The sequence below is a fragment of the Cotesia glomerata genome, linkage group LG1 (genome assembly GCF_020080835.1).
Source record: "Cotesia glomerata isolate CgM1 linkage group LG1, MPM_Cglom_v2.3, whole genome shotgun sequence".
Lineage (NCBI taxonomy): Eukaryota > Metazoa > Arthropoda > Insecta > Hymenoptera > Braconidae > Cotesia > Cotesia glomerata.
The window spans coordinates 12,391,046-12,451,993 of NC_058158.1; the positions used below are offsets into that span (position 1 = coordinate 12,391,046).

General features: G+C 31.0%; 4 protein-coding genes and 1 long non-coding RNA gene across 8 annotated transcripts; 2 read left to right on the forward strand and 3 right to left on the reverse strand.

Moving 5' to 3' along the window:
- Window positions 1-30,046: 30,046 nt before the first annotated feature.
- Window positions 30,047-31,804, reverse strand: LOC123263312 (CCAAT/enhancer-binding protein). Its single transcript, XM_044725955.1, has one exon. The coding sequence runs from the start codon at window positions 31,369-31,371 to the stop codon at window positions 30,316-30,318; it is 1,056 nt and encodes a 351-aa protein (XP_044581890.1). The 5' UTR covers window positions 31,372-31,804; the 3' UTR covers window positions 30,047-30,315.
- A 2,626-nt stretch (window positions 31,805-34,430) lies between these two features.
- LOC123268148 lies at window positions 34,431-39,562 on the reverse strand. Of its 4 annotated transcripts, none has more exons than XM_044733043.1 (7): window positions 39,397-39,562; window positions 36,307-36,420; window positions 36,072-36,244; window positions 35,808-35,849; window positions 35,550-35,688; window positions 34,892-35,072; window positions 34,431-34,803 (listed from the first exon to the last, which is right to left on the reverse strand). In XM_044733043.1, the coding sequence occupies exons 2-7, from the start codon at window positions 36,364-36,366 to the stop codon at window positions 34,511-34,513; spliced, it is 888 nt and encodes a 295-aa protein (XP_044588978.1). In that variant the 5' UTR covers window positions 36,367-36,420; window positions 39,397-39,562; the 3' UTR covers window positions 34,431-34,510. The 4 variants fall into 4 exon arrangements, with proteins under 4 accessions (XP_044588978.1, XP_044588986.1, XP_044588969.1 ...); XM_044733051.1 differs by lacking the exon at window positions 39,397-39,562 and adding an exon at window positions 37,016-37,200 and having other exon boundaries at window positions 35,640-35,688; XM_044733034.1 differs by lacking the exon at window positions 39,397-39,562 and adding an exon at window positions 37,016-37,200.
- Window positions 37,324-38,478, forward strand: LOC123268169. Its single transcript, XR_006510186.1, has 3 exons — window positions 37,324-37,438; window positions 37,500-37,513; window positions 37,986-38,478. It is a non-coding gene; the product is annotated as an uncharacterized LOC123268169 (long non-coding RNA).
- Window positions 39,563-48,355: 8,793 nt separating the features above from the next.
- On the forward strand, window positions 48,356-52,475 carry LOC123264749 (longitudinals lacking protein-like). Its single transcript, XM_044728196.1, has 4 exons — window positions 48,356-48,502; window positions 48,963-49,200; window positions 49,594-49,811; window positions 50,358-52,475. Exons 2-3 carry the CDS (start codon window positions 49,012-49,014, stop codon window positions 49,786-49,788), a joined length of 384 nt encoding a protein of 127 aa, XP_044584131.1. The 5' UTR covers window positions 48,356-48,502; window positions 48,963-49,011; the 3' UTR covers window positions 49,789-49,811; window positions 50,358-52,475.
- A 2,673-nt stretch (window positions 52,476-55,148) lies between these two features.
- On the reverse strand, window positions 55,149-59,961 carry LOC123263458 (arrestin domain-containing protein 2-like). Its single transcript, XM_044726242.1, has 8 exons — window positions 59,740-59,961; window positions 59,540-59,701; window positions 58,486-58,623; window positions 58,193-58,407; window positions 57,923-58,114; window positions 57,647-57,855; window positions 55,571-56,082; window positions 55,149-55,497 (listed from the first exon to the last, which is right to left on the reverse strand). The coding sequence occupies exons 2-8, from the start codon at window positions 59,658-59,660 to the stop codon at window positions 55,451-55,453; spliced, it is 1,434 nt and encodes a 477-aa protein (XP_044582177.1). The 5' UTR covers window positions 59,661-59,701; window positions 59,740-59,961; the 3' UTR covers window positions 55,149-55,450.
- Between the last annotated feature and the right edge of the window lie 987 nt (window positions 59,962-60,948).

Sequence of the window (60,948 nt, forward strand, 5' to 3'; positions counted from 1 at the left end):
TTAAACTTTTACATTTTAATTAAAGAAATAAATGTGAAGTATCTGTCTTTCATATCAACGTAGATAATATAAAAACTAGGAGTTGGTGAGATAATTAAAAGTTTAAAGGTCATACATAGTTAATAATTCAGTAATGGTGGGTTAGCTATAGAAAACTGCGATAATTAATGTAATTTTAAAATGAGTCAGGAATAATCATTTTATAAATCTAGTTACTAGATATTAATGACAAAATAAAAGTATCTATAAATTGCATTCGTGTTTACCGCTCACAAACTTACTACCAAGAGATGTCTGTACTCCTAAATTATTCTTAACTTACAGTGAACTATACTTATTTTAATATTTAAAAAATTGTTAAGCCGCTAAATATTCATTACGAAATTATTTTATCAACTAAAAATTCCGCTACTTAAATTTAAAAATGATAAAAAATTTACCTTCGTACGATAATTTTCTCGAAAAAATGATAATTTTGCGATTCAAAGCACATAAGGGTATTTTTTAAATTTCTCATATAAAATTTGGAATCAAATGAAATGAAATTTGTGAATGAGAACATACGATTAACTATTACAGAAGCTTTATAGTAATTCATTTGATAATTTTTCAAGAAAGTAATCAGAAAAAAAAATTTCAAAAAATACATTTACTACGGCCTATCCTTAATGCCATCATTTTAAAATCCCAATATTTATCTAGTATCAATATTTAAATAAAATATAAAATGTACGATTAAGAAAATTACGTAGTCTACAGACAAAAATTTATCCATTTTTTTCAACATGTGAGAATCAAAATAATAAGCATAATATTTTTGAACTTTCTAAATTTCAGAAAAGGGTGAAGTTCTAGCGCTAAGTCCTCTGTATAATCGATTTTTTTTAATTTTCTGCACTTTTATAAAATACTTTTAACTTTACTTGTATATTTTCTTCAACAGCACAAAGTTATTTTTTATACACTTTTAATAATAATAATAATTAACACGGAGAGAAATCATAACAATTACATGGCGGAATGAAGTTAAAAGCAGTCTCTGATATCTTATTTCACTGAGTCATTTTGACCAAGATTTGGTTAGATGGGAATGTCCTAAATACTTGTGTTAAGATGTTTCAGTATACCGAGACGTATGAAAGCAGTAGAACGAGTAGAAGATCGTTATTATTAAAAAAATTAAGATATTATGTATAGAGAATGAGAACGTGAACAGTGAAAACGAGTGTCAACGATTATCTTAACTATTATCGAGAGGAAAAGTAACGATTGATTTTATCAAGCTCGATTGAAATGTTAATAAGTTTCTACTCAATTAAATTCAATATAATAACTTATTAAAATTATTCGAGAAATCAAATTTGAATGAAATAATTTCCGATACTTTTATCTTCACCCTCAAACTATTAATACATAAAATAGTTTACTGTCTTAAGTATATATTTGTTTTGTTACCTTAAGGCTCAATATTTGAATAGTTATTTATATTTAACTTCAAACAAAAAATCACAGAGCTCATCAAGTAGGATAAAGAAAAGATTCCAACTAAGAGGATTTTGATGTGTCATACTGGTAATAGAAGGTCAATTGTCTTTTCCTTCACATTCTCTGTACTACTCTCAAGCATGTCTGATTACTTAGCAATATATCTTTCGTTTTTTAAACTGTTACTATATATTACGACGAGCTCCGGTTACCAGCATAATATACAAGCACGACAACAGAGAAGATATCTGTACAAGATGATTGCAAACTATTCGAAGCAGAACAATAAAATGTTCACAACAGAATGTATATTATGCTCGTGATTGGTTTCTTCGGCATTAAAATAGGATAAATCTCAGTCTAATATAACTATAACAGAATGAGTCCTTGTATATATTATATTACGGAAGAGTCAGTCTAAGGTTGAAGTTATTTTATTTAATTTGTAGCTAAATACTGCATGTTGTTTTATCTTCTTTCTATCTTGAAAATATTTGTATCAAATTATAATTTTAGAGAGCTTTAAAAAATAAAAAAAAATTTTTTTTGTGTATACAATTGCCTACAGTAATAGAAAAAAACTTGATTCAAGAAGATTGCTTCGAAGAAAACTAGTTTTCTTGCTTAGAAAATCTCTTGTCTTGAATCTTGTCATCTTGGCTTAAAAAACCAATATCTTCAATCGATAACTATTGTGTCTTGATTTAAGAGTATATTATCTTTGACCGGTACAATCAAATTCTTCATCCAAGAACAATTCTTGAAAATTAAGGTAGTTTCTCTGTGGTATAGTGTGGTCAGAGAACATTTACAATTGTCGGAAGATTGACATAAAGTGCTACTTTTTTTTTTTTATTAATTAATCAAAAAAATATTCTTTTGTATTCTGCTAGTTTTTTTTTTTCAATTCTATAGAGGAATTTTTTTAATGTATCTGAGAATTTTCGGGTAGTTGGAGAGTTTTACATGCTTTAAATGTAAAGTAAAGTTGAAAATCGCGAATTTTGTTATTAAATATCTTGCATTATGAACGGTCAAATATTGTGAAACTTCGAGATTTTTTTAGTATACGTTATTTTTAAACCATGAAAAAAAATTAGCGAAATCTGTCGAAAAGTGGTTTCAAAGAAAAACTACCTTAACAATAATTTCGTATTCTTCTAAGAACTTTATGCATTTGGTTCAGAAACCAGTCTCTACATTAATAACAGCAAATCTTTTTTTAAAAAAGAAATTTTTACATAAATTTCTCATGAAAAATATTCAAGACTTTCTTTTTTACATAGTAAGTAGCAATTTTTAGTTCTAACGGTATTCTTGAAATATATCGGTAATATTAATATCTAGTCCCTATGTTAAAACACTGAAAAAAAAAAATTAACTTGATTTGAGAAAAAAATTCCTGATCCAAAAGAATTATTTTGAAGAATTTAATCGTCTCGATGTAAGTAGAAAAATTCTTGAACTGAGAAATTTTTCCTAGTTCAAATTAATTTTACATGATTAAAAAATTTTTCTTGATTCAAGACGATCAAATTCTTCGAGATGATTTTCTTGGATCAATAATTTTTTTTTTAAGTCAAATTAACTATTTTTTTTTTTTTTTCAATGAAGATATCTTGATTCAAGAAGTAGAAATTCTTGAACAAAATGTTTCCGTATCTTGTTTGAAAACTCTGAAGTGTTTCGTAAAAGTAAATTTCTTCTCAAAATCTTCTTAAAAAGATTTCTTCAATAAAAAAAAATGAACATTCTAAATAAATTTTTCTTGAATCAAGTAGTTTTCTCCAATGCATCAATATCAAATTATAATTCCAGAGATTTATTGTTACGTCAAAAATTTTTTTCTGAGTAAGCAATCACCAATTACTTTCAAGTTATTAAGTCTCGATCTTAAATTAACATGTTTCGAGTGTTTAAACAGTCATTGCTACTTATAATTTAAATATATGCAAAATATAACAGTTTTACGGATTCATTTAGACAATTTAAATATCTTTTTCAGGAGTTACCCGGCCAAAAAAAACATCGCTCCCGTAATAATATCATGTTTTGTGCAAAATATTGAATTAAATGAACTGGCTCGATCAGTCTAAGGTAAACTTTCAGATTGATGTAGAAAAAAGTTTTTTGACACGATATGATTTATTACTTTGCACACATTTGCATACATATATATTGATCGAAAATATAAAAAAGAAATAAGGTATGTTTACACAAAATTCATTGTTAATTAACTTTAATGAGCTTCATATATTTTACTTAATACATTTATATTTAAATTCTAAAACCAGCAGCTTAAAACTGTAAATTTACACTAACAATCAAATGATTAAAATAAAATAACATGATTATGTTAAATATATGTTTACCATCTGTGATAAAAATTATTTTATATACAATATATACATGTATTACACTTGTGTAAATACACATATCAGAAGATATTGTATGTGGTTGCAGAAAACATTTTCGCGACAATAGCAATGAACTGTCGTCAGTATGTCAAAGTAAAATATTAGATAAGAACTTAAATTTGGAAAGGAATACATAAATAAGAATGATAATAAGAATAAGAATGAGAATATGAACATGAATAACGAAATTAATGAAACACTCGGTAAATTCATATATAATATAGATATCAATTGATTCTTTATATTGTAACATAATATAATATAATAGTAATACTGTTGTACTTAAACAATATGTTGGATGTAACATCATGTATGTAGTAATCTCAGCATGCATATCAGTTGTATCACAGTAAATTACGCATTCACACAATGCGTATAATTGAACGGCATTGAACTGTAACCCGCATCCATGGTATATACTCGCTGGTGAGTATAGAAACCCTACTTTTACCATTTCTGCTTCGCCCTCTCGACACATTTTCAATTAATCTTTACAGTCTCTTATGTTTAATGTGTTTGCGTGATCTCTTGGTCATCTACTTGAGCTAAATTCAATAATTTACACTTAAAAAATTTCAAGATTTAGTTTTTGTGTCATAAATTAGTAAATTGATAGAAAACTAAATTGACTAAAGAAAGATTGTCTCAACCCAATCAAGTCTTATTTAAAAAATGTATCCCTTTTCTTGGCTTCGAGATTCTTGGGTTAAGGTATTTATATATTCAGTTTATAAATATTATCTCTTGATTCAAAAGTATACTTTCTTCAATCGATGCAATAAAATTCTTCAGTCGAAAACATTTCTTTCATTTTAAAATAATTTTGATTTTTGTCATTAACTTAAAATTTTTTTTTTTTTAAGAACTGAAGTATCTTCATTTAAAATGTTATTTCTGAAGAAGAATTTGCGACAATAATTGTACAGGAAAAAAGCATGTGAATTAAAATAATGTTTAAAGTTAAAATATTTTTTCAAATCATGATTCATAATTCAAATGATAATTCAATTATTATTCTATAAAGATTTCAGTTGCTGTTTCTGGAGTTATTTTTTAGAAATATCGGTTTATATTGTCCATTTAATCCCAACAAAAATTTAACAAAAATCATTAAAAAACAGTTTAGTTTTTTTTGCTACTTTTAAAACTATTCAAAATTGTTTAAGCTTTAATATTTTTATGATTTTTTGAACTGTTGCATTGATAAACACTTCACTAAAATCTTTTTAAACCATAAAAATTAAAAAATCCCTCAAACAGAATGAAATTTTGCTCTCATAAATTCCGAAAAGTATAAAACTTTTCTACGTTGATAATATTTTTAACTAATTTTACCACCTATCTCAATTCAAGAGGACGAAATATGTATGTATCTTCTTCAAAAACAATAACGTGCTTCGCTGGAGGATATAATTTTTGAATAGAAAATATTATCTATAGAAAAGTAAAATTCTTGTTAATAGACTTTAAAATTTTTATCAAGAGTAAATAATTTTCTATGACGAAATAATTTTTACAATACACTCAAAGTTCTTAAACTCACTTTTCATTGCAGTTAACAAACACTCAAGATTACCGAGTACAAATTTAAGTATTCATCACATTATTAATCATCGTTATCAAACTAAAACGTATCACTTATTAATTGAAAGTTGTACTTTGGACCAATCCGGTTTTTTCCAAACTTATGAGAGAATTAAAAAAAAACGTGGATGGTTATAACCCCACCGACCTTCTGAAGATCCAGATGAGGTCATCTTAACATTATTATCGTTTTGTTTCTTTTTCGCTCCCTTTATCCTTATATTCAATATAAGTGATAACCAACTGACAACTGATACATATTTACACGTAATACACAAATCAATAAATAATGGCGTAGTTGTTATTAATAATCATTAAGTAGAATTAAATAGTATCTGTACTTAATAATCTCGTTGTAACGATTCGTTCTCTGACGTTATTGATCACATTAAAAGTATTGACTATTTATTTATAATTCTTTCCAGATGATAATTGTATGTAAATAATAACAATAATATTATTATTACCATTTTCATTATTAGTTTTATTGTTATTGTCATCTAATATTATTAACATGACGAAATATATTTATGGCTATTCATTATGACTATTATTATTATTATTTTTTATAAGCAAAATCATAAAATAATGTAGACTAATAACATAAATAACGAAAAAAACGAAGTAATAATATTAATAAGTATTAATGTAAAATGTTTTACAGTTAGTTGTAGTTTGCAACGATAATTCTAATCCAGAGTTAAAATAGCGTGTGGCTTTCTTGGAGCGCAGTGACCTGATTTCTTGAGCGCAAGAGTAAGAGTATTTTCCGAGTAAGTGAAAGAGAAAGAGAGATCGAGTTTTTAAGAGAGAGAAAGGAAGAGAAGACTAGAGACTGTAGTTTAGCCACGTAATACCCGTCACGGTAATAGTGCCTTCGATATTATAGCGTTGCTAATGTCATTCATTTATGATATAATGGAAAAGAAGGCTCGACTATAGTCTAATGCTCACTATAGGGATAATAAGACTCGTCACTCAGTGACGAAAGTCCAATTTCGCCTTCTACCATCTGCGGGAAACCACATCCGGAGCACTCGTTCTAAATATCTATCTTCGTTATTAATGTCTCACGATTGATCTCCCGTCTCTTAAATTGCATTTTTAATGAATATTTACTTAATTTAAATATTGTCTTCACAAGCACTTTTTCGTAAGCTATTACTTGCACTTTTCTATTGTAAGGATTATTTATAGATGCAAAGTTCATTTACGTAGATGAAAAAACTGCGACGACACGTTATGATTAATGTAGTTCTTTTGCTTACTCAGTTATTAGCTTTTTTATTTTATATAGCACTGTTGTGGTCGAGACAATAAAATGATTTTGACGTTTAAATTTATTGAAAATTTTACAAAATTATAATTTTTAATTCTTTTCTTGAGCTAACAGGAAAATTTGTCTTGAATAAAGAAAATTAAGTCTTTTAATAAAAATTTTTATCATAATGGAAATAAATTTTCTTATGTCAAGAAAATTTATTTCTCCTGTCTAATTACTTTGTAATTTTCGTTCGATTTAAGAATTTTTTTCAGCCTAAGAAACCAAATTTTATTTAAAAATCTTTCAGTGATTATTGGATGGCTCAATCTGAAAATGCAACATGGATGTAAACACTTAAGTGTGATGATAAAATAATATTTACTAATGATTTTTGTTGACATGAACAAAAATTCAGTGACTGGCACACTTTCCACGGATTAATTTTTAAGATGAGAGCACATAAGCACCCACTCAATCCTTGCAATGTTATCTTTTATTTTTTAACCATCCAGTTATTAAAACAGTTTACAAATTAAAAGGTCCCAAGTCTTTCAGATTTCGATTTTCTTTTCTTACCAACAACCAAAATTTTTAACTAAAGCTTGAATTTTATATAATACACCCGGAAAAAATTCGGGAAACGTTTGACCCTGAAGGCCATCCCTGCAACTTCCCGCCAATTCTATACCTAAACGCTTGAAATTGCACTTATGACATTTTGAGCTCTTCGAGCTCATAAATACAATTTGGGTGTTGTTTTGAGCTCTCCAAGCTCAAAAAAATAGCTTTTGTATGCTTTTGAGCTCGAAGAGCTCAAAAGTTTGGTAGAAGTTTGATAAAACACTATTTTTTGAATTTTCAAATCGCAATAACTTTTGAATGAATAAACCGATTTTAACGCAGTTGGTGGCATTCGACGCAGTTTTTTAAGTTTCATGAAGAATTTTCAAGTTTAGATTGATAGAACGAAAAATTTCGGAGTAATTCGAAAAAAACACTTTTTTTCGATTCCTTTCGTCAAAATTTCTCAAAAATCGATTTCTCAAAATCTTTCGGTCCAAATTGTTCCAAAGTTTATTCAAAATCTAAGTTCAGTCAAGCTCTTTCGAATGGCACCAACCGCGATCAAATCGGTCAAGCCGTTCAAAAGTTATGAGAGGTTTACATACATCCACACACACACACACACACACACACACACACACACATCATCGCGGGAATAGTCAGGGAAGCTTCCTAGGACCTCAAAACGTCGAGATTCGATGAAAACTTGATTTTCATAAAACGGGGTGAAAACAATAACTTCCCGATTTTTGAAAATCTTCGATTTTCTTAGCGGGAAGTTAAAAAATTATAAGACTTTAAAATAAGCCTTTTTTATTCAAATAAATTCTTGAGAAGACAACAATGATCTGGAAAAGAAAACAGATGTAGATAGACAACTTGCGAATGTGCATCAAAAATTGTTTTTTCTCGAATCCATAAAACTTTTTTTCAACAAGAAAGTTACTGAGATAAAAATTTTGATTTCTTCAACTAAAAAATGAAATTGTATAAAACTTTCAACAAATTGATTTCTTGTCCCATCAATGCCCATTTTTTTCAAAAGAAATTTTGTTTCTGCGCTAAATAAAGTTGCAACATTCCGACTACGTCGAGCAGAAAAATAGTTTACACACCTTGGCCAGTAAAAAGTAAAGCCTCAGACCACATGTTTGACAACCTCGGCTTCGCCTCAGCCAATAATTACATGTGATCTGAAACTTTTCTTATTTTACTGGCCTAGAGGTATGTAATAAACTATTTCTTGCTCCTCCCGCCGGAAGTACGGCCTTTCTGGCCGTATTTAACGCGAAAAAAAATGACTTTTTATAGGCTGCTCGAATTGCAGCGCACTCTGCCGGGCTACGTGATTTTCGGGCCGGTAGTACAGCAATCTCTATACACTATAGTACAGCACTAGTACTAGTATAGCAGTATTCAGTGTCGTGCCGGGGTTTGTGTACAAAAACACAACCTCAATATATAATTATTCTCATAATAAATAATATAACAGCATAACAATAAATAAAATATCTCATAAAATGTAATAAGATATATAAAATATATACTCCAAGAATTTGTATCTAAAATTTAACTTGAATAAAAGAAAGTAATTACAGCAAAAATGAATGACTCTTTGTCAGAAAGTTCTACCGACGAGGAAGAAATGTTTAAATTATTTGACAAAGAACCAAAAAAAAACATCTATAGTGAAACATTACCAAAAAAAATTGGCTGATCGGTACCTTTTGAATTACAATGCCTATAAAAACTAGAAAGAAAAAAATAAAAATTGCCTCTCGGCATCAGAAGAGAACAACTTAATTGTTTATTTTGAAGGCTTAAAAAAAAGTTGAGTCCATTAACTATATGGAGTGCGTGGAGTATGCTTAAAATTATATTAAGTTCAAATGATGACATTCAGATAGACAATTTCTTAAAATTAAAAAACATTATTAAAACAAATGCCAAAGGACATAAGCCTAAGAAATCTTTTATTTTAACATGGGAATAAGTTTACTGATTATCACAATACCTAGGTATACTGATTATCAGTATACCAATATAACAGACTATTAAATGTTTATAACCTCACTTTACTGACACAAAAATCAATTGACTTATAAAACTAACAAAACAAATAAAAATTAAAATTAAAAGTGTAATAATAAATTTTTTTCAAACTAACAATGAATATTTGTTGAATTCTATTTTTACCAGTGCATAAATCAAATGAACTGACCGACAGTGTTAAAACGTCGATGGCAGTGACAAATCATATATTATAGTATTACTGCGCAGAGTATAGGTCTTGACCTGATTTATATTTTGATAATCACAATACCTGGTATTTTGATTATCAAAATACCTGAAATCCTGATTATCAAAATACTTTTTTCTCAGTGTACCAACCCTAAAAAAAAAATCAATGAGATTGAAACAGAAATTAATAATTTAAATTGGTTAAACTTTGATGACGACTTCATTGTTAATAACGTTGAACCGATTTCAAGTCAGTAAAACAATAATACTCACCTATTTACCAAAATACGTTTATATCCCACCTCTAATTCATATTGTCTTTTTCGGCTGAAGCCGTTATAAACAGTAGTTTCACTACAGCAAGTAAAAAACCAATTCCTGTACCAATTAAGACTAAAAAAAAAAACTAGAAATCAACAATGATAAAACACCATTCATGGCCAAATCAGGGGTAAAATTAACTTTTCTAACTCAAACACATGTTCAGCCTTCACCAGCTAAGAAAAAATAGCATATTACACACCTAGGGAAGTAAAGTAAGAAATGTCTCAGATCACATATAGTTGTTGGCCGAGGCGAAGCCGAGGTCAACAAACATGTGATCTGAGGCTTTCTTATTTACTTCCCGTGGAGTGTACACTATTTTTTTGATCGACGAAGGCAGAAAGGGGCAACTTCGTTTAGCGCAGCGGGCCGAAAGTTGACGCTTTCTGCCCGTCGAGCAAAAAAAGAATATTGACTGTTTAAATACTCCAAACCCTAACAAACTACACTTAGCATCAAAAAAACAAGATTTAACGTTCGATAATTGTACTTTAAATAATTGCGTTTTGAATGTCACCGAATGTAATTATGATAAGGAAAATATTTCGTAAAGTGAGACGAGAATAATCTCAATGTGAAACTATTAACTAATTAAAATCTATGATTACATTATTTAATTATTTATATAATTTAAAGATTATGTTATTGACAAAGATTAATTATAATATTATTAATATAGAATTTGTAATATTATGCCAAAGTTACTGACAACTTATGTTATGAGTATTATAAATACAATAATAAAGTTTTATTTGAACTGTAAATTTTAACAATTTTTTATTTCCAATTATATTACCGTCCTTTGTTGGTACAATTTTCATTAGTTTTTGATGCGCGCCCCGACCAGCAAAATCTTGGCTTTGCCTCGGTTTTGCAAAATACGCACGTACTGCATTGTAATTAATAACTATAACCTAGTTTTTATAATAAAATTGAGACAAATGATCAAATGATAACATTAATACTTTTTTTCATGTGTTAATTTTATTGTTAAACGTAATTTCGGCGGAGGATCAAAAAAAATAGTATAAGACCCACGGCCAAAAAGTGGGATGCCCTGACGTATGTGATATGATGGCCGAAGCGAAGCCTAGAGACGTAATATACTAATTTCTGCTCAGCGTAGATTAATTTTAACTTAATTGAGATAGTAACTAATATTTTATATTTTAGAAAATCTGAACATGAGTGCTAAAAGAGTAAGCCCTTTAATTAGAATGATAATCACAATCACCAATCAAAGAATGTATGTTTACACATATATAAAACAACTTTTGAAGATAATTAACTAACGTTGTAAATAAATACTGAAATTATATGTTGTAAAGTACACCATTCAATAAAATTATTTTAATCCAAAAATTAAAGCTCAATTTATATTAACAGATCTTACCTCAAAAAGTAAATGTGTGCTACATAAGTTACCGTTGTATTTTCAAATTTATCAAACAAAAATTCTAGACCGGATCTCACTGGCTATACCATCGTTTTTTGTTAAATAAATAACAACTCACATAGTACAGCAGGTGAAATAGTAGGATGTTCTTTTGAGTTTTCCACTCGTCTCTAATAAATAAATCTTTACCATGCCTACTTATACACATTTATAAGGCCGTAAACTAACATAATGAAGGAAGTAACACGTAAAGAAAAGAGATAAATGTCTGTTAAACAGCGCACGCGCTCTTACATCAAAATATATTACGCATCGTCGGCTTAATTTGAGGAAAACATTGTACTACTATGTTACGACTGCTGTGAATTAGTTGCATTTAAGTTTAGCACAAACCTTCAGAAGTGTAGGAACAATTAATTTATAATTATGCTTTTATTCGAAGAAAAGAAACTATTATTTTTGTTGTCTTATAAGTAAAAGGTAAAAAAAATTACAATGAATCAAAGTGGTTGAAAAATTCAAAGAATTTAAAAATAAACCACTCATATTGAATGTGATTACTGATTAAACTGGAATAAATAAGGCTTTAATAAAAAAAACATTTATTCTTACATTACAGTAGAGAATAAATCGGTCTCATTTGAATTCTCGCGGTTATTATGCGTATAACTCGAATGCGACTAGACCGGCATGACAATAGACGATGTAACAACCGGGGGTCGAATTCTTTTTAACTACAATACTGTTTGCGACGCGTTACAGGAAAGTGAAACTCTCGGAAACTAGGTCACACCCACACCAGAAACGCCGTACTTCAACCTGAAAGTTTAAATGTAACTCACTGATTTTAGGCACTTTACTCTTGTACTATACGTAGACATAAATTACTAATGTAAAGCAGTGTGTTTTTTTCTCAATAAATTGTTAAATATTCTAAAAGTGATTTTTTTTAGTCTAGATTTTTATAAAAGATCTATAATAAAATACTTGAAATAAAAATATGCTCAAAAGAAATTAACACATTTTTTCGTTGTCTAAATTTGACTTTTAGGCACTTCTTACAAAAAAAATTGAGGTTGAGAAGGGATAATCTGTGGTTGTACATTCTCTTACTTACATTTCTTGAGTTTCGTGAACCGCCAGACGAAATTAGAGAGGTTTCTTTTCTTTTAAAATAACTTTAAAAAATTCTATAAAAAAACAGTTTTCATTAAACTTTTCAATTTAGGAGGATTAAAATTTTTTTTATTAATCACAAATTTTTTTTTGTAAAGCTAATTTTTTATTTATTAACTTTGTAAACAAATAAAAAACTAAGTTGATTAACATTTTAAGGAATGTAAGAAGAAAAACTTCAATAACATATAATTTAATTATTTTAAAAAACGTATTGAATAAATTAATTGAGAGTATATATGGGTGATTCTCTGTAAGGACGTCTTAAATCTGTACAAAATTGTCCGACCAAATTATTTTTGATTTTATTAGAAAAAAAATTAACAAGGGCTACAAAACTATCAGCTTAATTATAATAAATAAACAGCCGAATTAATTTTTGTTTTTTCGATATTTGTGTATCTTTTTCCATGTAACATGACAGGGAACTGACTGCCAGGGGACTGATTTTTTTTATCAAATTGAGAAAAATCAAGAAAACTATTTCAATGCATTCAACTTTTTAAGTTCTCAATGAATGTTTACATTAATTAGAATAATATTAAGACTTATGGATCCAATTTTATAAATAAATTATAAACAAAAATAGCTGCCAGGGGACTGAGTTTTGAAGTGGCCCAGACACATATTTCCAGAAAAAACGGTGCTTTGACACTAAATAAAATGGCGATAAAGTGCTAACAGCCCTATGGTTATTAACTTATGGCTAGTTAGATCCTTATAAACCTTACGAAAGGTAAAATAACACGCTAGATTGTTTTTTTTTTGGCTTTGTACTTCTGGCAGGGGACTGATCTTAAAATGCCTGGAACAAACTTTGGCTTAATGAATTTAATGAAACAAATTAACTTTCGGTACTTTTTATTGAAGAAGATTGTTGGTTAACTAATTAAGTTTATAAACATTATGGATCAAATTATATATTATTGACGAATAACTTAAAATTTAATGTTAAACCCGGGTAAAAAAGATTATATATAATTATACATAATTTATATATGAAAAATGGCCCTATATAATTATATATAATTATATAGAATTGGATATAATTATATAGAATTATATGTAATTATTTCTATAAAAATTAAAAAAAATTCGGGCTGCGCGGGGATCGAACCGGGAACCTGACGCTTTAAAGATTGACGCACTACTTTTTTTTTTTTTTAAAGAAGTTTTATTTGCTTTGAAAAATTACATTTTTGTTACATTAATTGGCTGCAAATATAAACTTAAAAAATAGCCACAGATAATTTCTGTTTTTTTTTTTGTTTATAAAAACAAAAAGAAAAACTTGATTTTAACAATAAGTCTCCTCGATTGGAGCAGCTGATGTTAACAATTATTATTGGATATTTATGTATGTTTATTTTAGAATCTTAGAACTAGTTTACTTAGTTATGATAACGATCTAATTTTAATTGCTAAATATGCAACATCAACAGTTGTGGAAAAATATTTCTTTTTTAAAACCACTTGTTTCTAATTTAATAAGTCTTGAAACTAACTTAAAACTAGGAGATATGTACATTATTTACAAGAGAAAATTAATATTATCACGATTTTTTTTGTAACCGTCTTCTCAATTCTTTGCGATGTCTGGACTCTTCGGTTAACCACCAATACTTCTCATCCAGTCGATGATCATCAAGATGGTCTCTTGCAGGGAGAGATTTGGAGTAAGTAAAGTCAAACCAGTTGGTTTTAGCTTCCTCAGGAGTGAGGGTTATTCTTTTGTTGGCTTTATGACGCCTCCAATGGTAGATAATTGGTACATTATCTTCATCTTAAATAAGTCCTTTATGATCGAGTGGCAATTTTTTCAAGATTTTGGTTAGTTGTTCTGTATTGGTAAAAGATTGATCTGTAATATTTTCGTTGGAAGGGTTAAGTGCACTGTTATTGCTGTCAAAGATTGTGTAGGTGGTACCATCAGCATGCTTATCTGCAAGAAGCTTTTTCATATTCTCGGCTTTGATATCAACCAAGTCTCTGAGTCTAGTATTGTTATTTAGATACCGTGGAGCGTTGATTGTTTGATAGAACTCACCGATGATATTGAGCTTATCTACTGGGTCACTGATTAGATATTCATCATTGATCTGTGCAGATTTGGTTGTGTCTATGGCTCCGTTTTGGACTGCCGGGTCTGTTGTTTTTATACGTTGATTTTCTATTGCTATTAATTTTTTATTTCTCAGGAGTCTATTTATTTTTGGGAAGAACGCTGTTGGATCTTTGTAGTTTATTTGTTTCAATTGACCTTTCCAATAGTCAGCTACGGATTTGTTGAATTCTTTTCTCAGGTCTGACTTGATGAGATTAATTGTTGTCTTGAGGCGTACGATGTGGTCCTGTTTATTGTTGTTTGGTGAGTTTTGGGCTGTATGCAGTAAGTTTATGGCTTTGCTCTTATTTTTTTGTAGGGTTTTAATTCTACTGTTCAGGTATTTGAGTATTCCATTATTTTTTTTCAAGATCGGAGCTGAATCGTTTATTGCTGATACGAGAGTTGATGTTAAGACGGTGATGTTACTATCAATCTCAGGTATTGATAGATTTCGATCTGCTGGAATGTCTTGGGTGTAGTTGGTGTTGGCTATTTTCTCGAACTTCTTCCATTTAATCGCTCGAATGTTACGGCGTGGCTTTGGGATGTGGTCTTGTTGCGTATGGCTTGGTAGGACTATTGTAAAGAGCAAGGCTCTATGGTCACTGTCATAGTCTGCTGTGTTAATTTTTCCATTAGATGTGAGGTTGGTGATTATCAGATCCGTGATACAGACATCTAGAAAGGTCTTAGCTGGAGCGAACGAAGCTTCTTCCGCAGAGTAGATTTTAGCGCGGTATTTCGCCAGGGTGTCTTTTTCCCAGTTACGTAGGAATTTCCCTCTCTGATTATCATTTAAATCACCCTATTCTATTCTGCGGGCGTTTAGGTCGCCAGCTAGGATGAATGAGTTATTCGGGTTGTTTAGATCAAGGCGTTATAGTAGGTCGTTAAGCTCGTGGATAAAAATTCTTTTATTTGAGTTGGTTGCATAGCAGCTGATGATGAAAATTTTTTTAATTGGTGAAGCTTCTGTTAGTAGTTGTACTATAGTAAATTTCAGTACATTCTTATTAGAACTTGGGTATCTGATGATTCTGTGGCTAATATTATTTTTAACCATTATCGCTGTTCCACCACCTTGTTTGGAGTTGGGGCGATCAGTCCGAATTATGCTGTATGTATTTGATAAGAGGTAACCCTAGTAGAAATGAAATCAAGTTTTTAGCCAGTAACTGGCCAGTTTTACTAGACTTAAACCAGTAACTGGCCAGTGTAATATCCAGTTTCTGTCTAGTAACTGGCCAGTTTTACTAGAGATCTAACAAAACATTATGGCGGCTTTAGTGAAACTGTCAGTTTCGAATTCTGAGGTTATTAGGCGTTATTAAAATTGTCAAATAAATTCAAAATAATGTTTAATAAACGATATGATATAAAAAAGTTTCATTTATGTGTACATTATAAAATAGATAACATCATTAGTCTGATAGACTAATAATAAATCTAACAATAGAATAAGAAAATAATTATTTTGAATTGGAGATTTGTTTTTAATGCCCACAGTCGCAATTTATATATTGTGTCATTTTTTTTCACTGTATCCATTTTGAAATATATACTGGAAATTATTTACACGTTAATAAACACTAATTTTGATTGATTTATACTGTTTTTTAATAATAATAATTACAATAATGATGCGTACAGGTTAACAAAAAAAATAAACAAACATACACACACTAGTAAAGATACACTGTCGGTGTAACTAATGTTTATGACTTAGTTGTAGGTGGCGCGATTTCAAGTTTTTACTCGATATCACTGGCCAGTTACAGGTTTATATCCAGTGAAAACTCGATTATTTCTACTAGGGAATGCTTGCTAGTCAATTTTGTTTCGGATCATAAGATAATGTTTGGCTTATATTCTTCGACTCTGGAGTGTAGTTCGAATCTTCTGACGTTGTGTTGTAGTGAGTTAGTATTTATGGCCATGATTTTGATCGCCGTTGATTGACCAATAGGTCTACTGGTTTCTGGATATTGGTAGTCATTATTTGGCTTAATATTCATGTTGGAGATTAAGGAAGCCAAATATGAAATCAATTTTTCTGGTGTTACTTGAATTGAATGGTTGATGGTGACACTCATTTCTCTAACAACCTTCGTTAGGGAGCAAATTTCATTTTTAATTTGCGTTAACCAGTCTGGCTGGGCGTTTCCTCCTATGGGCGGAGGAGTTTGCCAAGAAGATGGTTGTGATCTTTGCATAATTCCATTAGCTTGACTCCTGGAAGGTAGAGGAGGGAATGCATCTTTTTGCTGGGCTGCAGTATTTGGGAATTGTCTAGGTGGGAAGTAATTGCCGGTTACTTGGTCAATCTTCTTAGCAAGCGATTTATTTCTGCTTTGGAGTTCAGCTTTTTTACTAAGGTGTGCAAATTTGATATATTTGCATCCGGCATAATTTGCTGGATGACCAGACTTACCACAATTTGCACATTTAAAATTTTCTCTTGATGTCGCTGTGTTGAGTGGACATTCGCCTGGTTCGTGTGTTTCCCCACATTTAACACACCTAAAGAGCATCTCGCAGTTAGCTGCCGTATGTCCAATTCTCTGGCATCTTTTACATTGGAGAAGCTTGTTTCTCCGCAGTCGTTCCCATCTTGTCTTCATGTGTAATACATTTTTAATTTTGAAGAGTTCCTTCAAGCTGCTCCTCTGAGTAATTTGCACTATTAAATGTCTTCTTTCCTGGTTATCATGTACGAATTTAAGCTCGGTGACTTTTTTAATTTCAACTGAGGGAATATTTCTACTAAGTAAGTCTTCTAGTGCTTGCTCTGTAGTATATTCCTCACTTACACCTTTTAAGAGTATGGATTTTAGCTTTTCACCTTTTGGAGTGAATGAATAAAATTGTATCTGGTTGCTTTTCAGCGCCAACTTGACTTTATCATAATCAATTTGTTTCATAACCTGGATGGAGTGTAGTCCCTTATAAATGGAGACTGAGAAGGAGTCTTGAGGTAGTCCTGCATTTTTTAAGGTTTTGATTGAATCGCTTACCTTCTCTCCAGTTACAAAGATTGGAGATGGTCTAAAAGTTTTCAAATTTTCAGGATCAATTGTTTGCGAAGAAGTTCCTGCTTGTTGAAATTCCTGTGTATTTTGTTGACTATGTGTATGTGTCATAGTTTCAACTTGGTCTGACTCCATGATGTTGTTGTTGTTATTTGGAGTAGCAGTTTCGATGTTGTTAAGATGTTCAAACTGGTTGGAGGTGTTAAGTGGCGTCTCTGGTGTGTTTTTGATTGATTTACCTTTGGTAGTTTTACGTGGTTGTATAAAACCTTCTTTGTCGACATTGGGCAATGAGTTTCGATGTGAATTTGTCAGTGCAGGTCTAATATTTGTATTATTATTTTTTTTTGCTGTGTCTTGTTCTTTTTCCCATTTTTTAAGAGCAAGGTCTAGAGTAAGCGAATTCTTTTTTAAGTAATTCGTTGTCATTCGCAGGCTTTTTTTGTCGTAAGTTGTCGGAGGCTCAGCTGTTGCTTTTCGTTTTAGGTTGTGGTTGGCCGCCATCTTTGCAGATGAGACAGCTTTCCACAAAAGCAGACAGTCGGCTTTATTTTACCGAGATTTTTAGCGTTGTTTTTGTACACTTACAACAAACTAACACTTGCAACTTTTTATTTGTAAATTAACAATCAGTATTAACTCTCACAGTGAATTTTATATTGCATTGAGCACTATAAAAAAATTATATCAACATGCTACAGGCAAGTACGCGATGCGCATCCAACGGCAGACATGTTGAGACTAGACTGACGCACTACCTATTTACCTACGAGATTTACTTGTAGAGCAGGGTTTGAAATAACTACAAGTAATGCAAATCGTATACATAATCAATTTTTATAAGTTAACTTAATTAATACAATCTCTATTATTTCATCCACAAAAAATACTATAGATTAATAGATTATTAATCATTGAAGTAGCAGACTCTGAGATAAAAAAAATTATATACAATTATATATGATTCATATATAATTATATATGATTTCCGTATAGTTGCAATGATAGAAAGATTTGTTTATATTTAATGAGCTTTATTAACTGTTAATAAGTGATTTTTTAACATCATGGGATTTAATTAACATTTATCACCAGTTAATAAATTATTTATTAAATACGATTTATTAAATGTTAATAAATATTTGTTAACAGTTAACAAATATTTATTTAAAATTAAAAGCAAAAATAGCAATTTTCTCTTGACATTTTTTATAACTCGATAGCTGGAATACATGATAATAATTCAAATCACTAAATAAATTAACGTTTTTAATATTTAAAAATATAAAAGATAATTATGGAGTGTGATAGAATTCGGTATACTACAATGAACGTTATTATAATATAATATAATTAATGCAAATAGTTTATAAAGATGATTTTTGTTTATAAGCAATCTTCATGTCATATGACATTGAAAGTGAAACAAATTCACTCAACAAAATATTTATTAACTATTAATAAATACTTATTAACTATTAATAAATGTACTTTCCTCCCAAATAATAATTTATGGAATGTTAAAAAATATTTATTAAAATTTAATAAATTAAATAATTGTCTTCAAACACATGAAATTTTTAATAGTTAATAAATCCTTTCATCAGTTTACATATCATTATATATAATTTTATATAATCATATATAATTTCATATAATTGTATATAATAATGTTTGTAACTTTTGTACAATTCTATAGAATTATATAAAATTATATATAATTATATCTAATTATATATTATTATATATAATCATATATTATTATATATAATCATATATAATTATATGCAATTATATATAATTATATGTAATCATATATAATTATATGCAATTATATATCATTATATATAATTACATATAATTATATGTAAGTAATATATGATTATATATAAGTAATATATAATAAAATATAAGTATATATAATTATATATAAAAATTTTTACCCGGGAAGTTTTAATTTTGGAACTGGGACAGCCCAGGGGACTGACATTTCGGTGGTTTACGAATTTATGGCAAAAAAACCAAAATTTATTCCATTTTAGTTTTCAATGCTCCAAATAGAAATGTTTTTTTACTTTCGTAATAAATTTTTTTTAGTAACAAAATAACAATTTTTCTAATAAAAAAATGTCTGGGACAGCAAAAAACATCCTTAAAGAGAATCACCCATATTTATTTTTTTTTTCGCAAAAAATGCGTTATATTGTACAAAACACTCAATAAAATCGGATGAAACATAATATATAATAAAAAGAGCAAAATAAATTGTATCTATTAATGTACATAAGAAGGTGTTTTGTACCTTGAATCTGCATGCATGCTTACCTCTTATCAAACTTATTTTCTTACATAACGTAGTATATTTTAAATAATTTAGATGAATTTATGGAATATAAAACGTATTTATTCTTCTCAGTTAATTGCAGTAAAAGTTTTAACCTGTAAAATAACAGCATATTACATGTAATATTGTAGAATTAACAAAATGATTTGAATGTAATTATAAAAATTAAAGTAAAAGTCTTAAAATATAATATGTGATTGGTAAAGGTCATCAATTCAATGACTGGGTGATTTATTCTGAGATGTAGATTATGCGTGTTGTGTATAACGCATAACACTTAATTTAAATAGTAATTCACGACGTAATTTCGATCAAGTTGATCGTAAGTTCGCGAGAATGATTGGAAGGATATTACATATTGTCATATGGACATAGTGATCATACTTTAAGTGATTTATTAATGAATGGATAAACTTTTAGTAGTAATAAATTATTTTATAAACGATTTATTATTATCATTATTATTTATTTTTATTTGCATTATATTTTAGACATTTTACTATTGTACTAAATAGTAAAATGCACATAACCTGTGGTGTGGGCCTGATAAGTTAAGTAGTTAGGTGTCATTGAGGCCAGTATGTAACAAATTACGCAAATAAACTCGCACGTTCCAAATACGATTAGTACAATGATTATATTTTCTCATGTACATATTGTTAAAATCATTTACACTAATTATTAAACCTAAATTCGACAATTGTATTATAATTTTATTTATTCTATAATTAACGAGTAAAAATCGCTTTTTACTACTTTACTGATAAAGAATAGTTCGATTTCGAAAAAAGTGAAATTTTTTTACAAATTTTTATTATTTTTTGTCCTCTATTTGTACGAAAAAATATCTTTTTATAAAATCGTCTATTCACATTTTTTCGTGATAATTATAAATAGATCAATAATTACTATTGCTATCGCGTTAAGTGTTTTTTATTTATTTTTTTTTTTTTTTCTTTAATCAAACATAATTCATTGAGCTGTCGATTCTTTTAAAGTTATCTTTGTACTGCAAAAAATAAAAATATTCTACTTCAAAATAATTTGTACTATATTTTTAACTTCCCGCTAAGAAAATCGAAGATTTTCAAAAATCGGGAAGTTATTGTTTTCACCCCGTTTTACGAAAATCGAGTTTTCATCGAATCTCGACGTTTTGAGGTCCTAGGAAGCTTCCCTGACTATTCCCGCGATGGTGTCTGTATGTGTGTGTGTGTGTGTGTGTGTGTGTGTGTGTGTGTTTTGTTTTAAGGGGGGGGGGAATCCTTTTTACGCATTCTAGGCATAGTTGTTTGGCCTGGATATGTGGCGACTCGACGCAGTGTCATACTAAAACTCGACGCTAGCGCCCCTACCCACTAAACCCTAAACCCTAAACCCCTTTTCCTCTTTCCCCTTATCCCTTATGGAAACCGCCGTTAGGCATTACTTCGTGAGGGGAGGATCTAGCTACTGCTCTTTCTTCTGGTAGCTAAGGTGTTATTTTACCTTTCTTCTAGTTGTTGTCATTTGCTCTTCTTCTTTCGATGGAACGCAAGTCTATGAGGACTTCTGTTGCAAATGTGCTGATGGCGTTCCAGGAGGCTCTTGATAACAACATTGCTTCTACTATTGTCTCTGGTTGGATTTTCTTCTTTAGGATCATCTCCAGCTCATCTCGCTGTGGGTAAAATCGTGGGCACTCAAAGAAAACGTGCTCCGCGTCTTCATTGATTCCTGGGCAGGACGGGCACTCCGGTGAATCATCATGCTTGAAGCGGTGAAGATACGTCCGAAAACATCCATGGCTTGACAACAACTGCGTCAGATAGTAATTGACCTCGCCATGACTTTGGTTCAGCCAAACGTCGATCTTCGGTATGAGACGGTGTGTCCATCTCCCTGTTGTTGCGGCGTCTCACTGCGATTGTCATCGTGCGATGCTGTTCTGCCGTTCTTTAGCTCTGAGTTCCTCGACACTCAGTTTGGTTGTCCTCTTTTGTTGGTAAAGGTTCCGTCTTTCCTCAGCTAGGACTCTGAGCGGCAAAGTTCCGGAAATGACACACTGCTTCCTCTGATATTGTTCGAAAGGCGCTGGCTACTCTTAGCGCGCTCAGTCGGTAAACTGGACATGCTTTCCTCCATGATTCTTGGATCTCAAGTGCGTCGGCCCAAATGGATATACCATATGTGAGGACCGATGTAACTACTGATGATAGCAATGACCTCCTTGTCTGCTTCGGGCCACCGATGTTGGGCATCAATCGTACTAGGTTAGCTACTACTGCTGATGCTTTGGCGGTCACGTGTTCAACTTGTTGTTTGAAGTTAAGTCGGGCATCGAGCATCACTCCCAGATAACGAATGAATGGTTGGGATGTGATTTCTTGGTCTCCGACGGTTAGATTGATCGTTTCCACCGCTTTTCTGCTAGTGATAAGTACAGCCTCGGTCTTCTGTTTAGCCAGTTGTAGATTTACTGTGTCCATCCATTGGTTAATTCGCTCAAAGGTGATAGCGAACATATGTTTTATCTCATCAAAATGCTTGGCGACGATTACTACGGCTACGTCGTCCGCGTACGCTACCAGTTTGACATTTCTTGGTAGTTTCAGTCTCAGCAATCCGTTGTACATGACATTCCAGAGAAGTGGACCGAGAACAGAACCCTGCGGTACACCTCCAGTAACATCATACTCCTTTGGACCATTCTTTGTGTCATATCTCAGGACTCTATCTGTGAAGTAGCTAGCGACTATCCTTCGTAGGTATCCTGGTACGTTCATCTCTGGAAGGGCTTGCATGATGCAATCCCAGTTGGCGGAGTTGAAGGCATTTTTTATGTCTAAAGTTGCCACCAGGCAATATTTCTTCGTTCCCCCCTTCCATCTGGTACCGGCGATTGCGTCTTTGGCTATACCGACAACCAGGTTGATCGCGTCCAGGGTTGATCGTCCTTTCCGAAATCCGTACTGATTGTCTGCCAAAAGTGGATCGACAACTGCTTCTATCCTTTGGTGGATTATACGTTCTAGTATCTTACCGGCTGTATCCAGCATGCAGAGTGGACGATAAGATGACGGTTCTTCCGGTGGCTTTTTCCCTTTAGGAAGTAGTACCAGCCGTTGTTGTTTCCACTTCCGAGGAAAAATCCCTTCCTTCAAGCATATGTTGTAGACGTCGAGGAATAACGCTGGCGCTGCTTTAATAGATGTTTTCAAGGCAATATTAGGGATTCCGTCCAATCCCGGTGCTTTATTATTCCCGACGCGGTTACAAGCTTCCAACAAGTCTTTGTCCACCTCTTTGATTAGCTCTTTCCAGCAGTTCTTCTTGCTATCCTTGATGGCTTTGTTTAAATGTCGACGAGCTTTCTTGTATTCTGCGACTAGTTCCGCTGAGTCAGGCCGCCGATAACCACGCTGAGATATTCTACTTTTCTTGAGACACTCTTTCCGTAGGAAGCTGATGTGTTCGTTCCACCAGTGCACCGAAGATCTTTGGTTCATGCCCCGTTTACGGGGCATGCAGGTGTCGCAAGTCTGGGTCACTCTCTTCATCAAGTCCTTGGTCATTTCTTCTGTAGATCCAGTAGTAAGCGGTTCACTATTTAGGGCAGCTGCTAGAGCACCTGGGTCAAAGGATTTCACCTTCCACTCAACGATGTTGTTTCTTAGCCGGTCTCCATCACCTTCCAGTCGTAGTTTCCTCTGATGAGGCTGCTGCTGACAAAAGTAAGATCCATAATAGAACTTGCGTCTCCTTTAGTGTACGTCGGCGCATCGCCGCTGTTTAACAATACTACATCTAACGTAGAAAAAGCTTCCAGTAGTTCTTTACCTCGAGCGTTGGTGTGTTTGCTGCCCCATTCCACTGCCCAGGCGTTGAAGTCTCCAGCTATTGCCACTGGGTAGTACTGCTTCGCGTCCTCCGTCAGTCGATCCAGAAAGTCCATGAATTCAACAATAGTGAGGCTAGGTGGTGCGTAGCTGCTGTAAAAGCGAATGCCATCTACCGATGCTGCTACAAAGCCGGCGCTGCCATTGTTAACGACACTCTGAAAAGGGAGCTTGCGACAGGACCATATGAAAGCTTTTGTGGTGCAGTCAGTTTCCCATGGTTGGCCGCCGGGGTGTTTATACGGTTCCGATATAAGCACAAGATCAAGCTTCTGTTCACGTACTGTCTGCATGAGCAAATCATGTGCCGCCTCACAGTGGTTGATGTTTAGCTGCAGTATTCTCATTTTCGTTTATCAGTTATCTTCTTGAGTGCCTCTTGGTATACTGGGCATCTGCTTGTGCCGGCATGATGGGCGTTATTCTCTGTACCGGGTTGATCCGCACACAGTGCGCATTTAGCAGGCTTATTACATTCGGCGATTTTGTGTCCCTCTTCTCCACATTTAATGCAAAGTTTGGAGCGGTCGACTTCACTTGTGCACTGAACCGCACGGTGTCCAAAATACCAGCATTTATAACATCGGACTGGTCTTAGTACTGTTCTAATACGACAATTGGTCCAGCCGATCCTAATCTTGCCGTGTTCTCCTACCACTTTCTGCGCTACCGTTGCTGCCAGAGTCACCGACGCAATTTGTGTTCTGCTACGTAAGACCTTACGAATTTTAATGGCCTCTAGTGTTATACCACAATCGTTTCCAGCTGCCTTTTGTAAAGCTGTTAGAATGTCATCTTTAGTTGTAGTATCGTCAATATCGCGAATTTCCAGGTCTTCTTCAGGTCCTGTACTAATGACATTTGCGTCCTCTTTAAGTATTCCCGCGATAGTGTGTGTGTGTGTGTGTGTGTTTGTGTGGATGTGAATGTATGTATGTAAACCTCTCATAACTTTTGAACGACTTGACCGATTTGTTCGCGGTTGGTGCCATTCGAAAGGGATTGACTGAACTTAGATTTTGTATATACTTTGGAACGATTCGGACCGGTAGATTTTGATAAATCGAAAAAAAAGTACAAAAAAAATTTTTCCAATGGGGTTTTTTTGGAATAACTTTTAAAAGGCTTTACCGATCAATTCTAAAAACTAATCAGCTCTTAACATAAAAAAAAACCACGTTGATCGCCGCCAGTCCGGTCAAAATCGGTTGATTCGTTCGTGAGTTATCGTTGATGAAAGAAAACCGAAAAAAGTGTTTTTTCGGAATTTCTCCGAAATTTTTCATTCTATCAATTTAAACTTGAAGATTCTTCATGAAACTTAAAAAACTGCGTCAAATGCCATCAACCGCGTGAAAATCAGTTCATTCATTCAAAAGTTATTGCGATTTGAAAATTCAAAAAATAGTGTTTTATCAAACTTCTATCAAACTTTTGAGCTCGAAGAGCTCAAAAGCATACAAAAGCTATTTTTTTGAGTTCGGAGAGCTCAAAATAACACACAAATTATATTTATGAGCTCGAAGAGCTCAAAAACATCATAAGTGCAATTTCAAGCGTTTAGGTATAGGATTAGAGGGAAGTTGCAGGGATGGCCTTCAGAGTCATCAACCGTTTTCCTAATTTTTTTTCTTGTTAACATATTTTTTTCAGGCGCGATGTATTTGGACTAAAAATGTAAGGATATATAAAAATTTTATATCTCTATATAACTATGTATAAAACTCTATTAAATATTATACTTGAATGAATTAACTATGAATATAGAAAAAATATATCCACTTCGATCTAATCAGATATCGTAACAGTGAACTCATTTATTTATTCACCAGAAACATTACAAACTTATGAATAAACTAATTTACGAATTAACGATGGCTATGAATAATCCGTTGAGTAACTTTCTTATTTATTAAAGATTTCTTAGTTAAACATTCAAATATCGATAGCCATGGCTAACAGCATGTATGGTCATATATGATCATATATAATATAATTATTTTATTCCGGAAAGAAACAACGAAATCCATGCATTCATTAAAAAGATATTGTAAAAAAATAATTGAAAAAAAAAAGTTTTCCAACTAACATAAAAATGTATAAATATAATAATTGTAATTAATTTCTATTTTATTGTAAACTTTGTTTTGTTATTATTTATAAATAATGTTAAATTCAAAAATTTTTGATAAATAATGAAGTATATTAATTCGGTTCATTCATTCAGAAGTTATTGCGGTTTGAAAATTCAAAAAATAGTGTTTTATTAAACTGCTATCAGATTTTTGAGCTCGAAGAGCTCAAAAACGTCGTGAGTGCAATTCTAAGCGCTTATATATGGAATTAGCGGGAAGTTGCAGGGATTGCTTTTAGATTAAACCGTTTTCATAATTTTTTTCCTCCTATTCGGCCTTCTGTAACTTTGTTTCTGTTGAGTTTAGAAAAAAAATAGACATGGACAATTTTTTTGAGAATTGAATTTCCTATTCGCCAGCTCAATTTTTGAGATATTGAGCTCAAACTTTAGAAGAATTTTTTTTTTTATTGAAAAAACTTTTAAGATACTTTTTATCGAAAAAAAAAAGTAACTTTGACACAGTCTATAATATATATGTATACATATATTTTAGGTTTAAGAAGTATCATAAGTACAATAGTAAATTATTCAAGGTATAGGACAAGGAATATATTTGGAAGTGGTAATTTCGCGGAACGACCTGGCCGCATTCACGTATCAAGTGCATCACACTGCTAGTTTGTACACAAACATTTACCAGCAAAATGTCAACCACACACTAGTTAATAAAACCAATATAACTAAACTTCGGTAGTACTTGCTATACTTAATTATAGTATTGCGCGCTCTATGTTTTCATAGATAAATATATGTGTATGTGAGCAACAAGTACACCGACAACCTAACAAAATGACGTATGTATGCATGCGTACAAGAAACTTGGAACGTGCACTCGAGTGGGTGAACAGTATTTTGGCAGAGTTGGCCCTAACCCATATAATGTTAACCAGAATAGAGCCTAGACAGGTAGATAAATAGATGACTTAAATATTCTTATGTATAAATACATTAATATAAATAGACACATCAATTAAAAACTTTTCAAGTCACTAAAAATTAAAAGTCAACTTTTATTTATTTAAAATATAATTATTTAGAAAATAGAAATTTACTTCATTTTTATAAATAGAAAAATATAAATTATTTTATAAGATAAAATTGTTGAAATATTATCATCATATTAAATAATTTTTCACTGTGTTGCTAATTGGTTGAGAGTTGGACGCTTGTTCATAAAATTAATGAACAATTTTAAAATGACTGTAAAATCTTTACGAAATCCCGACCTCGTCTTGAGCTTCTAGACACTGTGGCATCAAAACTTTACATATTATTATTATGTCACCGTTCATTGTGATCTTGTCAAACTGATTAGAAAATATTGTATCAGAGTTATTTTACTTGTGTTGTTGTTTTTTATTATAAATTATAACCATTATATTTTTTTATTACGTCGTAAAACATTTTTTAACTATTTTTAGATAAACAAAATAAAAAAAATTTTATTATTTGTTTCTTCTTTTCGATAGAAATCAACATTAACTTTCGATTGATAATCATTGATAAATAATTAAGTGTATAGTTTGAATTAACATTACGGTAAGCGCCTGAGGGAAAATAGCTCGAATATTAATTAATAATAATATTTAAAATCTACGATAAGATAAATAGAAACGTAAAGAATATTCTACTACTTAATATATATAACTAATTACCAAGTATGTTTTTAAAAATTAATTTCATGTGTTATCTAAATATTTTTTTGAAAATAAAAATATTTAGTTGAAAATATACTTAAAAAAAAATCATTAAAGTGAGAAATTCTTTTTAATTCGCTATTTCCTCTTTACTGAGAACAGAAAAAACCTGTTTGACGAATATTATGTTATGAGTGTAAAACATATTCACTCATGTAACACACGTATGTCTTCTTGTGTCTATGTATTTTTTCTATTTATATTCTTCAATACATAGATATATAAAACTAAAACTGTACGAAGTAATTTAGTATAAGTCGTATATATATATATATATATATATATATATATATATATATATATATATATATATATATATATATATATTTAAGCATGAATTATATGCACATACTCATGTATATAATATACCATCATGACGCTTACTTACTCACTTATATACATTACTTACTTACATTACTTGGTTACTTATATGTGCGATGGTGTTAATCTATTTATCTGACTAACAACAAACTTATCTGCTGACTCACGTTGAGAATTGATTCCGGTTTGACGACGTTAATTTTAAAAGAATCAGCCGATCATTTTTACGTTTTATTATAAACATATTACTTATAATTTGAAGGAAGAAATATCTTACCTGCGATGTAATTTATTAAATAACTTACTCCAAACGGAACTTAAAAATTAATTGAAACTTCAATTATGAGTATCAAAAGATAGATATTTAACATGATAAGTATTACTATCATGTCAGATAATTACTTCAAGTCAGTAAAATATATAAAGGAACATTGGTTAAGAATAAAATAAAAAATCTTAATACAATTATGTTTTTTATATCAAAATATATTTGTGCATAGACATGAAGATAACTGTGACATATAATCTCATACTGGGCATACGTCGCACATACGTATACTCCGCTCGAATAATAACTATTTACATTCATACGCGCTAAATTACGTTTTATGTAAAAAGGAAAAGAAGATAGACAAGGTGACAGAAAGAAAAGGAGAAAAAGAAGAAGAAGAAGAATATAAAGAATGAGAAAGTGATAGACGAAGGGAAAAGATGAGACAACAAAATAAAAATAAAAGGAAAAACAAAAACAATAGATGGTTTTATTATCATTATGTATTCCACCCGACGATTCAATCTTAATCCACATTCACATGTGATAATTATCAACAATCAAATGAATGAACAATGAAGCCCGCTTCACACATTTAACGGTAACTTAATGAATTTCGGTTATATATTATTGTTTTACAACATATTATCAATCAGAAATAAAATATAAAGTATATAATGTATATAAACATAACGTTTTTTTTTTTGTATTTTTTTCTTTAGTATTTATAATTTTCCAAATTAAGTATATGATTCATTCTTCCTTTTACACAAACAAAAATAATTCATTCTCACTTTTAAAACAGAAAAAATATATTAATTTTTACATACATTTTCGACATTAACATTAGTATTACGTTAACTATATAATACAAGGCTGTGCACATGTGTGAGTGTTCGTTATTGTTTTGTTATTTTTTTTTTTGTGCTTATACCTTTCCTGTATTTTTTTTTTATTTATGAAATTAACGCCATGGGATTTGCCGCCGATTTATAATAGTTGTTTTTCAGTTTTTTATAAATAACATTAACTTTAAAAAAATAATGTGTTTTTTCCTCGAAAATAAATTTATAAATTTAATAACATTTTTTTGAATTAAAATAAAATCATCTTCAATAATGTGTTGTTTATGGTATATTATAAACGTGTCACGAGGTATACTTGAGTACAGTATTTAAAACTAATTAATTTAATATATATATATGTATATATTTATAAAAACAACCGCATCTAATCACAACGCCATGCAAACAAAATGTACAATTATAATTTTTCGTCGTATAATAACTTTAATGAAAATATTATTTTATATTTTTAATATAAATCTAAATTTTTTAGCGTATATGACAGTAGTATTATTTTATTTTTATTTGCAAACCATTAAGATTGATTAAATCAGAACTTTTGCGCGGGTAACAATATCCCAGTCTTACATATCATGATAAGAATATTTATTTATTTATTATATAAGGTACCAAAGAGTAAGAATTAATTAATAATAATATTTATGCCGCCATTTCGGCAATAATATTGCCACGCGTTAATATTGATGAGTGAGAGATCAAATAATGGCGGTATATTACTGTTATTATTCAATAAAAGCGCCATATAGCAATCGTCAAAAAACCTGTTTAAAAATATTGCTAAAAAAATATTTATCTTTATTTACTTATTAAAATTATTTACAATTAATGATAACAGTGATAGTAAAAGTGTCAAAATGTTATTATCATTAACAGGTTCAATGAACATAGTAAGGAGAAGGCACTTTAATTATTATTATTATTATTATTATTATTATTATTATTATTATTATTATTATTATCATTATCATATTTATCTATTTAAAAAATTGCGAATAATCCGACTGCAATATTACTCTGTACATAATTATCCTTAATGTTCAACAATCGAATAAAAAACTTGATTGAGAGATCACGAATGATCGATTCAAGTGTTAATGACGCACAAAATAATATTTAATGAGCTTTCACAGCCGGATATACTTCCAAAAGTGTCTTGAAGGTCGCAAAAATTGCACGCGCGCTAAAATATTCTGCTATACTTGTTGATGAGGCTGCTACATAGGTCCAATTGCATGTTGATACTGATCCAAATGCCTCGAGAGTTCCCGATGCAGCTGTTCAGGTAATACGCCACAACTACTAATAAGTGATCTTAAAACATTCAATTCCTCAGTAAGAATTTCAACCTTTTTCTTCAGCAGCTCATTGTCTTTAACAAGCAACTTTACTTTTTCTTCTGTTTCCCGAGAGCGAACTTTTGCTTTTTCTCGGCTTTTTCTAACGGCAATATTATTGCGCTCTCTTCGTCTGCGATACTCGTCACTGGCTTTATCAACAGATTTACTTTGTTTCCTGGCAACAGCTGCGGCGGCGGCTGCTGCAGCAGCTTGATGCTGATGGGCCAGCACCGGTTTCATAGGCCCCCGCGGCTGTTGCTGATGCTGGGATTGCTGTTGCTGCGGATGTTGATGGTGAAGTTGGTGACCAGGAACTGTTGAGGGTGTAAGGGTCGTAAAGGTGGGTCCTCCATTGGCAAAAGCTCCGTTTGCTGGATTGTAACCACTCGGAGGATACTGCGGACAGTGGCGTCTATAATCGGCAGGATCAACAGGCTCCTCTTTGATACTAGGAGAGTCTGAGGACGAACTGTTGCTATCACTGCAGCTATTGCTGTTTTGATGATAACTAGCACCACTGTGAACTGGCTGGGGCATGTACGCCAACGTTGTTCTTGGGTATGTGTTGTTTCTAGGGTGTTTTAAGGCTCCATTGCCATCACTGAACATATCCAACAGACCATCGTTGAAATTCGGATCATCGATTAGCCTTTGAAGGTCCAGAGATATTTCCGGTGTGTTTAGGTCCGTTAGTTCACCAGCTGCAGCACAGTGTTCAGCATACTGCTGATGGAGACTCGCTTTGCTAGCGGATACTTTACTTACTAAGTTACCTGTCTGTTGATTATGATTTACTTGTAATGCCGAATTATTGTTATTTGCGTTGTTGTTGTTATTGTTATTCCCAAGCATGCTTTGGGACTTTTTTAAATCCCCTGGTCCTTGATTCTGGACCTGATGGCCCGATGATTCGTACATGACTGGTGATTCCATACTATTCACTCGCACATTACAATTTATTTCAAATATCCATTTAGTGAACAGAGCTTTTTTTTTATTTTTTATTTTAAAAACTTAACAAAATTTCAATTGTTTATTTTTTTTATTCAATATTTATATATCCACGTTACATAAAAGTGTATTCACCCAACTTATTAATTTACAATTATTTCAATAATAAAAACACTGATTCATAAATTCACTTTTTAAATGTTTTAAATAGTTAAAATATAACTATAATTATCAACACTTTTAATAAAATTTATTTAAATCGTGGAACAAATGTCATTTGTACAGTATATACAAAACAAAACTTATTTAGTGAATTAAACGTGCCAACACATTTACGTCGCGTTTGCTATCAGTAATGAAAAGAACCGAAATCAACTAAACGAGTGTTAGCGCGCGACTGACTATCTTGGTAGCATGTCGCAAGATTTCAATGCAGTGCGCGCCAACTTCGAGTAACGCGTTTCGTCTGAACGCATGCGCACCTTCCCGACTCATTTTTCCCTTCTCTTATAAACATCATATCTTGTCTTCTTGGTCTTCCTCGTCTATTTGATATTCACCTCTTCTGTATTATATCTATTCTTCCTCTAATGTATTCTCAGCTCTGCTACAATCTATATAATTATAATTACTTTCTTTTCAAAAGTTTTTTCTTCTAACATCAGAAAAAGCAGTAATGATTGTTATCTTGTAATTGCAAATCAATCATAGTAATTATATTACGTTACATTTCGTAATATTTATGACACTTTTTCGTTCCTGCGAATGCATTTAGCTGATTATTATTTACAAATTTATTCAAATTTATTTTTCTCAGTAACTAGCTTGAATAGTAATTTTAAAATTACGATTAGTTTTTTTTTTATTGGTTACTAACTACGAAACGTCTAAGATGATTCAAGTCTTGTTTCTTACTGCATCTGTTCAATATTCTTTACAATCATTTATCATTGTTGAAAACCAAAAATATTAGTATATTGTTAACTTTTGTCGGTATTTTTCGGTTCAATGTTAATCTTTCATCATAAAGGATCTTAATGATCACAAGAAAATGTTTTTGTTTTTTTAATTTTATCAAAATTAAAATTGTAATCGAGAATTATTTTATTTTTAATATCTATTAAATCCACTGAAAAAAAAATATTTAGTTGAATCAAGAGAAAAATTCTTGAACCAAGAAAATAATTTTGAAGACTTTCATTGTCTCGAATCAAGACGAAAAATTTTTAAATCAAGTAAAATTTATTTAAACCAAGAAAAATTTCTTTGCTTAAGAATTTTATTACTCAAATCAAGAACATAAAGTTCTTCAAAATTATTTACTTGATTCAAGTAAATTTTTTTTCTGTGTCTGCAACGAGTTTGTTTTTAAATTTTCCTAAAATAAAATTAATTAAGATAACTTTATCAAAAATTGTTAATAAAAACTTTTGTTATTTCTTGAATTATTTTAACCTAGCTATTTTATTTCTCACGTTTAAAAAAAAATCTTTTTATTTTTGGTAAATTATTATAAGAAATAAATCAATGCATATGTTTTCTAATTGAAGGCAAATAACTATATTTATAGAAAATACAAAATTGTTAATGAAATAATTCACTAAAAATAAAAATTAATCTGTGAAAATGGGTGGAAAAAATTAATTAAATCTTTGCGCTTTCCAATATTGGATTGAATTCGGCTACAATGTAAAATCGTTAAAAATTGTCAAATCACCAATCTTCCATAGTTACAACTGAAAAAAAAAAAAAAAAAAACAATCAATTTTATTGTATCACTTTTGACGAAAAATGAAACGAAATCCTCAATTTCATTGAAGTCCTTTTAGATTATAATTAATGAAGTTAAAAACATGACTGTTTAAAATTTCCTTGAAATATTTTTCATCTTTCAATTGAAATTCGGTAGAAATTAAATAAAAAAAATGAATGACTTATTTTAAACAAATTAAATCCTTTAACTCTGTAGCGTACAATATTCTGATGGATAATTAAAAAAAAAATAGCAATTAAAATTCTTATCAGGTCTATTTTAGCTCAGAAATGGATTAAAAGTCATTGTTGTCATTATCTCTAATGTTGATGCCTCAAAAATCGTAACATAAAGTTCTAAATTCTCATGAAAAAATGGGTTTTTTGTAGCAATTATTTTTGGAATTTCTTGTTGTAAATATTTTTAATTATAAAGTTAATCTTTTAAGTAATAACAACTATTTTTTTTTTAAATTCATAGTAACTATTTTTATATATTAATTTTTGCGATGCATAGCAGAGCTCTCAAGAATAAATAGCAGTGAATGAAGATAAAATAAATTTAAGATATTGTATTATAAAAGTCGAGTACATAAGATCCTTTTGAAGGGTAGTTGTAGAATCGAAACAACTCTTTCACTTCATATGTTCGCCTGATACTTGTTGATTTTCAACAAATATGTATAAATAACAATTTAACATAAAACATACATATTATGTATTCTTGATAATATTTTCTTTTTATTGAAGAATTTTCCCGATAAAAAATAATATTTACGAGATAATAACTTATGATTAATTGCTATTAGATATCGAATTCGATAATTTACTGCATATTGACGACATCTTTCTGATGCTATTGTTACTTTACTTCTGTGTTATCGATAGATGTTATTTTAGCTCTTATCATATGAAGTTCAAGCTTACCCTGATAGCCACCTTAACCGCAATTTGACCGTAAGTTATTCGTTAACTTATAGGTAATCTACGGCCGCATTCTGAAAGCATTTTGATTGTATGAGTTGCTGAGCAAGGATTACCTTTAACTTTCCTTTAAGTTGGCGACAACCAGCGGTAAGATCTATAGATATGGTAGTTTGTGAAAATTGGGAGAGTTTGTTTTTAACAGTGGATAACTTACCTGTATAAGGTGTATGTTTAGTAGGACAAAGAGATCTCTATTGTTATCGGTATTACAAAAATATCACTAGGTGGCGCTGCATACATTATAAAATTATACACCAAAATAATTTTCAAAATATAAATTTTTATTAAATATTATTATAAAATAATTTTATACATAAAACAACATGACAATAATATACTATAACAATATAAATATATTTTAAGTGACTCTTCCTCTTTATTGTTATGAACTTTGTCCTCCGCCTCCATTTTCATCTTCATTCCCTTTGTCCTCATTCTTGCCGTCTTCATTCCTTACTTCCTCCTCCTCCTCTTCCTCCTCGTTATCACTTCCCGGAGCCCATGCATTTTGGAAAAATTCAGCGTCACTTAATCTTTTTTTTTTAGCGTTATTTTCACCATTCACAGTCTTTCTTTTTCGTTGATCAACTCTGGAGTACGCGGCCTTCAATGCTTTCTGAGTGGCCAACTTATATTCTTCATCTGTCATCTTCGGATACATATTTTGAAGAGCGTCTAAAAAGAGAAAATTAAAAGCAAGTTAATATTCCTTGAAGGACAAAGAAATTAAAAATTTTAATAATTAATGGGTACGGATACCAACGTCGTAAATCGTACGTTATTCGTAAACGGAATATTTGTTTTTTAGAACTTTTTCTGCCATTCTGGCCTTCCCATACTACATCGGTCAGAAGGTCATCTGTCATCAGCCGGTTACCTCGCAGAATCTCCCTTACATTCTCGGTAACATTGGTTCTTCTGTTGAATGAATCCAACCATTTTCTCTGCAAAAATAAATAATATCAAGATAAACTACAAATATAAAATAAATAAATAAAGTAATCGTAACTATTTCTTTCATCACTAATTCTCATGCAAATAATAATACTTTCTTGTTCAGTTTTTTGGGTCGAATTATTAACAATTACTGATTGAATACACAATTTATTTGGTATTTTAATGATTCAAGATCATAAAAATTTCATTATTGCTCATTTTTAACTTGAAAATTTAAAAATATTGTTTAAACATTTAAACATTTCGAATACTCAATACGAAAATGTCATAAATTATATGGGTCTTATTAGTAAATCGACTTTTTACTTTTTTTTTCACAATTTTGCATTTATGAAATTCTCCGGATCATAAATACTCATTGGAAAGTATTGACAACCGGTCTCATTAGAATAATTTTAATTTTATCGTTTCTCGATACTTTTCAATCAGTATTTTTAACCAAGGTAATTTCATTAATCATTTACCAATTTTTCTCGTTCCTCCTCCGAACACTTATCATATTTTTTTAGTTCTTTGAAGTTTTTAAAAGGGATGAAAGCAGGCTTCTGAAATACCGTACTGGGAGCAGTCAACTGAAATGTCTTCACCGTTTGTTCCAAATCTCTGCAGAAAAAAATGTAAGGCCCCAGTGTTGAATTTTAAAATGACTGGCAGAAATTTTAATTTTTCATTAATTTAATTACTGGATAAAAATTTTTTATTCATATCAATGTAAGACTTACTTTAAACGTTGAACATTATCATCGATTTTTTGGTTCTGCGCTCTGAAATTTTTAAACAAAACGAATTTATCAGTAGACACATTCTAAACATATATTACTTCTATTAATATAAAAAATCAGATGAATAATTATTTTTTGCTGCAAAAAATGTACATTGAACTGGCATATACGGCTAGTTCCAAAACCTGTGAGCTTGAATATCGGAAAAAGTTACATGCATGATATACAACATTACGACTTTTAATGTTTTCAACAAATACTTACGTCACTTTTGAATCTAAGGATTGTAAAATCTGATGAATCCCTTTTAGCATTCCTAGAATTTGTGGGCCTTCTTTGGATTGCAAAATCACTTGTTTTGTTTGTGAAGGCATCGGTATGATTTTCTTAACGGGTGTAATATTTACCTCCCGCGCCTTTTTTGGTGATTCATTCTCCTAAAATATAAATAATCGGAAAATAATCATATTATTTCATTACAATAATAGATAATAAATACCTTGTTATCAGGTTTTTTCGCTATTGAATGGCGAGGAGATCGCTCAGGCAATAGACCCATTTTCTTAGCTGCTTCATGACTTATGTCCGGAGTAACTGGACGTGACAATTGACTCTGGTATTAAAAAAATCAATTTATTATAATTATAATTGATTTTATTACTATACTATTATAATTAATATTTTATTTATTAAAAAATTCATTGCAGGTAAGTAAACGTTGAAAATCAGATTTTTTTTCAAAAGTTAAATATGCGACTTATTTTTGATGAATTTCTCAATCACAGATCTACACAGATGTAACAATTTCTCAAACTACATGATGAAACAGAGGAACACCATATTTTTGTTATTGTAAATATATTACAATAATCATAAATAAAAATTGTAGACATTTGGTACTTATTTTATTAAAATAAGGACAATTATAATAATCATCATTATCAATGTTATTATTGATATGGTTATTTTTATGGTTATGTAAGTCGTGATAATAATTATAAATTTAGTAGCTGTTGTAATCAAACATATTATAAAAAAATTAAAGCACTCAATAATAATAGACATTTGATATTAGCTTTACAAATGCATGCAAACCTTTTGTAATAAAAATACAATGACATTCATAAATGCGGTTTTTGTAAAGATAGAATGTGCATATGTACGATGTGTATGTAATATTCAACAATTATGTAGTAAGAATTACTAACCTTATTCATGTTCGACATGATAATAAAAAAATCACACAAAAAATTAAGTTATCGGCACTTATTTTTGTTAACGAATAATATTAATTATTTAAAACATTTAGTGTATTACTTGAAATAATGATTCGGTTGTAACCGTGCAACACGTCTCTATCAACAAATCGTGTACAAACATGGCGTCAAGAAAGTGAGTGAGAATAACCATAAAACTAGAGGTGTGGGGAAAACTGCTCGTTTACGGGGTGCTAGAACTATTTGACTCAGCTATTTTTATTTCTTTTTGTCTGTTTCCTAGTTGCGTCGTACATGTGATCGGTTTAAATTTATTTCATTTAAACTTAACTTATAAACAGTTTATAGTTTGACAAATTTTTTATGGTACCTCCATACTCTAAAAAATAATTAAGCTGCAATATTTATTATCAGGTAAAATTTTTTTATGAATATTATAGACACTGTAATTTAATTATTACTATTATTTTTATAGGTTATGTGCGCTGGGTAAATATAACACGTATTTATTGATAATTTAATTCATAACAATAATATAACGTATAACGAAATTTTTAATTCACATTTACGTGTAATTTAATCAAGAAATTATTTATTTTCATAACAAAAAAATGCAAACAATTGATTCAACTACTTAATACGGAACTAAATTATAAAATTTTCATGAAATTTTCCGGTACGATACAAAATTTTTTGATACAGTAAAAAAAATATTTTTCTTATAGTGCAAAAGGGATAATTTGTAATTAAAGTTATTTCAACAATTTAAAATTTAGCAGAAAGAATGTAAGATTATTTATAAGCTGTACATTATGCCTTGTCAATTTACAAACTCCATCTTTTTTTCTTTCTCTTCAAAACACAGACAACACAATTATAACTCACAGTGGCCAAATTGGTATTATAAAAAATATAATATACTATAACAATCAATATTTTTTAGCTATTTACTTTTTTACAGATTTACAACCACTTTATTCAGTTTCTAATCGACCTTCAACAGATTTTGGAGTATTTTTGTGCACATCCCTTAACGATTCTAAAGCTGTAATCATAACTTATGATGAAGTTCAAAGTAAATGTTATCGGATGCCATTGTGGATCAATAAACCGTTCTTAGATATCAATTCAAATGATGAACAATTAAATAATGCCTATGTTGCTGTAGTCATGTAGTATATACCCTTTTTTAAAACAAAATATTCTCTTTAAAACAATGAAGCCATAAAAATTAATAGTTTCTATAAGTTAATACTCAGTAAATATAGCTAAAACTTCTGATAAAAGTATAAAATTGTTAATTTGTTTATTTTCTACTTTGCGTAACAAATAATTAAGAAATATAATTTTTTTACGTTTAACATATAATCTATCTTTATTACATACTGAAAATTACTTGCAAGTTTGTGATATTCACTGATTTCTTAAATAAATAGTATACATTGGTTATGATAAGCAGATTAAAAAATTTGTTAGTTTTGTTTTAATTATTTAATTTTGTATAAATTGTACTAATAATTGTAAAACTTCGATTCTTAATTTGTATATACATTTTATGTTAGTGTTAAAAATAAATTGAAAAATTTTCAATACTTGTAATTGTTAATTATAATATAAAATATAATTCTTAAAAAAATATTTGTATTTCATTGTTTTTATCATGTTTCAAAAGTTCCAATGTCTTATAAACTCGGTCGATTATGTTAAATAAAAGTATATTTTTATTTAAAAATATTTAGTTAATAAGTCAAAGACCTATAAATAAATTCTTGGTTTGTTATTAAAATTAGTATCCTAATATTCAATGATTATATTTATTTCATTATATTTGAATATAAGTTAACTCTTTTACTTCAACATAATTATATAGTCAAAGTATAACAAAAATAATGAATAAGTTTACTCAATAATAAAGAATGCAGTTAATTTTGATCAAAAAATTGTTTTTTATTATACAATATACCTGCCTATGTTTTATAGGAATGTTTTTTATCAAAACTTAAATTTTCAACGCTGGTCTAATCCTCACCCTATTCATCAATTTGAATTTTCAAATAATTCTGATGACGGCATTTTCGCAAAGCTTTATTACATATATTTTTTTCTCCCAAACAATATTTATTACAAAATACAATCCTACGAAAGTTTAAGCTTAAGTTTACTTTTTTTTTTAAAGCAACTCAATAAAACAACCATTCAATAATAATTTGCCACTTAATTTCTTGGATAACTTAAAACCAATTTCGAAATGAAATTTATATATAATATATTGTCATGAGTTTTCTTCACAACGATTGTAGTTAAGTATATCATAATTTTCTGTAGAAAATTGTTAACAAATTTACTACAATATGTTGCAGAGCAAGACTTACCAATGATTTGCTTTCAGATGACGGCCGTAGATTTATAATAATTTACTGTGTATTTTGAACGTATATTATAGGTAATTTTAGGACAGCAGCGCTTTTCGTCAAGTTGATGCATAACTTTACTGAAATCACTGCACTCTAAGTGGTTGTAGAGTAAGCTGTGGCTATCAGGGTACCAACAGAAAATCAAAAGAACATTAAACCATTATCATACGCACAATTGATGATGAAGAAAACAAACTCGATTTGATGACAACTGATATTCCAATTGTTGTCTACGGTACGCAAAAATTAAACAATTAAAATAACCGATATTGTCATAATCTAAAAAGTCAAAAATTATTTCTCAATTCACATAACACTGAAAATAGCAAGTTCAAAAATTTCTTGATTTTGTTTTGAATCCTCAGATTTTATTATAAATATAAAAATTGAAAGTATAAAAATATAAACAGTTTAATTAACTGTATATAAAAAAAAAATTATAAAAATATGTAGTTAAAAAATCGAAAGCTTTTTGAAGTTTGGTTATTAATATTCAAATTAACAGACATCTAATTGACTTTTATATAAAAGTTTGATATTAGTTCTTACTAACGAAAAATTGAAAAACTTTTCAATTCAATTTTAACTTAATGAAAACATTCAAAAGTTATTTATTTGTTGCTTAAAGTTCATTTATATTGTATGAAATAAATAATTTGTTATCTACAAAAAATTACACGCTACTTAAAATTGTATGACTGTGATGATTTTTGAAATGATCTCAAAAATAGTTTAAATTTATTTATATAATAAAATAAAAAATAATTTATGTTCAGTGATTCTTTGAGTTTTTTTTTTTCATTGATGAGAACATTTATTAATCCTCAAAATAAATCATCAATATATTTCCGGTCTTCAATCACATGTAATTTTACATCAAATCTTTTTTTTTTATAGTACGACTGTAACCATGAAAAATCAATATTTCGTGTATGGCAGATTTTTAATTTTATTTTTGGGATCGACTTTGTTTTTTTGATTTACTTATAAATTATCATAAATATTTCAAGTCCGAGCTGAAAATCATAGGTTCTTGTAAATGATCTTTTTCGATCATAAAAACCCATACGATTTTGGAATTGTTATTCCAAAATGATAAGGATTTATGAGATGCTGATGCTACTCATAAAATCTTTTAAGTTTTAATGAATTAGATGGTTATGAGTTCTTATGGGTATTATCTTGGACAAATGCACCTATAAGTTCTTACAGAATGTGTTTTAGCTTTTTTAACTTCCCGCTAAGAAAATCAATGATATTCGAAAAATCGGGAAGTTATTGGTTTTATCCCGTTTTGCAAAAATCGAGGTTTCAACAGATCTCGACGTTTTGAAGCCCTAAGAAGCTTTCCTGACTATTTTTACGATGATGTCCGTACGTCTGTATGTGTATGTGTGTGTGTGTGTGTTTTTAGGGGGAGGAATCCTTTTTGCGGATTCCAGGCATAGCTGTTTGGCCTGGATATATGACGACTCGACGCAGCGTCATACTAAAACTCGACGCTAACGCCCCTACTCACTAAACCCTAAACCCCTTTTCTTCTTTCCTCTAATCCCTCATAGAAACCGCCGTCAAGCATTACTTCATGAGAGGAGGATCTAGCTACTGCTCTTCCTTCTGGTGGCTAAGGTGTTAACTTCCTTCCTTATATATCTTCTGATATTTGCTCTTCTTCTTTCGGTGGAACGCAAGTCTGTGAGGACTTCTGTAGCAAACGTGTTGGTAGCGTTCCAGGCAGCTTCTGATGACTACATTGCTTCACTAGTGAATCTGGTTGCATTCTCTGGTTGAGGATCCTCTCCAACTCTTCACGCTATGAATCGAAACGAGGACATACAAAGAAGACGTGCTCCGCATCTTCAGCAACTCCTGGGCAGGACGGGCACTCCGAAGAATCATCGTGCTTAAAGCGGTGTAGATACTTTCGAAAACACCCGTGTCCCGACAACATCTGTGTAAGATAGTAATTGACCTCGCCGTGATTCCGGTTAAGCCGGTCCACCGACAATTGGTCCCACGACATTTCACCCCCGATTGTGTCACTGACTTGTCTATACGACAAATTTAACTACAAATTAATATTTGTAGTCTTAATATTTGTAGTCTTAATAAGTGACTAAATGGTAGTTACGGACAGTGTCTCGGATAGCTTAACTGGTAGAGCCTTTTAGAGTCCGGGCTGTCCGAATTATATTTTTTCAGTTATCAAAAAAATTCCTACTGAGTAAAAAAAGGTCCCCCCTTCCCCCCTTTATCCTTTATTCACCCAATTCCCAAATTTGTCGCGGACATTATGACGCTGACACAACATCGCGGGATGAGTTATCCTGGGATCAATTTTCGGTCGACCGGTTAAGCCAAATGTCGATCCGAGGTATGAGGCGGTGCGTCCACCTACCCTTCTCTTCGGCATCCCATTGTAGTTGCCATCGGCCTATGCTGTTCTGCCGTTCTTCAATTCTAAGTTCTTCAGGGCTCAGTGCAGTTGACCTTTTTCGTTGGTAAAGGGCCCGTCTTTCCTCTGCTAGTACTCTAAGAGGTAGGGTTCCGGCAATCACGCACACTGCTTCTTCTGATATTGTACGGAAGGCACTGGCAACTCTCAGGGCGCTCTGTCTATAAATTGGACCCGCTTTTCTCCATGATTCTTGCGTCTCTAATGCGTCAGCCCAAATGGATATGCCATATGTGAGCACGGATGTTACTACTGATGACAGCAGTAGTCTTCTGCTCTGCTTTGGTCCACCAACGTTAGGCATCAGTCGTGCTAGACTCGCTCTAACTACTGATTCTTTGGCAGTCACATGTTCGACTTGTTGCACTGATAGAAGGATTTATTTGTATTAAATAATATTTGTTAATAGCTAACAAATCATTTATTAGAGACCATTTTTTAATATTAAATAAATATTTCTTAGTATTTAAAATGATTTGTTTGTATTTAATAAATCTGATATTCATTTGTTAAATATTAATAAATCTTTTTAAATACTAAGAAATATTTGTTAAGGACTAACAAATGGCTTCAAATAAATGATTTGTTAAATATTAACAAATCTTTTTAACTATAAACAAATCCTTCTATCAGTGTGCTTGAAATTGAGTCGAGCATCAAGCATCACTCCCAGGTACCGAATGTACGGTTGTGATGTGATCTCATGTTCTCCAACTTGTAACTTGATGGTTTCCATCGCTTTCCTGCTGGTAATGAGCACTGCTTCGGTTTTATGCTTAGCTAATTTCAAGTTCACCGTATCCATCCATATGTTAATCCGTCTAAATTTAATGTCGAAGGCCAGATTTATCTCTTCAAGATGCTTCGCGACAATCACCACTGCAACATCATCTGCATATGCTACCAGTTTCACTTCTGCTGGCAATGCTATTTTCAGGAGACCATCATACATGATGTTCCATAGCAGAGAACCTAGAACTGAGCCGTGTGGTACACCACCAGTAATATCATACTCCTGAGGACCACTTTTTGTGTCATATTTGAGGACTCTGTTTGTGAAGTAGCTTGTTACCATTCTACGCTAATACCCTGGAACTCGTTTCTCTTCGAGGGCGCGCATTACGCAGTCCCAGTTAGCAGAGTTGAAAGCATTTTTTATGTCTAATGCAGCCACCAAACAATACTTTTTTATGCCACGATTCCATCTCTTTCCAGCAATCGCATCCTTAGCTGTGTTGACGACCAGGTTGGTTGCATCCAGGGTTGAGCGTCCTTTTCGGACACCAAATTAGTTGTCTGCCAGGAGTGGATCAACTACTGCTTCTATTCTTTGGTGAATTATCCGCTCTAATATCTTACCCGCCGTGTCTAACATGCAGAGTGGACGGTAAGATGATGGTTCGTCAGGTGGCTTCTTTCCTTTCGGGAGCAGTACAAGTCTTTGCCGCTTCCACCTTTCAGGAAAGACTCCTTCCTTGAGACACGCATTGTAGGTATCTGTGAATAATGCTGGCGCTGCTTTAATAGATGTTTTTAAAGCAATGTTTGGAATTCCATCCAATCCCGGCGCCTTATTATTCCCTACACGATTGCATGCCTCCATCAATTCTTCCTCTGTGACAGGTGGGATGTCTTCAGAGTCAGGCTGCAGTGACGAATAGATCAACTCACATATCCTAAAAGAAATCAACGCCAAGGTAAGCCCTGTCGAGACGGGCGTAGACATAAAGTCTATTAAAAAGACGAAACACGGAGGCGTTCTCCTTGAAATGGCTCGAAAGACCGAAGACAGCAAGGCTTTCACCGATGCAGTAAGTTCAGCCACTGCAAACATCGGCACGGTCAAGACGCTAACACCAACAACAACGATCAAGATCCTCGACTTGGACGAAATCTCTACCAAGAGTGAAGTCCGTGAAGCACTCAAACGTGAATTCACTGACAGCCTGGAGGTCAAACGGGTAAATTTGACAAAACCCACACCACGAGGAAATCGGGCAGCCTTCTGCGAAGTAGACGAGGCCAGTGCGATTAAGGCCCTTGACAAGGCCCATATAATGATCGGTTGGGTGAACTGTCGTATACGCCCAGTTGCAAAAGTAACCCGCTGTTTTAAATGTCTTAGTTTTGGACACCAAACACGCCAGTGTGCGGGACCAAATAGAAGCAGGTGCTGCTACAAATGTGGCGGAGAGAACCACAAGGCCGTAAACTGCACGGAGAAGCCAAAATGCTTCCTTTGTGCTCCGGACAAAGATGCCCAGGATGGTCTATGCCATATTTCTGGCACTGGAGCTTGCAGGGCATTCCGCACAGCACTTGCAGAAGCCAAGAGAGGGCAGAAATGACACGCATACTACAAGACAACCTGAATAGGTGCGCCTTGGCGCAAAACCTGCTGCGCCAGCGTGTCTTTGAAGATAAAATTGACGTCTGCTTTATCTGCGAGCAATATCTAAACATCGAAGGTAAAACATGGCTCGCAGACGAAACTGGCACGGCAGCAATTTGGGTTGTTAACACAAAGAACGTTACCATCAACAACAGCGGAAGTGGAGCAGGTTTTGTCTGGATTCAAACCCCCACAACCTACTTCATGAGCGTCTATCTCTCACCTAACGAAGGGATTAGTGTGTTCTGACAGAAACTGGCAAATATAGAAGATGCGGTCACTAAGTTCAACGGCGAAGTCATCGTAGCCGGAGACTTCAACGCTAAATCGGCTGAGTGGGGCGCTGCTTTCTCTGACACCAAAGGTAACGAGGTCGCTGACGTCGCGGCTAGACTCGACCTCATAGTGCTGAACACCGGAAGCACCACGACCTTTAGAAGACCAGGGTACCAAGAGTCTATCCTCGACATTTCGTTGGCGACTCCAAGGACTGCCAACATGATCGAAGACTGGACTGTATCCGAAGAATACAGTAGCAGTGACCACCAGTTTGTGACATTCAACGTTGGATTGTCATCTACTCCGGTTTCATAACGCAACCTTTCTAAGCGGAAGTGGAATGCTAGAAGGCTTGATCCAGAGGCATTTCGAGTTTCACTTGCACGAAGCTGGTCTATCCTTCAGAACAACCCGACTCCGGATACCTGCAGCGAGACGGAAAAGGCAGTGCTAAATATGATGGAGATTGCTGCCGCATGTGACGCCTCTATGCCGCGGCTGAAAAATAGGAGTTTCCACAGGCCGGCGTACTGGTGGTCAACAGACATAGCAGAACTTCGCAAAAGATGTCATAAGCTACGTCGCCGCGCAACGAGAGCCGTGAAACGCTCACCAAGCGAGGTCTTGTATTCAAAAGAGTACAAGCAGGTCAAAAAGACGCTTAACCGAGCCATTAAAGCAAGAAAAGCGATATTGTGGAAACAGATCTGTAATGATCTCGACAAGGACATATGGGGCAAAGCCTACCAAATTGTCACCAAACGACTTGGAAAGGCTTCACCAGAAGCGCCAAAGTCTCCTGCCTTAATGGACAGCATTGTAGCGGAGCTTTTCCCCAAACACCCACCGCGGGATAAGAAACACTACGCTAAAAACAGCGAAGGAACACTCTTCACAACTAAGGAACTACAAGACGCGGCCAAGTCACTCAAAACAGGAAAGGCACCTGGACCTGATGGCATCCCGGCAGCGGTGATCAAGATTGTAGCCCTGGAACACCCAGACATACTCCTGAATACCTACAACGCATGCTTGGCAACTGGCACGTTCCCCGCGGTCTGGAAGCGGCAGAGATTGGTTCTCTTAGACAAAGGAAAGGGAACCCCCCTAACACCTTCGTCGTTTAGACCACTCTGTATGCTAGACATTGCTGGAAAACTGCTCGAGAAGCTCATACAAGGGAGACTTCGCAACGACATCGACCGTGCTGGAGGTTTTGCCACCAACCAGCATAGCTTCCGGAAAGGTCGTTCGACAGTCGGAGCGATCGAGAAAGTTATAAAGACAGCAACACAAGCATGGTCTGGTAGCCTCAAAGCTCGTAAAGTATGTCTCCTCACGCTAGATGTCAAAAACGCATTTAACAGCGCAAATTGGAGAGACATTTTAGATGCTCTGGAGCACAAGTTTGACGCTGAGCCAGAGAATCTGGCACTAGTCGACAACTACCTGGACGAAAGAAAGCTATTAGCGGAAACTACGGAAGGCCCAAAAGAATACGCCATAACGGCTGGCGTATCGCAAGGCTCAATAATGGGGGCCGATCTATGGAATGCGGACTACGACGAACTTCTTGAAATCTCGTTACCAAAGCAAGTAGAGCTAACGAGCTTTGCAGACAACATTGCGGCCACGATAGTAGTAGACAGCGTAGAAGAGGCCGAATTACTGGTCCGGGAAACAATTGACGCCGTCGAGACCTGGCTTGATAAACACCACCTGAAACTCGCCAAGCATAAAACCGAGATGGTTGTTCTGACACGTCAAAAATGGTTCCCAAAACCATTCGCTGTGGACATGGAAGAAACAATACTGACGTCAACAAGGGCCCTGCGCTATCTAGGGGTAATGATAGACGAGAAACTATCTTTCCGCGAACACCTTGACAGTGCATGCAAGAAAGCCAGCAAGACGGTGTCTAGCCTAGCAAGAATCATGACCAACACTATGGGACCAAGAACCTAAAAGAGAAGAGTCCTTCTAGAAGTAGTCCACTCGGTACTGCTTTATGGAGCAGAAATATGGGCAGACATATTGAAACAGAAGACCTACCGACGAAAAATAGCGGCAGTGCAGCGGCGAGGCGCTCACAGGGTTGCCTGCGCCTATCGAACGGTTTCCGAGGCGGCTATATTGGTCATTGCGGGAGCCGCACCCATCGACCTAGGTCGAGTAGCTACTCGCGTTTGAGAGAGCGAATCTCTATGACGCTAAAAACAGTGACGAAAACATGAAAGGCGCAAGAACGAGGATAAAGGCGGAAACGCAACAAAAGTGGCAGGACCGATGGATATCGGGAGAGACGGGCAGATGGACAGCACGCCTGATCCCAAACATCAACGTCTGGCTTTCTCGGGAATACGGAGAAACGGACTTTTTCTTGACCCAGCTATTGACGGGACATGGGAAGTTCAATGCCTATCTTTTTAAGATGGGACTGCACAGCACACCAACGTGCAAATACTTCCTAGACAAAATTGACAACGTCGAGCACACGTTCTTTGAGTATGACCGGTGGAAGGACTACAAAAGCAGTACTGATGAAACTATTGGCACCACGCTCTCTCCTGAGAGCTTAGTAACCTGCATGATCAAAAAAGAAGATAACTGGTCAGCTGTCGCAGCCTATGCGCAGCGTCTTTTAAAGGAAAGAATCGCAGAAAGAGACTAGTAACTAGGAGCAACCGTCGTGAGACGCAACACGGACTGGATTGAAGTAATGCTAACGCGGTCCCGATCCAGTCTTCCCCGTAACATCTATGGGGAAAGAGAGAGGAGGATGTTTAGTCGGTATTGTTGTCAATAATATTGACTTCCAAGTCCGACATACCCAGGACAAACATCTCGTCCTGGTATACGTAAATGTATTTGACCTCCTCTATAAAAAAAAAAAAAAAAAAAAAAAAAAACCACACACACACACAAAGACACACGGACATCATCGCGAAAACATTCAGGGAAGCTTCCTAGCACCTCAAAACGTCGAGATCTGATGAAAATTCGATTTTCGAAAAACGGGGTGAAATCAATAACTTCCCGATTTTTGAAAATCTTCGATTTTCTTAGCAGGAAGTTAAAAATTTGTCAGTAAAAATTAAAAAAAAAAAAGTATGAATGAAATTTGTTCTAAATATTTTGTTAAAAGTAATTTTAAAAAATCAAAAAAAATAGATCTCTGTTGATTTCAGGATCATAAATTGACAAGGAATTGAAAATTCATCTTCTTGCATTTCAACTCAATAATTACTGCAGCGAAATTTGGGTTACTGATTCGGAACAATTAGATAAAAGTTAAATTTTCATCAATTCGGTCTTCTGGTCCTATATAATTACTCAAACTTCTAAAAAACTAAAAAAAAAAAAATTATTTCCTTTAGACATTATAATTTTAATTTGTCGATAATAAAAACACTACTCTTACCCAAAAGTAACCATCTTGCGATAGAGAAGTACATGCGAGAGTTGTTAAGTTTTTTTTTAATATTGCGTAATCCTAAAAAAAAAGGACATAATATTCCAACTTTAATCTAAAAAAACCTGCGCTCACTATAACTATATATTTTATTAACAAAGAAAAATAAATAGAAAAACAAGACCTAATAAAAATAGTATGTACGTAACTATGACGGAAAACAACGGATATATCCGAATTTGACCGAAAATTACCATCACCGTTGAATGAGCCACAACAAGAAATAAATTGGTAGCATTCATCAGCATTCACACTAAAGTTTTCGCTACACTTTGTTGCTCTATACTATACAACTTACAAGTGCACACACAAGTGTAGTATATATATACGTATACATTGGCGTTGATACACATTTCATGTATTAACACGATTATATCAATACTAATTATTAATTCATATATCAGGATAATTTTAAAAAATTCTAATTCAAAAGGATTGCTATATTATTGGCTATTACCGGTGCAATGTAAGTATATTTTAAATAAATGAAAGCACTTATTTATTTTAATAATCTTTTATTCGCGCGGCAAACAACTGGATCCGCTTTTTTTGTCTTTTAGAAACTTCCATGCAATCAAGACTTTCAATAACAAAAACCCACGCTTATTGTTGTAGATATTTATTGATATTATCCAAGATCTCATATATTTCCTTAATATGTAAACAAATATTTTTAAGTAATTTCATTATAAATCATTCTTTCACAACATACTGTGTATTAATTTGATATATATTTAGATTGAAATGAAAATTTATTTGAAAATACTTAACCTAAAATAAAACTATAATTATTAGAAAAGCACACAAATTGAGAGAACTTGATGGTTGATAATTATATTTTTGTGGATACAAGTATTTATTTTTTATTGTTATTTAATATTTATCAATATTGTTGTATTAATTAATTGTTTTCATTTTCTTTTTAGTTTAGTGGAATTTTTGTGATTTTAAGTAAAAAAAAAAAACACATCAACAATGGCTGGAGAACAGCAACAATTTTTCCTCAAGTGGAATGATTTCCAATCTAATATGGTATCTTCGTTCAAGCATCTGCGAGATGAAAAAAGTTTTACAGATGTAACATTAGCATGTGATGGACAAACTTGTAGAGCGCATAAAATGGTACTTTCGGCATGTAGTCCTTACTTCAAATCTTTACTTGAGGTATGTTATTTTTATATTACAAAATTATTTCGTTTAAAATCTATCTTTTTATCAATCTAAAAAGAATAAACTTTTTCACTGACCAAAGTTTAATCACCTAAAAAATTTGTTTTATTAGTTCATATTGTTGATAAGACTCGAAATATTAAGAAAAATAATTTTAAAATACTGAAATTTTTCGTTTTCAGTCAATTTATTGATCTGAGTGAAATGTATTATCAATAGAAAGATAATTAAATAAATGACAATAATAGTTTTGAGCATCAAAAGATATTTATATTTATAAAGCAGTTTTTCGATCTTTTAACTCTGTTTATTAATACTTAAAATTATTTCTTACAATTTTTATATAATGTCATGTTCATTGTTGACAATTGTTATTTTATATTCCAGGAAAATCCGTCCAAGCATCCAATAATTATATTAAAAGACGTAGCTTACAACCACTTACAAGCTATTCTTGAATTTATGTATGCTGGAGAGGTAAATGTTTCCCAAGATCAATTACCAGCATTTTTAAAAACAGCAGATCGACTCAAAGTCAAAGGACTAGCCGAAGCGCCTGGTGCCATTAAAAGAGAGGGCTAAAACTTTGCCGATATTTAGTTATGGTAGATATTTATTTATCATATTTAGTTTACTTTAAACTCATAAACTTTTTTTCAATTAATATGGAAACTGATCACCTATTTTTAACATTATTAATTTTTTATCATTTTCGTTAAAACATATTTTTGATAAAAAAAAAATATTTATTTTATTTCAATTTTTAAACGAAAACTTAATATTTTACTCTTCTTAAGAAGAGTATATTGTCTTAAGATAATCTTAAAAACTCGTAAATACTCAATTTTAAAAATAAAATTAATGTATTTACTTGAATTATCAGAGTTTGTATTGTATAATTGATTTAATCTATCGTAATTGTTTTCCTTATTATAACTAAAAAAAAAAAAAAATATTAAATACGACATTATGAGAGATAAAAATAAGTATTGTCGACAGTAAAGGCGAATTGAATTCCAAATAATATTTTATTTAAAATTTATTATCAATATAATAGGTTAAAGTATTATATAATAGTAAAATACTTAAACTTATAATAATAGGAAGAAAATGAAAGTTATTAATTAAAAATTTATTTTTATTATTTACAGATGTTATTGGAAGCGTGCGGAGTGAAAAAGTGTAATGAATGCGTATACAAACGAAGTGACTGGATAAATAAACTGGAGCGCAAAAACATACATAAACACAATACATAAACGTTAATAATATCACCTTTGATTCAAATAACCAATAAAAACTAAAAATATAACAATACCTATAACATAAACATACTTTTTTTTTATTGTTTTCATTTATTCCATTTAAGGTAAAACCAGAAATCATTGTTAGAATATTTCATTAAATTTGTTAACGACTGACAAGACTAAAAAATGGTATTGAATTAAAGGTGAAAAATCAACACTACACCAATTATATTTTTTATTAAGGAAAGTGCTAAAAAATTGATAAATTCAATATTAAATAAGCAGGTCATCATAGATTTATATAAAATGCTGACTGTGGACATTTGTGAATCAGTACAAAAAATCATTTATCTATTAATAATTAATTATTATAACTCAAATTTAAATTAATAATAATAACGAACCCTAAAGCCTGACAAATATTTTATTTGTTTACTTAATTAATTTTTTAAAAGCATTGTGTATATTCTAAAAGCTTTCTATTTGTTTATTAATTAATATAAATATATAAAATAATCATTTAATAATAATAATAATTAATATTGTAGATTTACAAAAGTCCCGGCCATCAGATCAAGGGGTTTTTAATCAACTTTGCTAGAAGTTTTATTTTTATTTTTCTTCTCAATTTTTTTTCACTACTTAATTTCTTTCAAATAGTTTAAAATTTTATTTCATTGCATTGATCTAAAATATATATATATATATATTATAGATTACGTTATTTTTTTATTGAAAAAATAAAAATCGAACTTCTTGTAATGGTGATTTACCTTAACCAAATACTGCCAGGACTGTACCGGCGTATTTACATTATTACCGATAGACCAAATTTATTTATGATAATAATATATTGAAGGTTGTTTATCCTATGCCGTGAAAAGTTTTATGTAACATTAACTGAGGAACAAAAAAATTTTTTAATGCCAGACTGCACAGTTCTTTTAATCATATTTAGAGTACGAATTCGTCAGTAGACGAACAAAAAATTAAAAAAAAAATTATTCAAATTAAATGTAGTTGAAAAAATGAGAAAAAATATATTCTGAGCTCATTTTGAAGTATTTCATCGCATAAACAAACACCGTAATTTTAATATTCATTATTTATTATATTATCACAGGGTGCAACTTATTGGAATTTTATAGATTTTTTTACGCAAATTATCATTTTTTCAAGTTGAAATAAATATTAGAATCTTCTTCCATATTATATTCTTCACCTGTCTGAAGTTTATTTTTCGATATAAAAATCAGAGATCATTTCACTGTGATGATCGAAATACTATTTATTTTAAGTAATCTCGCAGTTTAATACTTCATCACACACATTACATCTATTGTTTAGTAGTATATATTTTTTAATTGACTAATTACAATTGTGCATGAGAGTTTTATTTAAATAGCCATGGTCAGTCTAGGTGTTCATTTTTTTACAATGTAATTTACTGTACTTTTTTATTAGATATCTGTTACTTTAATTAATGAATATACTAATAAATAATAAAATAGAATGTATTAACACAAGGATGCGAACACTAAAAACGATCACAACTAAATTTCATTTAGTCTTTTTCCAACTGTCCGAATTTTTATAGTTTGTGAGACAGTATTTTCTTATTAAAATAAGATAAGACGTGTAAGTAAAATTATAGTAATATGAAATGATCTCTGATAATTCAAAAGTTGTTAAAACTATATCGACTCTTCTTTATGCTTCGTTTAATTAAAAAAATACACACTGAAAGTGACAAAAATTCAATGAATATAAGTATGAGAGCGCTATAATATTAAAATTTTAAATAAAAAAAAAATGATAAAATTTATAGTCATTCGATGTTCTTCCTTTGTTAGTGTCATTAATTTTCTTTCCGTGAATAAGATAGGAATATTTTTCCTGTAAATGAGTCTTTATTCACTTCACATTAATTAGAAGTTACTTTTCTCTACAAATATTATGACTCAATGATGATAATATGAAGATGTTGACTTATAAAATAAATTGTGTAAATAAAAAAAGGAATATTTGTTGTCTTTTATTTATATTTGTTTTAAATTCAATTGGTAGACATATTCTACGAATAAAAATCATATATTTATTTCCCAAAGCTAATAAGGCGTGTGTGTTTAATTATGCGTCCTTTTAGCTTTAGGAATCTGGAAATTTTGTGACCTAAAGCTAAAAGGGCCTATAAATTTTTTTCTGAGAAATTTACTAAAATACTTATCCTAAGCCTAAAAATAAAAAAATGCTTTATTATATTCTATAAGAAAGTATTTTTTTAATTGAAAAATTTATGTTTTCATTTTTTTTATTGTTTTGTTTTTAATGAATTAAAAAAAAATGTGTGGTAGCTCAAAAAAATTTTATTTATGTTAATTTCATACCTAGAAACTGAGTAACTGCGAAACTAAACAATTGCTCTCATTTTATTCAGTTTTGTAATAGTTAAACTTTGTATACTAGGCTATTTTTTTATCTAACTTGTCTTATGAAACTATTTCGCGTGCTTAAAGGTAAAAAGACTTATAGCTAAGAGTTAATAGGGATTTATGCTGAAAGGGCGTATAAAAAAATTTTTTTTTGCTATTCGGTTTGAAATTGTCTGAAACGTAAAAATTTGTGAAAAAAAAAAAAGTTGGTATCCTAAAGCTGAAAGGGCGTATCTCAAGACATACGCCCTTTCACCTTTAAGAAAAGTACTACTTAAAGGTAAAAGGGCGCATAAAAAAAAAATTGTATTTTTTATACCAAATGTTAAATAATGGTTTCACAAGACAAGTTATACTCAAATAACAGTATCATATACAAAGTTTGATACAAACAAATAGCAAATAAATCAATCAAAGACAAATTACGTAAAAATTAAGTAATAAAAAAAATCACAATGACCGATAATACTCAAATATTTTGAAATTTCCCGTTTTAATCGCCCTATTGAATATAATAATAACTATTTCTTAAAATAAATAATTCGACGTTTATAATATTGACATTTTGACCATTTTTAGTTATTTTTTCAAAGTTAAGATTGCAATTGATCTATTTTCAGGCAATGTGTAGTACAACCGACTTATGTACGTTTATTACGTTAATTTAATCAAGAATATCATTCAGTGAAATCTACACAGTAAAAAATTTTGCGTCATTGCGTTAAAAAATTTTGTGTTGGCCAATTTTGTTTTGGCCAAAAAAAAAATTATACGCCCTTTCACCTTTAGATCACCAAAATTTCGAATTCTTAAAAGTAAAAAGGCGTATAATTAAAGACATACGCCCTTTTACCTTTGTAATTTTTTTTTTCAATTTTAAGCGCAGAATGTGTCTACTACTCGATTGGCAATAAAAAAAAAAAAAATATGCGCCCTTTTACCTTTGCAAAAGTAAAAGGGCGCATAAATTGTTATAAGTTCTTTTACCTTTAGGCACGCGATTTGTCAACATTTTATATTGAAATTTGAATTTTTTTATGCATTCTTTTAGCTTAAGGCACTTTTTTTCTGAAAGCTAAAAGGACACATGTCTTGAGATACGCCTTTTTAGCTTTAGGATGCCCAAATTTTTTTTTTACAGATCGTACGCAATATCTTATTTGTCAATTGGATCCAAAAATATTTCAGTCTAATAAATGCAATTTTCTAAATCAACAAGTCTAGTACTTTTGGATGAAGAGATTTTTCACCTTAAGAATATTTTTCAATTAAAAAGTTATTTGATTAACAGACGAGACCATCTTTTTCTCGCTTTGCTCTCACGGAGTTCAACGGAACTATCTCTGTCGCACTCCCAACAGCAGAGCAATTGCAGTTTCGATTGGTTTCACGAAACGAATGAAATTTTTGAAAAAAAAACGCTTTGTGGTGAAATAGTTTATTAAATTATCTATTATCTCTAAAAACGTTTTTTCAAAATTTCTATTCGTTTCGCTAAGCCGATTGAAACTGCAATCACTGGTCTCGGCTGTTTTTTGGTACTGTTAATTCAATTTAAAACTCCAATTTTTTGGTACTGTTAATTCAAATAACTATTTCTTGTATTAAGAGAAAGATCTTTTTAGTCCAAAAAAAAATGTTTGAAGATTATAATATTCTCAATTTAATTCAAGCTAATCTTATCATCTGTGTAGGTTACGATTTCGGTTCCAAGACTCGTGATTAGGTCCTGATTAAGACTACAAGGTCGTTATTAGATCCAGGAAGTTCGCGTTTGAACGTCCGTGAAAATATTGGCCCTACTTACAATCGTCGGGTAAAATATTGGTCAATAAAAATATTGATTGGACAGAATTTAAATATAATTAAAAAGAATTGACTATGTAATTAGATATCTGTATATAAGGCGTTCCACGCCAAATCGATCCCTTTTAAACCCGACCCCATTTGATTTCGCTGAAAAATTTTGTTTTTTATCTCACTAAAGGGATTTATCAAAATTTTTTCAAATTTTTGTACCCAATCAAAAAAATAGCTACAAATTAAAAAAAAATTTCTTTCTTTAACGTTTTATAGAATTCAATAAATTTATTCTTTTCAAATCTTGCAATCTTATTTCTTCATTTATTTATTTATTAAACAAATATCTAACAACTGTAGAAGCCACAAATTTTTTTTATTAAAATAAAACATTAAAAATTTTAACAAAAGTTTTGATTTCAACCTACTTTAAAAATTCGATTATCATATCAATGAAAAATCAAATATGATAATTTTATTTGTTTACTTCTAATAACATACATTAATGCCTTAAGCTATAAGGTAATAAAAATCTTTAAAAAAAAACATTGTTTTACAGACCAACATAAACACTAGAAATACAACAATATATATGGTCATTTTTATAGATATAAAAATAATGTGTCCTTTGAATTAGAAATTACAATACGTATAATAGTCTTAAAGATATAATTTCAATCGTGTCGTTACAAACTGCATTATAAAGATAATATAATTCAGTAAATTTCTTCTTTAAGAAATTTTGTAGCAAAAATACAAATATTTTTATTTTCTGTTGTCATTGGCCATGACCGAATCATACGAAGGTGGAACTGTAAATATAAATTAATTATCAATTATTTCATTATTCATATTCCAACTTTAAACAGAGTTATTTCAACTTACGTTGCTCTGGAGGATATTGAAACGGTGATGTTGGATTAGATGGTACAAATTCAACATTTCGTGGAGGCTGAAAACCTGGAGCTGAGGGATATTGGAAGGGATGGACATTAGGATACGGGGCGTTATTAGGTGGATATTGATCTGGACCAGGTTGAGTTGGATAAGGAGCACCTGATGGAGGATATGGACCTGAACCAAATTGAGTTGGATAAGGAGCACCTGGAGGAGGATATTGACTTGAACCAGATTGGGTTGGGTAGGGCGCACCTGGTGTAGGAAACTGAGGATACGGTGGAGTTTTTTCGCTTTGTGGTACACTTGGAACAGGCATTGGAATAAGTGGAGTTGGAAAAGCTGATACAGGATCAAATGCTGGAGAGTAATCAACAGGTGCAGATGGTGAAGTAATTGGTAGTGGATGTTGACTAGGAACCGGGTGAAGAACTTGATGAGCCATTGTTGGAGGTCTTGTTCCAATCAGAATGTCATAGAATTTTTCCGTTTTACAGTGCCTATATTAATTTCATCCAATTAAGAAAAAATAAATATATTCATTAGTATTCAAAACATTTTTATAAATGTGAAGAATTATCAGAGAATTGATGACAGTAATAACTAAAGAAATCTATCATTAAAATTATAAGACAAAATTGAATGATTTGAGTTTTTTGTTTTCTATGTCCACTAACTTTGCATTAAATCGCGTGCCAAAACGTAAAAAGACGCATTTCTTCAAGTTAGTAGGGATACACGCTAAAAAGGCGCACAAAAAAAATTTTTTTTTTATATTTATTTTCGAACTGTTCGAAACCCAAAGATCTGTAAAAAAAAAAAAAAAAAAATATGTGTGTGTACCAGAGTACACAGGTAAGAAGTGAAACTTCTTTATGACATATCATTTTTTTACTATTTACAACTTTATAGAAATTGGGTCGATAAGCCTTAAGAAAAACAATTTTTTCCGTATTAGATCAAAGCTATTTTAGTATTAAAGCTAAAAAAAACGTATCTTTAGACTTGTGTCCTTTTAGCTTTTAGAAAAGTAGTGCCTAAAGCTAAAAAGGTGCATAAAAAAAATTTAAGTTTTAATACAGAATGTTGACAGACAGTTTTACAAGACAAGTTAGATACAAAAAAAATTCTAGTATACAAAATTAAATTATTATAAAAAGGAAGAAAACGAGATCAATTGTTTAGTATCGTAATTACTCAGTTTCTGGGTATAAAATTAACCTGAATACAATCTTTTAATCGACCACACTTTTTTTTTAATTCATTAAGGGGCCATGAAAGAAGATTTGATAACATTTTTATGAGATGATTTTTGGTGCATTGTTTTGAGCTAAATTTTGGACAGTTTTTAGTGACAAAGAATGCAGGGAACTCTTTTTTATAATCATTGTTTCCATAAAATAAACAAAAATTCATTATTTTGACGTAGATTTCTGTAGGCTGTATAAAGTTGCGATTTTTCTTATGAATTAATTTTTTTTTTGTAAAAATTTCATATATAAATTAGTTCCCTACTTTTATTATTATATTTTTTATATGTGGTTTAAATTTGATTAAAAACTGTCCAAAATTTAGCTCAAAACAATGCACCAAAAATCATCTCATAAAAATGTTATCAAATCTTCTTTCATGGCCCCTTAAGAATAAAATAATTCTTAAAAAAATTTTAATCTTTTTTTTTTTTTTTTTTTTTTTTCATTTGTAGGCTTAGAATAAGCATTTTAGTAAATTTCTAAAAAAAAAAAAAATTCTAAAGGACCTTTTAGCTTCAGGTCACAAAATTTTCAAATTCCTAAAGCTAATAGGGCGTATAATTAAAGACATACGCTCTTTTAGCTTTGAGAAATAAATATTTGATTTTTATGCGTAGAATATGTCCAACAGTCGATTGGTGATAAAAAAATTTATTATGCGCCCTTTTAACTTTACAAAACTAAAAGCGCACATGAATTGGTATACAGCCTTTTACTATTTGACACGAAAAATATCAATCATGAATGTAATATGACCTCAAGTCGCTGATATTGTTTTAAAAAATTAAGTATACATATTGTGATTACTTACAATCCAGAAACATGTACTTCAATATGGACTTGATAACTGATGTCTATAAGACTACAATATTGAAGCTTTGAGAGTGGAACGGAAGGCACTTGTAGTCCAACAAGTACTTCAGTTTTTTTAAGAAAAGGCCCTCCTCGTTTACTTTGCTGGACAACGCAGCTTTTAGTTTTTGTTTTTTTATACGGAGATCGTGCGTGAAATTCTAATTTCTTAAATAAATTATTCAATTAGTAAAAGAAACAAAAAATTACAATTTTATATATAAATAATATTTACTTGTTCTAGTTTTACTTCAATCTCTTCAACTTCAACAGAATCCGATCGGTTGTTAATATGAACAGTCGTATGAATAGGTTCACCACAAGCGTAGCCAGTGGTTGGCAACTCAAAAGTAAAAATCATATTACCTCTGCTAATACACGGTAAAATGCAACAATAATTCTCTTCTTTCTCATCGTGGATACCAACCTGAAAAGTTTCATTAAAAAATATAAGTGGCTGATCATAACAATATAAGTACGATAATAATACTAATTATTAAATTACCATAGAATATGATTGTGAATCCAACTCGAAAGGTGTTTCGACAGTAAAAATCTTAGTAGCTTCATGATCAAATTTCCATGGCCGATCTATTATTGCTTTCATCGAGTATTCGACAGAACCGACTCCATGTTCAAAACTGTTTGGGATATTTCGGGGAAGAGCGTAACTGAATGGGTAGGTATGATGTCCAGCCAACATTTCAATAGTGTCACCACCTGATTAAAAAATTAATTTAAACTAAATTTATGAGTATTTTAAATATTTAAAATTTTTAGATATTAAAAAAATAGTACCTGTACTCCCAAAAAGACATACATCATTACGAAAATATTCTTCTTCTCCAGTGTAGTCAACAGTTCTGGAACTTTTTCCACTGCTACTTGTTTTCTGCCAATGAACTGAACATTTTCCTTTGAATCTTAGTTTCAGGGCTGAAAAATTATTGTTCACCAAAAAATTTAAAAATCATGAAAGCACTAGACATCTGATTTTATTGTAATATCATCTAAAGAACTCAGAATTTTAGATATCTACTATTTAAGTATAACGGATATATTCTAATAGCGAAAATTCATGCATGAATAATATTATGAAAATTTTACTCGACTTGTCATGATTATTTTAAATAAAAAAATGGTTTTCTAACTGAGTACTAATATATTTACTAATTGTAATAGTCTACTTAAAATTTATATATTATATTGTTTTACTTGAATTGTAGATTTTTAAATGTATTCAAGTGGTGCTTAGAATTTACTTAAAAATAACAGAATTATAGAATAATACAGTTCAATTTTAGTGAATATCAATAAAATTACTATGCGTGATAATACTACGTGTTGAGACAATGTACATGCTGTGGTTGGTGTGAAAAATTTTTAAGTACTCAACTGACCTTATTTGATTAAAAAAATTAGTGTCAGTCCTTGAAAAAGTATAAACAATTAATTATTTAATGAAAACTTATTAGTAAAAATAAGTAAATGTATACTATCCACTCGTTATTTTTATTTAAAAATTTCCCGCCAGAATAATCAAAAATAATTTTGACAATTCACTATTTTTACTGATAGAAATAATCTTTAGTTTGACCTTGAAAAATTTTATTCTTAGCTGTCAAAATCAAGAGAAAGTCTGGTATTTATATTCATGATAATTGATCAGTACATTTAATAAAAAAAAAAAATAAAATAAAATGAATGTTATACGCAGTACTTGATCACCAATAGATAAAACTTATAACCTCGAATTATTTATAAAACTATTTTTAGGCAGCTTATTAAAACTGACATATTATGGATAAGTGAACCAATAATGTTTATGGCTATCAAAATACATGAACAATACCTCGCAATTTTTTTGTTTTAGTGAGATCAACCACAACCTGGCCGGTTATTATAGCACCTGCTCCATAGGTTGCTGTTGGATTATCTAATTTTATTTCAAATGTTCTCAATGTTGATGACATCTTGCTAAGTATTGTTAGGCGGAATTAAAACACAGAACTAATTCATAACTTTTTAACACAGAAAGAGAGAGCAATCAGAACGAGATAAGGTCAACTCATCAACTGGTCAACAAATATATGCGCGTCGAGAGAAAGAGAGAAAGCTAAATAGACAAATGAATACTATACTACTATTACTTTTCCCGAAGCATAACATCGCACGATTAGTTTTACACACTCGTGTTGTTTTTTTATTTGTATGCAGCAAACATAAAAACTATAGTATATGTATGAAAATAGTGTGTTTCATAATTCAGCACGGGGTATTATGTTGGATGAGCGCATACAGCAAAAAATTGATTATCTAAAATTATTTGGCCTTGAGCATGTCAATAACTCTTTTGTATTCATCCACTTTAATTTTTGTGATTCATTCAGTTTTTTTGACACTCAGAGCATCATTAAACAAATGATACTGAAATTAATAGAAATCTGTTGATTTTTTTCGAAGTATATAATAACTAAATTATCAGGAAAAAATTTTAATGAAAAAATTCCGCGTCTAAAAATTAAAAAAATTATTGGTGCAAATTTTTGAAAATGTTTTTTTTTTTTACCATAATTGATTTGTTTTAAAAATTCTAAAAAGTATCAGATGTTTAGTGATTTCAGTATAATTAAAAAAGCTAAATTTTGTAAAACACTTATTAAAAAAATAATTTCCGCTTAAAAATTTTTAAACTCTAGAATAATTTTACATTATTTTTATTCTCTAGATACTAGTGATAGATAAACTCAAAATTGATCATCGAATAATCAGTAAAAAAATAATTTTACTACTGTATTAAATGTAATCTTTTCAGACAATATATTTAAAAAAATTTTTTTAAATATAATTAGACATCATTATAAGACTATGTTATGAGACTTTTCTTTTTAATTTTTATTAAAATTTGTTCAAAACACTTCCCTCAACTAGTTTTCTATTAAGTAACGTAGAAGAAAAGTAATGTTATTAATAGTGCCATTTTACATTTCCGAATCAGTCTCATAACGAAGTTCGACTGTATATAGGTCATTCTATCTCAATTTAGCGACACTTTGTCGGTGACCCCCTTCGATTTTTTGATATGTTATTATGGATGCAAAAAGCAATATCTATGTTAATTTTTAGCTCTCTATCTTAACACGTACCAAAGTTGTAGGTCATTTTTTTATGTTTTTTGATCTAATTCAATCTCGAATTGAACAACAAAGTTCTTGAACTAAGAAATTTTTTTTGAGTAAATTTTACTTGAAAATGTTTTTT

Excerpts from the sequence above, each read along its gene's own strand:
- LOC123263458 (XM_044726242.1), bottom strand. The coding sequence starts at position 59,660 with ATGTCATCAACATTGAGAACATTTGAAATAAAATTAGATAATCCAACA. Across the intron at positions 57,856-57,922 it reads TTGAAGTAAAACTAGAACAA|AAATTAGAATTTCACGCACG; the intron begins GTAAATATTATT and ends AATTTATTTAAG. Across the intron at positions 56,083-57,646 it reads GAAGTACATGTTTCTGGATT|GCACTGTAAAACGGAAAAAT; the intron begins GTAAGTAATCAC and ends AAATTAATATAG.
- LOC123264749 (XM_044728196.1), top strand. The coding sequence starts at position 49,012 with ATGGCTGGAGAACAGCAACAATTTTTCCTCAAGTGGAATGATTTCCAA. Across the intron at positions 49,201-49,593 it reads ACTTCAAATCTTTACTTGAG|GAAAATCCGTCCAAGCATCC; the intron begins GTATGTTATTTT and ends TTTATATTCCAG.
- LOC123268148 (XM_044733034.1), bottom strand. Across the intron at positions 35,850-36,071 it reads TCCTTAGATTCAAAAGTGAC|AGCGCAGAACCAAAAAATCG; the intron begins GTAAGTATTTGT and ends TAAAAATTTCAG. Across the intron at positions 35,073-35,549 it reads AGGAGGAACGAGAAAAATTG|AGAAAATGGTTGGATTCATT; the intron begins GTAAATGATTAA and ends TTATTTTTGCAG.
- LOC123263312 (XM_044725955.1), bottom strand. The coding sequence starts at position 31,371 with ATGGAATCACCAGTCATGTACGAATCATCGGGCCATCAGGTCCAGAAT.